Source organism: Lepus europaeus, chromosome 7, assembly GCF_033115175.1.
Source record: "Lepus europaeus isolate LE1 chromosome 7, mLepTim1.pri, whole genome shotgun sequence".
Lineage (NCBI taxonomy): Eukaryota > Metazoa > Chordata > Mammalia > Lagomorpha > Leporidae > Lepus > Lepus europaeus.
In genome coordinates, this window is record NC_084833.1 from 11,801,418 (window position 1) to 11,873,506 (window position 72,089).

Consider the following 72,089-nt stretch of genomic DNA (forward strand, 5'->3'; position numbering starts at 1 on the left):
TACTGGCGCCATAAACTAGAGTGTCAATTTGTTGGGTCAACAACAGGTGTCACTGTGCACTTGCTCCTCATGTGGGATCTCTGTCCTTAATGTGCTGTACATTGTGATTTAATGCTATAACTAGTACTCAAAGAGTATGTTTCACTTTGTGTTTCTATGTGGGTGCAAACTGTTGAAATCTTTATACTAAATTGATCTTCTGTATATAAAGAGAACTGTAAATGAATCTTGATGCAAATGGCAGGGGAGAGGGAGCGGGAGAGGGGAGGGTTGCAGGTGGGAGGGAAGTTATGGGTGGGGGAAGCCATTGTAATCCATAAGCTGTACACTGGAAATTTATATTCATTAAATAAAAGTTAAAAAAAAATAATACATGCCTTCTAACAAAGAAATGCTCTCACAACTGACTTCACAACTAAACACCACAAAACATTCAAGAATTATTGTTCCAAAAAAATTATAGAGCTGGAGTGAATACATCCAAATATATTTACAAAATCAGAATCACCATGAAATCTAAGCCAGACAAAGATACTATACTAGTGGTCTCATATCTCTGATGAACACTGACATAAAATTTTTTAATAAAATGTTAGCAAACCAAATCCAACAATACATAGAGGTTATAAAACATAATCAATTTGAATATATCCCTTAATTGTAAGGCTGGCTTAATGTACAAATCATGTGATATATCACATTAACAGAAAGAAATATACAGAGAGAGGAAGAGGTAATTAGGTGATTACATGATTCTGAATTTGTTAGAACTATATACTCAACATAAACTATTTATGATGAATTTCAATAAAACAGTAAAAAAAAAAAAAAGAAAAAAACCATGATTTAATAGAGGCAGAAAAGGCATTTGATGAAGTTTAACATCCTTTATTCTTTTTTTTAAAGTTTTTTTTTTTTGTTTGTTTAACAGAGTTAGACAGTGAGAGACAGAGACAGAGAGAAAGGTCTTTCTTCCGTTGGTTCACCCCCTATATGGCCGCTATGGCCGGAGCTATGCCGATCAAAATCCAGGGGCCAGGTGATTGTTTCCGGTCTCCCGCATAGGTACAGGAACCCAAGCATTTGGGCCATCCTCCACTGCCTTCCCAGGCCACAGCAGAGAGCTGGACTGGAAGAGGAGCAACCGGGACTGGAATCTGGTGCCCATATGGGATGCTGGCACCACAGGCAGAGGATTAACCAAGTGAACCACAGTGCCGGCCCCTAACAGCCTTTATTCTTAAAAATTCTGAATAGTTCAGCTACAGAATAAATGTCCCTCAATGTTACAAAGGCCATTTATGAAAATCCCACAGCTTGCATCAGAATCCATGTGGAAAAACTGAAATTTTTACTCTGGTATCTCATACAAGGCAAGATTACCCATTTTTGGCCTGCGCCATGGCTCACTTGACTAATCCTCCACCTGCGGTGCCGGCACCCCAGGTTCTTGTCCTGGTTAGGGCACCGGATTCTGTCCCGATTGCTCCTCTTCCAGGCCAGCTCTCTGCTGTGGTCCGGGAAGGCAGTGGAGGATGGCCCAAGTGCTTGGGCCCTGCACCCGCAAGGGAGACCAGGAGGAAGCACCTGGCTCCTGGCTTCGGATCAGTGCAGCTCGCCAGTCATAGTAGCCATTTAGGGGGTGAACCAACGGAAGGAAGACCTTTCTCTCTGTCTCTCTCTCTCTCTCTCACTGTCTAACTCTGCCTGTCAAAAAATTAAAAAAAAAAAAAAGATTACCCATTTTTACCATTTCTATTGACCATGCTATTGGAAGTTCTAACACATTAATGTAGATTTGTTGTTAAAACCATAAAAATGCTATCTTTATTACTCTGAACAGAGATATTCCTGGGCATTTTTATACATAAACTATTGAAAAAACATTTGAAATAATGCATAAATAGAAAGTAACTGATCTAAGGCTATTACTTAAATATAACAAATAGGATTTTATCTTGTTAGAAATACCCAAATTCCCACAGATATCAAACAAGGCCAGAGGACTGTTTCTAACAGGTTCTCACTCTCACAAAGAGCCTGCATGCTTCACTTTGCTTGATCCTCATTTTGGGGACAATATTTTCTCCCTTTGATCATACTTCCTTCTTCTTTCGGGGAAGAAACTTCTCACTTGTATGAGAAGCCCACGTTGCTTTTATAAAATAGTTTATGCTGCACTCTAACCCTTCTTTCGCTGAACCTGTTGAAGAATAGCTCAAACTTCCTGTTGCCCAATAGAAGTTTGCTCACAGGTTATGAAGAAGACTAAAATTCCTGCAAGATGGCATATTTTCTCTTCTCCATCCAAGCGTTGAATACTTTCTTGGTTCTCTCCATAAGATAATATATGTAAAGGCGTAGGAGGAGGCGAGGGTGGGGAAGAAGAGGAATATATAAAGAAATCTTGAAAAATGTTGACTACTCACTTCTAAATTTTTCTAAAATTCCAAAGAATAATGTCACACTAAGTAAGTTATAATAGATTCTTCAGAAAGATGTATCAGTAGAGAAGAGTATCTGCTGTACGGAGTATGATAAAGTGTCGTGGGAATAGAAAGAGCTTGAGGAGGAGCTAGGGTCGATGACTGACAGTTCCAGCTGAGCTGGGGTCTGACAACTCCAGCGAAACTGCCGCTGGACAGCTCCTAGCTCACCTGCAGTGCCTCTGCACAGGTGGGTAATTGACAGCTCCTGCCAACCCACTGGGGTAGATGATTGACAGTTCCAAGCAGTTTGCGTTTCGACCACCTCAGCCCACTCTCTGGGGCACAGCTGCAGCTGGCCTATATGACAGCCTGGCCCGACCCACCTAACTCCCTTCCTTATCCCATTCAAACTCCCTTCCCTTTCCATATGCTGTGCAAGCCCAAACCTAGCCGCCCCCGGCCCCTCCCCCAACCCCCGTCCGCGACAAGTACCAGAAAGACCCCACCCCTTTCCCAATAGCGGAAACCACAAGTCCCACAACTCGCAATCAGCATTAGCTGGAAACACCCAATATGGTTGCATCTCCCTCTCCCCCAAGGATGTTTAGGCCATTATAATGCCCTTATAATACACTTATCACGGAGGGCATGGCCCCTTCCATGTTGCACCTGATACTGTGACACTTCATATATATATATATATATATATATATATATTGACAGGCAGAGTGGACAGTGAGAGAGAGAGACAGAGAGAAAGGTCTTCCTTTTGCCGTTGGTTCACCCTCCAATGGCCGCCGCGGCTGGCGCACTGCGGCTGGCGCACCGCGCTGATCCGAAGCCAGGAGCCAGGTGCTTCTCCTGGTCTCCCATGGGGTGCAGGGCCCAAGCACCTGGGCCATCCTTCACTGCCTTCCCGGGCCACAGCAGAGAGCTGGCCTGGCAGAGGGGCAGCCGGGACAGAACCGGCACCCCGACCGGGACTAGAACCTGGTGTGCCGGCGCCGCAAGGCGGAGGATTAGCCTAGTGAGCTGCGGCGCCGGCTCTGATATTTCTTAAAGAGGATATGTAAATGGGTAGTGTTCAAACCCTGCCCCAAACTCTGCTTCCTTTTGAATGTTCAATTGGGCTCCAGCCCTGACATCATCCTCCCTAAACCTCTGGAGGGTATGAACTTGTTGAAGGGGCTTTTTCTTGGCCAGGGCTTTTCCTTTGTTTTTTTCTCCTTTGTGGAGGGATTTGTCACTGTTGCAAGTTTTTCCTCAGAGAGAGTTTTTGTGTGTGTGTGTTGATACAAAACTTGGTTCTTGAATTTGCTCTCTTTGTATAAATCCTGTTTTCCTATACATCTCTATGCCTCCATCTTTCACACATGAAGGGAAGAACCTACAAGAAGTCTAGGTGAGACCCAATCCCACAAGAGGACATGGATTTTGGGGCGGGGGGGGGGGGATTAACCATTATCATTAAAAGGAGAATGCCAATGTCCTTTGAGAACCAAAGGAAATTCCTCTGGTCCTGAAAAAGAGGAGTTTGAGGGTGGGTGATAAAGTAGGAGGGGCTGGCACTGTGGCATAGTGGGTAAAGCTGCTACCTGCAGTGCTGGCATCCTATGTGGGCGCCAGTTCAAGTCCTGGCTACTCCGCTTCTGATCCAGCTCTCTACTGTGGCCTGGAAAAGTAGTAGAAGATGGCCCAAGTTCTTGGGCTCTTGCACCCATGTGGGGGACCTGGAAGAAGCTCCTGGTTCCTGGCTTCAGATCAGCTCAGCTATGGCCATTACAGCCATTTATGGAGTAAACCATCGGATGGAAGACGTTCTCTCTCTCTCTCTCTCCCTCTCTCTCTCCCTCTCCCTCTCCCCACCCCGCCTCTCTGTAATGTGGCCTTTCAAATAAATGAATAAATCTAAAAAAAAAAAAAAGAACAGGACCAACTAACAGTAAATTAATTTGCATGCCAACCACAAGGTTGGAAAAGGAAGACTGTAACCCTTATTCTTCCAACTTACAAATACATGGACTACGTTGCATTTGTGAGCAACCTAGAAGTTAGGTAAGAGGTTGAAGCTGCTTTCCCAAGAACATTAGCAGGAAGCTTGTGAAAAGTCAGGGAGAAATGCATCAAAGTAGGTAAAAACATGGGTGGCATTTTACCTACCTTTGACATTCTCTCATCCTGCCATCATGTATCCTGACTCAGAGAAAACATACAACTACAGCTTTTTCTCAGAAGGGAAAGAGTAGTGGACCATCTTATATTTGGGGGAGTTTGCTGAAGGGTCTGGTCTTGGTCTTATCTGACTCAGAGTTCTGACAGAACCAGCATAGTTTTGACTACCACATTGAAGTCCTCGGAGAACAAATGCACGTGTACTCTTTTGGCTCTAAAAAGACTGTGACTCTGCAGCCCAACAGGGGAAGACAAAAGAATGGCCTCCAGAGAAGAAACAGACAAACCAAGCCTCTCTAACTGAGAAACTAAACACGCAATCCAAGAGACAATGGATCCTCAGAAAGGGTTTGAGGGCCCCCCAGAGACTCTAGCTACACTGCTGCATGAAGTCCCACCCTGCACAAAGCCAGACTGTAATGACTGGAGGGGGTTAACGGTTTTCTATTTTTTTTTAATAAATTTATTTACTTATTTATTTGGAAAGCACAAAGACACAGAGAGATCTTCCATCTGCTGGTTCATTCCTCAAATGGCTACGACAACCAAGGCTGAATCAGGTCAAAGCCAGGAGCCAGGAACTACACCCAAGTCTCCTATGGGTAGCAGAGACTCCAAAGTCCTTGGGCCATCGTCCACTCCTTTTCCAGGCACATTAGCTGGAAGCTGGATTGGCAATAGAGCAGCCTAGACTTCAGCCAGCACTCCAATGTTGGATGCTGGTGTCACAGCATTTGGTGAACCTGATGTGCCACAACATTGGCTCCAGTGATTATTCAAATGTCCAAATCTCAAATAAAACTGACAAGGCATACAGAGCAACGGGAAAACATGGCCTAACCAACATAACAAGACAAACCTCCAAAAGTGAACCCTAAAGAAATGGAGATGTATCAAATACATGATCTTGACAACATAGCTGTATACCCACATTCATTATATCACTATTCATAATATCCAAGGGGTAGGAGCAACCCAAGTGTCAAACAGTGGATGAGTAGACAAAGAAAATGGTATATACATATAGTAGAACATTAATCAGTCTTACAAAGTACTTGAGGACATCATGCTAAGTGAAATAAACCATTTGTAAAAAGACAAAGGTTATATGATTCCACTCATTTAAGATGTCTAAGGAACTCATATGAAACAATTGAAGGGTGGTTACCAGGTACTTGGGGTAGGAGGGACATGGGCAGTTGTTGTTTGATGGGTGTAGAGTTTCAGTCTTACAAGATGAAAAAGATCTAGATATCTGAGATACAACATGTGAATATAATCAGCATTAATGAACAGAATATTTTAAAGTAGTCAAGATAGTAAATTACATGTATTTTTAAAAAGATTTATTTTATTTATTTGAAGGGCAGAGTTATGAGAGTGGGAGAGGAGGTCTTCTACCCACTGGTTCACTCCCCAAGCTATAACGGCCAAGGCTGGGCCAGGTCCAAAGCAAGGAACCAGGAGCTTCATCCAGGTCGCCCATGTGAGTGCAGGACCCCAAAGATGTAAACCATCTTATACTGCTTTCCCAGGCACATTAGCAGGGAGCTGCATCTGAAGTGGAGCAGCCAGGACTCTAACTGGTGCCCAAATGTGATGCTGGTCTTGCAGGCAGCAGCTTAACCTGATGTGCCACAACACCAGCCCCAAGTGAATGACACGTATTTTAAAACCACAACTTAGGGGCAGCACTATGGCTTGTCAGGTAAAGTCACTGCCTGTGGTGCCAGCATCCCATATGAGTGTGGGTTCAAATCCTGACTGCTCTACCTCAGATCCAGGTCCCTGGTAATGTGCCTGGGGAAAAGCAGTAGAAGATGGCCCAAATCCTTGGGCTCCTGCACCCACATGGGAGATCTGGAAGAAGCTCCTGGCTTCTGGCTTCGGACAGACCCAGGTCCAGTGGATAGGCTCAGTTCTGGCCATTGCAGCCATTTGGGGAGTTAATCAGATTTCTCTCTCTCTCTGCTTCTGCATCTGCCTGTCTTTCCCTCTCTGTAACTGCCTTTAGAATAAATAAACAAATATTTTTTAAAATAAGTATGCAAAAATAAAATAAAATCACAGTTTATAGATAAAAAATCATAAAATTAATTTAAAGAAAATTAGGCTCCATTTCTTGCACACATGCCTTTCCACAGAAGTCACAGGAAACCTCTTTTCTACTAGATCAGCAATTCTCAGCATGAGAGTGAAAGATTTTTTTGCCCCTTCCATCGGGAGCTATTTGGAAATACCTGGTGCCATTTTTGTTTTCACACCTGGGTAGGCTTGCAACTAGGCTCCAGTTAGCAGAGGCCAGAAAATCTGTTAAACATTCTACAATAAGCACACTTAAGCCATTTGTGGAAAATGGAACAAAAAGAAGGTCACGTTAGTGCAAACAAATTACAATCCATGCATAGAAATGATTTTCAAAAGCTCATGGAAATCCCTGACAGTCTGAAGATACACTTGACCACCAGCCACAGCGGAAGCAGCAGCAAGTGGCCAGACCGCCACCGCCGCCGGGTTCCTCCCGGAGTGAGGCAGCGGCGGGGGTCGGGGCAGCTGCATCCCCCTCTCAGCACCTGGCCACCAGCACTGGCACCATCCAGACCGAGACGATGAAGCAGATTATTGGGGTGATCAACAATAAACTCTGGAACCTGCAGAAGAAAAAGGGTAAGCTGGATGATTACCAGGAACGAATGATCAAAGGGGACAGACTTAATCAAGATCAACTGGACGCCATGTCCAAGTACCAGGAAGTCACAAACAACTTGGAGTGCGCAAAACAATTACAAAGGAGTTTCATGGCATGAAGATATTCAGAAAACAATACAGAAGACAGCTCCTCAGGAACAACTTATGAGAGAAGAAGCCGAACAGAAATGTCTAAAAACTGTACTTGAACTGCAATATATTTTGGACAAAGTGGGAGATGATGAAGTGCAAAGTGACTTAAAACAAGGTTTTAATAGAGTGCCAATATTGTCTGAGGAGGAATTGTCGCTGGTGGATGACTTCTACAAGTTGGTAGATACTGAGTAGGACATGAACTTGAGATTGAATGAGCAGTGCCTCCATTCACCTGTGGGATTTGCCAAAGAAGAAGGAAAAATCTGTATGTGGAACAACTTATAAAGCTTTAACCCAAAGCACTGTGGTGCAGTGGGTTAACACCCTGGCCTAAAGTGCCAGCATCCCATATGGGTGCCGGTTCGAGTCCCGGCTGCTCCACTTCCAATCCAGCTTTCTGCTATGGCCTAGGAAAGCAGTAGAAGATGGCCCAAGTCCTTGGGCCCCAGCACCTGCATGGGAGACCCAGAAAAAGCTCTTGACTCGTGGCTTTAGATCGGCACAGCTCTGGCCATTGCAGCCAATTGGGGAGTGAACCAGTGTATGGAAGACCTCTCTCTCTCTCTCTCTCTCTCTCTCTGCCTCTCCTCTCTCGGTGTAACTCTGACTTTCAAATAAATGAATAAATATTTTTTAAAAAGTAAAACTTTAAAGGAAATTTTTTTATTTTTATTTTTATTTTTGACAGGCAGAGTTAGATGGTGAGAGAGAGAAACAGAGAGAAAGGACTTCCTTCAGTTGGTTCACCCCCAAAATGGCCACTACATGCCAGTCCAAAGCCAGGAGCCAGGTGCTTCCTCCTGGTCTCCCACGCGGGTGCAGGGCCCAAGCACTTGGGCCATCCTCCACTGCCTTCCCGGGCCATAGCAGAGAGTTGGCCTGGAAGAGGGGCAACCGGTATAGAACCCAGCGCCCCAACCGGGACTAGAACCCAGGGTGCCGGCGCCACAGGCGGAGGATTAGCCTAGTGAGCCATGGCGCAGGCCAAAAGAAAATTTTTGAGCATGTTTTTCAAACTATTTTGATAGCACCACAACCACCAGAATGGGCTGTGTGAGGAAGAAGAGGCAACCTCAGCTGCCGCAGTTGAAGCCCAGGTGCTAAACCTGAACCCAAGCGGGCAGAAGAATACACTGAACAAAATGAAGGTGAATCAACGCGGTATGTAAATAGACCATTGGTGGCAGAAGCACAGGTCAGCAGAGGTGAAAAGGAGCAGGTGGTGAATGAGTGGACAGCTGACACGGTCCAGGTAGTAAATTCACTCCAGCAGCAACCCCAGGCTGCATCTCCTCCAGTACCAGAGCCACACTCTGATTCCTGTGGCTCAGGCAGATCCCCTGTGAGTATAATCGATATATAATATAGTACAATATAGACAGTGAGTATAATCTTATGGCACAAATGCAGGGACCCTATAATTTCATGCAGGATTCAATGCTGGATTTTGAGAACCGGACCCTTGATCCTGTTATTGTATCTGCACAGCCTATGAATCCAACCCAAAACACGGACATGCCCCAGCTGGTTTGCCCTCCAGTTCATTCTGAATCTATACTTGCTCAACCTGTTCAATCAGAAGCTACACAGGTTCCTCTAGTTTCATCCACAAGCAAGGGATACACGGCATTTCAACCCTTGTACCAGCCTTCACATGTTACAGAACGACAACGAAAGGAACCAATTGATCAGATTCAGGCAACAATTATTTTAAACACAGAACAGACAACAGCATCATCAACCCTTCCTGCTGCTTCTCAGCCTCAAGTGTTCCAGGCTGGGACAAACAAACCTTTACATAGCAGTGGAATCGATGTAAATGCAACTCTGTTCCAATCCATGCAAACACTGTTCCATATGAATGCTCCTGCTCTTCCTGTTAATGAACCAGAAACTTTAAAACAGCAAAATCCATGCCAAGCAAGCTACAACCAGAGCGTTTCCAGTCAGCCTCACCAAGTGGAACAAACGGAGCTTCAGCAAAAACAGCTTCAAACAGTAGCTGGCACTTACCCTGGTTCCCAGGACCAGCCTCATCAGGTGAGTGTGGATCACCAGCAGCCTCCTCAGCAGAAGACTGGATTTCCACAAAGCAATCAGCCCTGCTACAACAGTCTGGTGTCTCGTGGGGGCTGCCGAAGTGCTAGAGGCTTGGTGAATGGACACTGGTGTCCTGCCAATGGGTTCAGAGGAGGATATTGTTAGGTAGGAAGTCAGTTATGAGCTTATGTGTGTGTGACAGGCCTAAAGAGAAGACATCTATATGCATCTGCATCTCAAAGTCATCCTAACAAGGTTTCAGGGGAAGCCCAGATTTCGCATCCTGCCTGCCCTGCCCCCTTCTACCTGATAACCTGCCAGGTGGAGACCCTCACCCCTCCTACTTCCTGCCTGATAAATCTTCCACAATCTCCCAGGTGCAGCCCAGTATCTGCATGTCAAACACCCTGCTCCCTTCCTCAGGTCTGATAACATTTGCATCCAGAAAGTCCTTTGTTTCAGACCTTCAAGAGAAGTTTTTCTATTTACATCCAAAAAGCCCTTTGTTCCAAGAGGAGCAGAGGTGGGGAAGCAAGACCCATCTCCTTAAAACCCCCAGCCTCAACTGGACTGGGCGCGCTCAGCTCTCTGTATCTTTGCTGAGCCGCCCGCCTGGCCTGGCCGGGTGTACTCTCCACTCACCCATGCAGCCCCGCTCTCCCCCAGTCTGAGGGACTGGGCACTCTCTCTCAGGCCCTGTCTGCAGAGGTGCCCATCCGTCCTTACAGATGTCCCTTCCTAATAAACCTTGCTATTTTACCTCCCACTACTCTGTCTCACGCCTGAATTCTTTCTTGCGCGAAGACAAGAACCCTGCAATTTCTCCGGTAACAGATATGATGGTTACTGCCTGTTGTTCTCTAGCACTCCAAACAGCGGTTACACACAGTCTTAGTTCAGTGCTCCCCAGGGACTACTCTGGCTATCAACAGGATGGATATCAGAATTTCAAGTGAGGTTCTGGGCAAGGTAGACCACGAGGTTGTGGAGAGCCCCCACGACCCAACAGAGGGATGCCGCGGAAGACGAAGTCAAAATACAAATTGGGCTTTGATTGGCACTTTTAAAAAGATACGCAAAAATTATGAGATATAGTCTGGATGGCAGCTTCTGTACCTGAGGGCTGGAGACAATGACTTTTGTAAGGATTTGTACTCTGTCATTCCTTATGGCATGTACGTTGTACTAATCTGTGAATATTGCTGTATTATCACCAAAATTGGTACAGGTATTGATGAAAATCTCTGACGGATAATCATAGTATTCATGATCACATGTTTTTCCTGAAGCTTGATCATTTTTAAAAGAAAAAGATACCAAATGCCTGTTGATATCACCCTTCCAAAATTGTTTTCTGTTGTAAAGCACCAGTATGTGTTTTAGCTTGATTTCCCTGTTTAAGGGAGATGACAGTAGTTTCAGTTCTGATGGGAAAAACAAAACAAATAAAATATGTTTATAATAAAAGTTGTATCTTAAAAAAAGGTCATGGAAAATGGCATATTATGAAAAAAGCTATGCATGTGTTTTTTAAAAATGCATCAAAATAACCTTACCTGTACATTCCATTCTTTTTTTTTAAAGATTTATTTGAAAGGCAGAGTTACAGAGAGGCAGAGGTGGAGAGAGAGAGAGAGAGAGAGAGAGAGAGAGAGAGGGCTTTCACCCTCTGGTTTACTCCCCAGATGGCTGCAATGGCTGGAGCTGGGACAATCAGAAGCCAGGAGCCTGGAGCTTCTTCTGGGTCTCCCACACGGGTGCAGGGGCTCAAGGACTTGATCCATCTTCTACTGCTTTCCCAGGCCATAGCAGAGAGTCGGATCAGAAGTAGAGAAGTCAGGACTTGATCCAGTGCCCATGTAGGATGTGGGCACTGCAGGTGGCGGCTTTACCTGCTATACCACAATGCTGGCCCCATATTCCATTCTTTCCACAGAATTTTTGAAGTGCCTTAATACAGGATGGATGCCCACAATAATCATCCTGTCCAAAATATCACTTGTATTCTTTTGGAAAATCTTGTCCTTACGTATCAGTCACATGTGTTATTGTTATATTAATCGTTTTCCTTCCTAGTTAGTTGGTGGCATTGAGACTGAGAATATAAAGGAGACAAAATGAGACCCAGATGAAAGTCAGACAGGGGAGTTTAGTTCAGAGATTACTCAGGCCCAAATGAAGGACAGCAGGGGGAGAGAAAGATGGTGAGAGAGAGAGAGAGAATGAGTGGGACAAGCATGAAGGGAATATGCTAAAAGACAGCCTGCCTGGAGCCTGAGGAATTGGAAAAAAAAATAAAGCTGGCCTATTATTATTTGTTACAATGATAAACTATATTTAATTAAATTTTATCACTTAACAATATTGTTGTGTATTGTTGAACACTCCTGTGAATAAGTTTAGGTAGGCCTTTTATAAGCATTTTTTCTTGTCTTTATAACAATTCCCATGGTAGGTGTCGTTCCCCCGTCACAGAGATTGGCAATGGAGGCTCTGAAAGCAACGGACTTGCCTAGTCACGTGGACCTGGTCAGTACTGGGGTGGCACAATTCAACAGAAGGCTCCTTGACTCCTCCACGCTCCCAGTCACGAGGTGGTTCTGCTGGTGGTTTTTCTGAAGATGCTAGGGGTTTACAAAAAAGGAAGTGCAGCACATTTCACAAATCCGCAGTCTGTAAGTATCACATCCTGTGTGGTGGTAAACACTGGACTCGGGAAGAGCCAGTGATTTTCGGAAGATGAAGACAAGTAGGAACTATTGGCAAGGCTGCCTGAAAACTCAGAGCTAAAACCTCCTGGGAGTTTCCGAGAGCTCAACTGGAACCAACGGGCTCGTCCACGGGGACAGGTAGGCAATGCCGAAAGACATCTCAGTTCCTTGCTGGGACCCCATTAGAGGTGGAATTTGCCTTGAGATACTTTAGCAAATATCAGAGACACTAGAGTATTTTGCAAATCGAATGGACAAAGGCAGAAACTGTTTCTGCAGTTTTCTAAGTGTGCCATCTCAATGAAACACTTCTCTAAGGCCACCATGTAATGAATGGGAGCAGAGCTCTTGTCTCTTTAAATGCTCACAGGCCATTTGCAAGCTGGAGAACCCATGGGCCAAGAAAGAGACAGTGAAGAGATCAAGCTGAACTTAGCAATTCAGTGTCACAGGCAGCTTGGGCCTTACAACTCCTAAGTTCATGTGTCAGGCATTGACCTCAGGTGTTATGACTCCAGTCTTGTTCTCATACCACTGCCTGTAGCTGCTTTTCCAGACCAAATCAGCTCAGACTCAGGTGGCTGTTATGAGGTGGCAAGTAGGAAGAGGGAGCATAACCTAGAGAAATGTGCAAGACATTGAACCCCAGTGACAGCTGGGGTTCAGTAGTGGTTCTGTACCTTCCCAGCTCTGAGAACACAGCTGAGCAATAATAATAACTGCAAATACTTCCTCAGCATTAACTTGGTGCCACAAATATATGAATAAAGGAATTCTATTAATGGTTAACTTTTTTATTCTGAACTTCCTTCACTACCATATGCTTGGACTAAGTAACTAACATGCAGATATGTAAGGACTAAAAGCACTGCAGGATAATATCTGGTGAAATATGATAAAGCTATCTAGAATTTGTGATAATAAATATTATTATTAGACAAAATATGAGAAAGAACCTAAATAGAAAATAGGTTGGCAAACATAACTCTGATCATATCTTAATTGTGGGTACAATTAATCAAATACATGTCAGTGCATTTGTAGTAGCACTGGGGGAAAGGGAGATTGCAACACGTAAGTTGTGTGTCTCTAAATATTGAGAACACTCAAGATTCATGCTGATCAGTGCGTTCCTCTGATGTACAATCAATGGACTATGTCAAATATTATGGAACCATTCACATGAAATCCAGGTTTTCTAGTTTCCACTGCTGAAGACCTCCAGTTTCTTTTCCTAAAGGGCAAGTCTGGACTAAGGGAGAGATACTCACAGTTTGGGAGTTTGAACCTATGCATTTCTTTCTTTTGCAGCACTGGGGGCATCATCATGATACCACAGCCCACGACCAGTGAGACTGTTGTCGTGCTCACAGCGAGTGGCATCAACTTTCCGCACACAGAGAAACCCAAACCCACCAACCAGAGGCAGGACAGCCTGAAGAAATATCTAAAATCAGAAGTCAAAGTTACTGGGGTAAATCTAGTTCAGACCTTTTTGGAGCGGGATGGAGGGCAAAGTGAAGAGACCATTTATGTCTTGAGATTGCATATCCTTTGTAGATATGGAGAACTTTGAGTATGCCCGAGGGTGTCCAGGCTGATTTTCAGCCCAAAGAGCCATTTACAACTATTCCCAGATTTTTTCCACAAGAAAGGGATTGAAAATAGTTCCTTAATATTCTGAATAGGAGTAATTGAATATTTTTTGCTTTTATATTTTTACAATACAGTACCTCTTCATACTTCCTTTCACAAAAGTAATGGTGGCAAACAATTATATAATTTATATACATTTTTATATGTGCTCACCAATAGTGAACTGAATAATCTGTGTTGAATTTGCAAATAGAATTCTTCCCTCCCTGCAAATTAGGGGAAAAACAAACTCCATTCTCCTCCTTTCTCCTTGCCTTTCTCTCATCCAGGATTTATTTTTTAAATTGTTTTATTTCTATAGAGGGAAGAAATTTCATGTATTTCATATATACATTTTTTTTTGACAGGCAGAGTGGACAGTGAGAGAGACAGAGAGAAAGGTTTTCCTTTTTGCCGTTGGTTCACCCTCCAATGGCCACTGCGGCCGGCGCATCGCGCTGATCCAAAGCCAGGAGCCAGGTGCTTCTCCTGGTCTCCCATGTGGGTGCAGGGCCCAAGCACTTGGGCCATCCTCCACTGCCTTCCCAGGCCTTAGCAGAGAGCTGGCCTGGAAGAGGGGCAACCGGGATAGAATCCGGTGCCCCGACGGGGACTAGAACCCGGTATGCCGGCGCCACAAGGCGGAAGATTAGCCTGTTAAGCCACAGCGCCGGCCTCATATATACGTTTTTAAGAGCATAATGATACTTCCCACTCTGTCCTCACTCACTCACTCTACCCTCCCTCCTCAAGGTGGAAAATAAAAATTTGTGGTTTCTCCCATTCAAGTACTAACCAGGCCCGACCCTGCTTAGCTTCCAAGATCAGATGGGATTTGATGCATTCAGGATGGTATGGCCATAGATTAGATCTCTGGTTTCTAGAGTTCTCTCTGCACTAACATGATCTGAGGCAAGGAACTCCTTTTGACTTTTGACTCCCTTTTTTTTGACAGGCAGAGTGGACAGTGAGAGAGAGAGAGACAGAGAGAAAGGTCTTCCTTTTCCATTGGTTCACCCCCCAATGGCCGCTACAGCCAGCACGCTGTGCCAATCTGAAGCCAGGAGCCAGGTGCTTCCTCCTGGTCTCCCATGCGGGTGCAGGGGCCCAAGCACTTGGACCATCCTCCACTGCCTTCCCAGGCCACAGCAGAGAGCTGGACTGGAAGAGGAGCAACCAGGACAGAATCCAGCACCCCAACCAGGACTAGAACCCAGGGTGCCAGTGCCGCAGGCAGAGGATTAGCCAAGTGAGCAGCGGCGCCGGCTTTTGATTCCCTTTGACTGTTTAGTGGGACTAATGACCTTTTCTCAAATATATAAGCACATGGGTTCCTGTGACACTCACGTGACATAGATTTAGAAAACTGCTTCTTAAATATCAGTAGAGCTATGGTGGACATCAGGAAGAAAAACCTCAGGACTACAGAGGCCAAATTGCTGGCCCAAGGAACAGGCTTCATGCAGTTGTGTCCAATGGGGTTTGGTGTTTATGGGCAGGGACTTTTTTTTTTTTTTTTGACAGGCAGAGTGGACAGTGAGAGAGAGACAGAGAGAAAGGTCTTCCTTTTTGCCGTTGGTTCACCCTCCAATGGCCGCCGCGGCCAGCGCATCGCACTGATCTGAAGGCAGGAGCCAGGTGCTTCTGGTCTCCCATGCGGGTGCAGGGTCCAAGCACTTGGGCCATCCTCCACTGCCTTCCCGGGCCACAGCAGAGAGCTGGACTAGAAGAGGGGCAACCGGGACAGAATCTGGTGCCCTGACCGGGACTAGAACCCGGTGTGCCACCGCCACAGGCGGAGGATTAGCCTAGTGAGCCACGGCGCCGGCCAGGGAGGGACTTTCACACTACCAGTACTCAAGAGAATACAAGGGCTTTCAGATGTCCCCTATCCCACTAGAGGCAGAAGCGTTACCAGTCATGGAATCAGAGAGCTGGGAAAGCAGATCCCAGCACTCACCATGAATTGGAAGCAGGGGTCATGTATAGACCAGGTATTGAGGGATAGGAACACCTGAAGGCTCAGTGATACTTCCATATGGCCCAACACATTGATTTTCTGTGGCAGAACAGCATCCTCTGCAAATAGTCTTTTCACTCAGAGCTTTTACAGTGCCTCTGTCCTCACTGGGATCTTGCTCAAGACATTAATGCATGACCAGCACAGGAGAAATGAAAATGACCTATTTTTACAAATGCTGGTTTTAATCTCAGAACTCCATTCCTTTTTCAACAGACTATCCAGATCCTGAGTGGAGTGATGGTGTTGAGCTTGGGGATCATTTTGGCATCAGCATCCTTCTCTGAACATTTTACCTCAGTGTTTTCTATCCTGTTGAAGTCTGGCTACCCATTCACAGGAGCCTTATGTGTAAGTAGAGCTCCTGAGGCGGGCCAAATGGGGTGGAGAGGTGGCAAGATGCCAGTGGTTAGTACTCACCACTTGCCATTTCCCTGTGTTTCTGTCTGCCGAGCCCAAGGAGTCGTAGTAGCACTTGTTCTCCTGTGTGCGTAGGACAAGGAAGCATTGAGTGAGTAGGTGGACAACAGTGACCTGATTATAGATTCATTTCTGATCTAGCTCAAATAAACATTTACTTTGAAGATTGCCTTATTTTTCATCATCTGAAGGTTGGTAGCATCTCTCCAGGTTTATGCAAAAAACCCACGAAGTGGAGTGAAGTTAGGAAAGGTTTATCTATACAGTGAAATGAGCACCAATGCAGAACATCGCTCAGTCGCAGACAAACCACACAGATTCACATGGGAACTGTGGCGGCAGAAGTGCTTTCATCCCTGAGCTCTCTGAAGACGTTTTTGGCTGTATTAACGTTTCCCAGGTCAGACTGAGAACATGCCTGTGATTCAGAGATAGCATAGAAAGGTCTCTGGAACAGCTCCAGGTTTGGAGTGTCGAGAGGACTGTGTGGTACTATTTTCAGAGAAGAGCTTTCTTCTACATTGAAGTGAGTCTTTATCATAGTTCTTTTTTCCATTAGCTTCCACAACTCAGTAGTTATCATTTACCTTTCCTACATTTTTTATGCCTGCAGAGGGAGGTCTACTTTTTTTCTTTATTTGGCTCATTTTTATTCTCCTATTAACCAAAGTCAGCATTTTATTTGCATTTCAACTTTTTTTTTCCAAAATGCCCGTTATCGATTGAAAGACCCCATCAGAGATTCCACCTTACATTTTGGTCCTTCTGTCTTCTTAGGCTCCTCTAGTTTTCCTGAGACTTTCTTTGTCCATGACTTTGACAGTTTTTAGTAGGACTGGCCACAATTTTTATAGAATGTCCCTAAATTTGAGTTTTTCTCATGTTTGAACTAGAGTGATGAAGTTTTATGTGAATGTGACAAAGGTGAACTGACATTCTCACCAGGTCATATGAAGGGTACCGACTATCAACATTATTTGCCATTCATAAATTTAATATTGATTGTGTGGCTGAGGTGGAGTTTTTAAGGCTATTCCAAATGTAAAACTACTTTTTTCTCCCCTATTTCTATACTGTACTCTTTGGAAGTAGGTCACTGAGTGCACTCAACATTTGGAGAGGTATATAGTCTTTTAAAAAAAAAAAACAAACCTCAGCATCTATTTATATAGACAAATTACTTAACACTGGGACCACTGGAACCACTGCTTTTCTTCTAGTTCCTTTTTTCTTTTGCAGAGAATCTTCCATTACTTACCTGACCCAAATCTGTTAGACTGCAAATAATTCAAAGAGGAAAGGGAATTTCTATGATTTTCCGAACAGTCTTGAAGCCTTCCTGCCATCCAACCTCAACCTTCCTTTTGTTCATATTTTAATTTGCAGTTACAAACTTAAAATACAGATCTCTGTTTCCCCATGTCTATTCCTATTCCTATTTTTTCTTTTAATGAAGAATTTACACCAATCCTTCTCAAAATCCTGTGAAAAATTAAAGCTGAGTGAATATTTACACTCATTTTAGGAACCTAGTATTACCCTGATTAAAAAAAAAAAAACACAGAGAATGACACTACAAGATAAAAAATGATAGGTCACAGTCCCCAAGAATGCAAGAATGTAAATGCAAAATTCTTCGACAACAACAAACTAGCATATGAAACTCAACAACGCATTAAAAAGGTCATGCACCATGACCAAATGGTATTTATCCCAAGAATGCATGCACGTTTCAATATATATAAACCAATAAATGCAATACACCATATTAACTAAATAAAGGACAAAATCGCATGACAATATGTTGTTCTCTTCTTTTTGTATATCATTGTGTTCATGTCCTTATCTAGAGAACATGGGACTCCAAGACTTTTCCTTCTTAAGACACAAACAGAACCAAAAATATTTGCAGGGTTTCAAGGTCCTCATTTTGTATAATGGGATAGGTTCCTGGTCATATGACCCTTTTCTTGTGCTTTCTGTGTGCTCATATTTGAACAAAAGGACTAATTAATGTACTTACATAAATCATACATCATTGGTAAATTGTTCTCCAAGGCTTTTCTCATGGGATTTTTCACAAACATTGTGGTAGTAACGTGATAGCTACTCTGCAGATACAAACTAACCTGACAATGTTCTGTCTTTTCTGAGTAGTTTATCCTCTCTGGCATCCTATCAATCATCACGGAGAAAAGGTCGACAAAGTCTTTGGTGAGTATGAGAATCATAACCCACAACCTGATGGACCATATTAAGGCTTAGAGAAAACTTATTCAGGGTGAAAATGTCTACTTTGAAACCTGGAAACTAAGTTCCAGAGCAAGTAGTTTGTTTAGAGTTGGAAGCTGTGCCTAGATCCTCTATATCGTTGCCCAGGGCTCATTCCTGCAACCACTATCCACTAAATCAGCATCTACACTCAGGGTATTATATTACACTCTGGAGCAGTGCTCAGGACACGCACACCAAAGTTATGATTACTTGTGATGTTTTATCTTAGTAACTACTTTCAGATTCATAGCTTCAATGGGGAAGAAATTGACAGTGGTGGGGGTGTATTTACTATGGATTTACTGTATAAACCTATGTGTCAAAACCCTTGAGAAAGCACAATCAAAATGCTGTGCATGTGAAGAAGTGTCTCCCACTCTTTTATCCATACCACCTGAAGTTAGTACTTTGTTGAGTTCTAAATTGTCATTAATCCTTTGTATTGGCTAAGAAACCAAATTTATCCACTTCTAATGCTTTCCAGGAAAGCTAGAATTGAAAGTGGCAGAGAGAGGGAAGCTGAATTAAGGGTGAAATTTTTCTAACCTGTAATGATTCATTACACTTAGTGAATTCACTAAATTCACTCAATCCCACACCCCTCTTGGGGTTGATATAGGAAATCATGTGACAGAATTCCATACAACACATTAACACAGAAACTCAATTTGGAAGCTCTGACTACACAAATCTCCCCAGAGCAGCAAGGAAAAGAGAAAGAAGAGTGCTCAGGACAATGCCAATATCTCTCTTTCTTTCATTAGAATTTAGAATTTGATATTTGTAATTCACAACTGGGCCCTAGACCACTAGATCAGTGATATTCAGTAGGCCTTCCTGTGATGGTTGAAATGCACTGAATCTGTGCTATCCAATATGTTAACTGTGGGTAGCAACTGATAACTTTAAATATTGCCAGTTAAATTGAGAAAGTGAATTTTAAATTCCATTTAATCTTACTTCATATGTAAGTCATCGTGTGGCTGGTGATAACCACAGTACAAAATTGTATACTCTCTATATTAACTCCGTAATAAGAGAAAACATATGTGATTTTGTCTTTCTGGATCTGGCTTATCTCCTTCAACACAGTGATCCCCAGTTACATCCATTCTGTTGCAGATGTCAGAATTTCAGTATTTTTATAACTGAGAAATAGTCCATCATATACATATATCACATTTGTTTTATCCAATCATCAGTTGATGGACATCTAGGTTGAGGGGCGTGATTTTGAAATAGATCATGTATAAGGAACAGCAAACCACTTCCTCTGCTTCTTCCGTATGCCTGATGCCTCCAGGACATGTTCCTGAGCAGGTTGGAGGGATTGGTGCTACCTTTACTTTTGCTCACACTCTCTTGACCTGGCCGGCTTAACCTCACGAGGCCCTGCTGTCAGCCCAGGGTAAAGTAGTTAGGAGAAAAGCATTCTCTTTTACACTACTTCACCAGCCCTACCTGGTGGTGGAAGGGAGACCATTTTATTCATTCATTTTTTCAAGATAAGTTTTCTAGGATCAGAGATTTTTCTAGGCACCAGGAAGGGATACAGAAATAAGCAATGAATCCTACATTGTTGATGGGAAACAAATAAGATAACAAATTCTTGAAAGGCTAGCAAAGAGATATTTGCTTGTGCAGAAAGATCTTCACTCAACATTTCTTGTTCAGGTTTACAGCAGCCTGGCCATAAGCATCCTGAGCATTCTGTCTGCTCTCCTGGGTTTCATCCTCCTCTTTGTCAACCTGGCTGCTTTGGGTCCTGCTTCCCAGCAGTGCGAGTTGAACATGACATCTATGCCAACCACGTATTATGGTTTTCCTTATCATTATGCCTCATATGAAGAAAGGGACTGCCTCATGGCCAAGGCAACTTTGACTGTAAGTATTTTTATTTTTAATTAGTTTTTAACAGAGTCAATATAGTTCATAGTTACAATTCTAAGAATATAATGATATTCCCTTTTTCCTTTCCCCTCTATCCCTTCCACCCTCCATCCATCTCCTTTTCTTGGAAGATCTCTCTATTCTTTCCAGTTTTGGTATCAGGGAGAGGGCCAGGGTTATGCAAAGGAAAGGATACTTTAGTGAGATTAAGAGGTTTCATTATGTGATTATATATTAATGCAAGTAGAGTGAATCTAAAGAGTAAACTGATCTTCTGTATACAAAGAGAATTGAAAATGAATCTTTACATGAATGGAAGGGGAAAGGGAGCGGGAGAGGGGAGGGTTGCGGGTGGGAGGGAAGTTATGGGAGGGGGGAAGCCATTGTAACCCATAAGCTATACTTTGGAAATTTATATTCATTAAATAAAAGTTTAATAAAAAAAAAAGAGTAAATGTCAAATAAGGCTGATGACTACAAACAAATCTTACCATTGGTAAAGTTTCTTAATATCAAACGAATCCAATTGTATAAATATAAGAGTTTGTCAAACTGAGAATCTTTATACATAGAGTGATGAATTAAGAAAGACAGACATAGAGGAAAGCACCAGACGATCAGGGGATGCCAACACCTAAACCTAGTATGCGTATGGTGGGAGGTTAAGTTGGCCTAGCAAACATCAGAAACAGCAATGAGAAATGGAGAGTGCGAAAGTGTGGAGTTCGAAGGTAAGGAAGGTCTGTTCCTCTTTCTCATGATCATGAAAAAGAGTAGTTCTAATCAGGTGAGAAGGTGACATCATTTTTGCTTTTTGTTACAACTTAAAGAAGTGGAGTTTATTAAATAAGGAGATTAGACATAGAGGGAAATGGAGAATGTTAACTTTGGACGACTGTAAGGGAAATTTTGGAAGATGGAAAGAAAAGGTATGACAAAACAGTATGTCTTATGTTGGAGCATTCAGGAGCATCTGCATAGTCAGCAATGCACTGTAAGAAAAACAGGCAACAGAACAATAAAGAGACTGCAGAATACTCATTGCTGTAATTGCAAAAGTGAGATAAGCCAAAGATTCACCTGTAAGATGGTCACATAGAAAACTCTGGTCAAACTCGTGCTTGCACATCACTCCTTATGGAGTTGCCACCAGGTGCTTACCCCCCAGTTAACGGTGTTATAATGCGAAATGGTGCATGCAAATAAGTTGAGAGTAACTCACTCTCCTCTGGCACAGCCAAGTGTGGCCTTCAGAGAGAGGTTTATGACGACTTTGTATAGTAGATAAAGCATGAACTCAAAAAGGGATAACTTTACATTTGAAGGACAGACTGTATTGATTTTGTTCCTGAGGTGATTTATAAGTAATGGATAAAAGTTAATATCTTCATTTTATATATAAATAACGTAGACATTTCTTTATCTCCCTTTTCTGTCAGATGGCCACTTCTACATAAGTAATTTCTCAGGACAGAAATGGTAGAACTTGTCCTCTTGGTCGTGTGCCTTTTTTGATTGAGTTTGGGTTGCTAGCAACCTTAGCAATTTGCTACCTGGATGGCTTTTTCTAACTCTTGACCTCCACCAAAAACACACAAGAGAAAACATATAAAGGGGTTCCTGTGGTAAAGTGTGTCAATATAGAATTTTGGCCTGCTCAGTCAAAACCTCATTGATCCATACAAATCACTGAGAAGGAAATGGAATTATGCACATTTGATAAATGAGAAAAACAGAAGCTAGAGAAATAGAGAGATTCAGCCAGGTCCATGTGGCTACTAAGTGGTAAAAGTGAAGCTGGAGTGGGAGCTGTTGGTCCTCAGTCCCAGGGGCTATTCCACACTCTGCTCTCTTCTGAAATAAACAGTGTAATTAGAATTATCTATGTCCCAGACAGGTAATAAACAAATGTGTAAAATGGTTTGGTTGATTAACTACTCCTCATTGCTGCTTTCCTCTCAAGGAAATAAATGAGAAATGGGCAAAATAAGTCAACATCTAGGCTTTGGAGGAGAAATTTTATCTTTAAGAGTGTTCTGGGGCTGGCTCTGTGGCACAGTAGGTTAATCCTCCGCCTGAGCGCCGGCATCCTGTATGGGTGCCGGTTCGAGTCCCGGCTGTCCCTCTTACAATAGAGCTCTTTGCTATGGCCTGGGAAAGCAGTAGAAGATGGCCCAAGTGCTGGGTCCCCTGCACCCCCATAGGAGACCCAGAAGAAGCATCTGGATCTTGGCTTCAGATGGACGCAGCTCCGGTCCTTGCAGCCATCTGGGGAGTGAAACAATGAAGGAAGACCTTTCTCTCTGTCTCTCCCTCACTGTCTGTAACTCTACCTCTCAAATAAATAAATAAAATCTTTTTTTTTAAAAGACAGTGTTCTGAGTTCATTCTCTGATGGTTGAACTGGTCTTCATTTCTACACTCAACTTGCAATCAGGCATGAGAGCTTAGGCCAGCTCAAGACCAATTCTTCTCTCTCCTGAATTCCAGGGAGCTTTGTCTTTGATGCTGATCTACACCGTGCTGGAGTTGTTCCTCGCTGTGCTGGCTGCTGTGCTTTGGTGGAAACAAGCTCATTCTGACTTCCCCGGGGTGAGTCTGCTGGCTGGCCTCGCTGAATTTTGCCTGGGATATTTCTGGGATGCACTGGGCAGTATCACCAAGGGTGGTAGAAGGAACAATCAGTCAGTCATTAAACACACTTGGGAGGTGATTTAGACATTGACAGGAGACAGATTAGGAGCTCGTGGCAAATGGGTAGCCAACCAGATGAGGACCCACTGGATATGAAGACACTTGAACCTGAGACATCAGTTGGTTCAATTCTTCCATTTTGCAAATGAAGAAAAGGCAGCACTAGTTAAGACGAATGCTTTTCCAGGCATTATACAATTGATTTGTGCCTATGCTCGGGAGATTAGTATTTATTTGCCCCCCTCCTAAACAAGGACACTTTCTTCTATGGCCACTTGTACCTAACAATCCTAGCTTGGCAAAAGTCTTTGGCACGTGTGAATGATTCATTGACCACCTATGTTTGCTTTTCCTTTCTTCTGAGTGTAAAAGTTCTTCTTTCCCAAAACATATTAAAGAAATGTTGTTGAATCGAATTCCATGGGACACCATTACACCACTGTCCACACCACTATGAACTCACTTAACTGAATTAAAAGTCTTTGATTTAGTCAACTCTTTAGTTATAGAGAGCAGAATATGCCCTGGGCTGATGAATACCAATTGTTCTGGTGACTTAAAGATGCGCTATATTCATCTTGGAGTAGTAAGAATTCCTCCATAAGAGGAAATGGCTTTGAGATATACGTAATATTGAACCTGTGTGAAATCTGGAGACCTAACATCTATTTTTTTCTTCTAGAGTGTGCTTTTCTTGCCTCAGAGTTACAAGAATAAATATATGTCCTCAAAAGTGGCTGGTGGATCTGGATATGAAGAACTGTTAACTTCTTAGGGAAAAAATAAGAAGGAAAATATTCCAGAAATTTATTTTTCAGGATAATATAGAAAATCTAACCATCACAGAAGAGAAAGTTTGAGCTCCCTAAAATATTGGCTTTTTATATAACAAGTATTAAAATATTTTTGAATATTAGCAGTCTCTTGATTTTTCCAATACTGGCTTTAGCAAAAGCCCAGAGTTGTAAATTATTATGTACTGGAGTAGTCAAAGAATCACATTCCTTCCTCAGAAAACTAGGCAGAATGGTGATTTAGTGGAAAAACATTTTTTTGTACTCCTTATATTTCAATTGAGGAAATTGATTTCTTTTGTTGTTCAGATTCTTCTAGTAGGCAAAATGCTTCATCACATGTATTTTTCTTATTAGTACGTGGAAACAAGCTCTCTCTGATAAAATCTCAGGTGGCATAAAAGTAGTTGGTTTCAAAATAAAATCTTTATGCAATTGTATGTTTCAGCATTTATTTTGTTATTTTCCTTTAAACCCAGAGTAACTCAACAATGATAGATATAAATCTAAATGTAGACTCTCTTAACTGTACACTAAATATCTAAAGAAAGCAAGAACATGAGAGCTAACTAGGGATATTTAGTCATTATTAAGATACAATCAGTTCATACTTTCTTTCTGACACCAAAATAATAATGAAAAATTGCATGACTGTAAATGTCCAACCCCAGCACACACACACACACACACACAAACACACACACACCCTTGGTTTTATACATGCTCCATTTCTTTGTAGCATCCTGCCATGTTTTCCCTACCCTGACCTACTGCATTATGGTCACATTCACAGTATTAGAACTTCTGACGCTCTATTTCTCTGCTATTTTCTTCACATATGAAACTGGAATGTCAGTCCTTTGGTTTTATCTTTCTTCTAACTCTCCAAATATTTTGTGTTCTGCCTGCCTCCAAAACTCCTGTGTGCACACATACACCCATGCTTGCACACACACATCATATCTCTTATTTATTTTCCTCTTGTGAACATTCAACATTTATCAGTCTTAATTGGATGCCAGAAAATATGCTTGATGCCAGGGTTACAAAAGCAGATAAAATACAATCCTTGGTTTTAAGAAATTTAATCAAATTTTGTTAAGGGGGATGACAATAAAATTAGGGGCATATTAAAGTCTACTTTAAGTTCCATTTGGGTACATGATAAATTATATTCTCTTCAGCCTAAAAGAGTATAGAGAATAAATGTGTGTATATGTATGTATGTGTATGAGAGAGATGGAGAGACAGCGACAATCCCACCTTTGACAGCTCCGCCTCCCCAGTGTAAGTCACATAGTGCCACCTTCCTGCCACAAGAAACGGTATCCAGAACACAAATATTGGAAATACTTGGAAACCCCAAAATATCACGTGAGTTGGTGATATTTGTCATGTGAGACTGTTGCTAGAACTGGTAAGTCCCAATGGCAGACTTTTCTGCGCATCTCACTGAGACCACATGGAAATCACCAATCTTGTTGTTAATAAACAATGCTTAGCAACTCCACAGGCCCATGGCTACAAAGCAACATGTTAATCAGTGTATATGTTCATTCCTTGACTAAGGAGCAGTACTGTGCAGGCTCTACAGCAAAACATCTTCAGAAAATTTCCAGCTGAAATTAATCCTAGAAGCACAGATATATAGATTAATAGAATTAAATTGATAGGGGTCGGCGATGTGGTGTAGTGAGAAAAGCCACTGCCTGCAGTGCCAGCATACCACATGGGCGCTGGTTCGAGTCCCGGCTGCTCCACTTCTGATCCAGCTCTCTGCTACAGCCTGGGGAAGCAGTAGAATATGGCCCAAGTCCTTGGGCCCCTGCACCCAAGTGGGAGACCTGGAAGAAGCTCCTGGCTCCTGGCTTTGGATCAGCTCAGCTTTGACCGTTGCAGCCATCTGTGGAGTGAACCAGCAGATGAAAGACCTCTCTCTCTCTCTGTCTCTACCTCTCTCTGTAACTCTGTCTTTCAAATAAAATAATTCTTTTAAAAAAATCCCAAATGTTAATTTTGGTTTTGACTGCCTGTGCTGTTGGAGTATTTTCCAAGAAGTCTTTGCCTGTGCCTATATCTTGCAGGGTTTCTCCAATGCTCTCTAATAATTTGATGGTTTCAGTTCGTAGATTTAAGACTTTAATCCATGTTGAGTGAATTTTTGTGTAAGGTGATAGGTATGGGTCTTGCTTCAAGCTTCTGCATGTGGAAATCCAGTTTTCCCAGCACCATTTATTGAATAGACTGTCCTTATTCCAGGGATTAGATTTGGATCTTTGGTCAAATATAAGTTGGCTGTAGATGTTTGGATTGATTTCTGGTGTTTCTATTCTGTTCCATTGGTCTATCCATCTGTTTCTGTACCAGTACCATGCTGTTTTGATAACAACTGCCCTGTAGTATGTCCTAAAATCAGGTATTGTGATGCCTCCGGCTTTGTTTTTGTTGTACAGGATTGCTTTGGCTATTCGAGGTCTTCTGTGTCTCCATATGAATTTCAGCATCATTTTTTCTAGATCTGAGAAGAAGATCTTCGGGATCTTGATGGGTATTGCATTGAATGTATAAATTGCTTTTGGGAGAATAGACATTTTGATGATATTGATTCTTCCAAGCCATGAGCATGGAAGATTTCTCCATTTTTTGGTATCCTCTTCTATTTCTTTCTGTAAGGTTTTGTAGTTTTCATCGTAGAGATCTTTAACGTCTTTGGTTAAGTTTATTCCAAGGTATTTGATTGTTTTTGTGGCTATTGTGAATGGGATTGATTTTAGAAGTTCTTCCTCAGCCGTGGCATTGCCTGTGTATACAAAGGCTGTTGATTTTTGTGCATTGATTTTATATCCTGCTACTTTGCCAAACTCTTCGATGAGTTCCAGCAGTCTCTTAGTAGAGTTCTTTGGGTCCCCTAAATAAAGAATCATATCATCTGCAAAGAGGGATAGTTTGAGTTCGTCCTTCCCGATTTGTATCCCTTTAATTTCTTTTTCTTGCCTAATAGCTCTGACCAAAACTTCCAGAACTATATTGAATAGCAGTGGTGAGAGAGGGCATCCCTGTCTGGTACCAGATTTCAGTGGAAATGCTTCCAACTTTTCCCCATTCAATAGGATGTTGGCCGTGGGTTTTTCATATATTGCTTTGATTGTATTAAGGAATGTTCCTTCCATACCCAGTTTGCTTAGAGTTTTCATCATGAAAGGGTGTCCAAAGAACAAGAGAGAAATAAGTCATTCCCATTTTATTTTATTTTATTTGAATGCTTTTTAAATTTTTTATTTGTGTAAAGAAAATAGATTTCATATGTTTCATATACACAACTTTAAGCCCATAATCATACTTCTCACCCTCCCTCCCTCCCTATTCCTTTCTTTCTTTGTTTCTTTTAATTTTTATAATAACATGCTTTTAATTTATGTATAGTTACAGTCTTAATGTCATGGGTCTTAATGTCATGGCATATATTCTAATGCCCTTATTTTTAGATTCTTCAATTCACTCATATCCTTAGGTCCCAGACCCCAAGCAAATATCAAAATTGCTACTCTTTTTTCTTTGTCTCTATATAATCTTTCTTCTTCTTGCTAGAATTATTTCTCCTAACTCCTGGGCCACTCCTATCTGAGCATATGACAAAGGAAAACAATGATTATGGCAAAAGTAGCATCATAGACACTAGAAAGCACCGTGGGCAGGTTCTGGCAAACTTCTTTTAACCTTGAAATCACTGGGTCTAGGCCGGCGCCGAGGCTCAGCAGGCTAATCCTCCACCTTGCGGCACCAGCATACCAGGTTCTAGTCCCGGTTAGGGTGCCAGATTCTATCCCGGTTGCCCCTCTTCCAGGCCAGCTCTCTGCTATGGCCCGGGAAGGCAGTGGAGGATGGCCCAAGTGCTTAGGCCCTGCACCCCATGGGAGACCAGGAGAAGCACCTGGCTCCTGGCTTCGGATCAGTGTGATGCGCTGGCCGCAGCGGCCATTGGAGGGTGAACCAACGGCAAAAAGGAAGACCTTTCTCTCTGTCTCTCTCTCTCACTATCCACTCTGCCTGTCAAAAAAAAAATCACTGGGTCAATGATAGGTATTCTGAGGAACAATCCTGGTAAATTAGTGTGTATTTTATAGGAAAATAAATGTTAAAATAAGTACATATGCATAATGGAACACTACTCAGCCATAAAAATGAATGAAATCCAGTCTTTTGCAACAAAATGAGTGTAATTGGAAGCCATTATTCTTAGTAAAATAAACCAATCCCGAAAAGACAAATATCACATGTTTTCTCTGATATGTAGTCATATAGAATACAAAAGACAATAAAACAATCTATGTTATTGAAAAAAGAAAATTTTGTGATTTTTAATGATGTTTAGATTTTTAATTTTAAGTATAAATGAACTTTTTTTGTTTCTATTAATGCACATGCAAAATGACTTTCTACATTAATGTGTAAATATTTAGTTCGATAGAGAATTGCTCATTTGGGTCTGAAGTGTAGTTTTTGGTTATCTTAAAAAATAAAATTATATTGAAAGTAAAGTACTTTTTTTAGAAAAAGGGGAAAGTGTCATCTTAGAATTCTGCTTACTGTAAGAGCTAAAGAAAACCTGTTTTCCCCATCCTTACTCCCTCCAAGGGTACCTTTTGAATCTGGATAAGAGAACTCTTCATAATAGAGCAGTCTCCAAAGAGCACCAAAATCTTCTACATTCTCCTATTTTAACCTCCTTCCTTAGGCTACGAAGAAATACCAATTTCAAACATCTCTATTAGTTTGTGCGCATTCAGCTCATTCTTTACTCTGAGACTTACAGTAGATCTTCCTGGTTGCTAAGCAGATAGAATGTCTCACACACACACACGGAAGTGGGCTTAGAAAAAAAGAGACCACGAGAGGGGCTGGCACTGTGACGTAGTGGGTAAAGCTGCCACTTCCAGTGCTGGCATCCCATATGGGTGCCAGTTTGAGTCCCAGCTGCTCCACTTCCAATCCAGCTCTCTGCTATGGCTTTGGAAAGCAGCAGAGGATGGCCCAAGTCCTTACGCCCCTGCACCCATGTGGGAGATCCTGAAGAAGCTCCTGGCTCCTGGCTTTGGATAGGCGCAGCTCTGGCTGTTGCTGCCAACTGGGGAGTGAAGCAGCGGGTGGGAGACCTCTCTCTCTCGCTCTCTCTCCCCTCCTCTGTCTATGTAACTCTAACTTTCAAATAAATAAATAAATAAATCTTAAAAAAAAAAAAAAAGAAAAGAAAGAGACCATGACAGATACACTAGGAGCAATGGGGCAGGTATATCCTCTAAGAATTAAGTTTCTAGAGAGGGGGAAAGGATAGTAAAATCCCAACAAATACTCACTGCCCAAAGGCCTAAAGACAGACAAAACTCATGGCCAAATAATGAAGCGATAATAAATTGATGATGTTGTTTCTGGTGCTCTTTTCTGTCCTTTTGTATCTCTTTCTTTTCTGGGCCTCCCAGGTTAAAGCATATCCCCACCCCCACAGCACTTCTCCGGAAGAGAGAGATAGACTAAAATATGCTTACTCTAGTAGTGGGTTTTGTTTTGTAAGATCCCAAAAGTGTGAATTTCTCATAAAACACCAATGATTTTGTAATTGCATGAATGACTCATCTTATTTTTGTTTATTGAAACATTCAGGCGTGGGAACAAAAACCTTAATAACCATAGGTTGTGATATTCAGGTCCTGACGACTTCTCCTAGAGAAGCTACAGACCTGAGAAACGTTACTCCTGCAGCCTCCAGGAGCAGTGGCTTCCAGGGCATATTATCTTCCTGACTCTCACAGTGGCCCCAAGCAACCCCACGTGCCACTAAGTTCCTAGAGGACAAATTTTCCTTTGTTTCATAATTCATGTGATTATGGCCACTGTGGTATTTGCAATGCTTTATTCACAACCAGCAAATCTTTATTTGGAAATGCTGTTTTCATCACCAAGTGCAAACTGGCTTGAAAGGGAAAAAACTACATTTTCCATACCGCCTTACTTTAACCCAACTTGTGCATCACTTGCACGCCACAACAGCCATCCCTGAATGTCTGTCTTAGAGTTAGCCTGAGCTAAAGAATGTCAGAAACTCCATCAAGCTGAATTCAGACAAGGGAGAGTAGACTTTGATAATGAAGGCAACAAAGGGAAACCTTAGGTTGTTTGGGTAACTTCCCTACAGCATTCTGATTGATTTCACAGGTTGTGTTGATTCTGTCATCAAATCCTCTGCACCAGTTAAAGGTTTGTTGCCACCATCAGATCAACAGAAAAATCTTCTAGAAAATTTACCCTAACTCTTATGCAAGAACCCCACTTGGGAAAGCACCGTAATCCATTCATCTCTGACTGCGTATGTTTGTGTGTGTGTGTATGTGTGTATTCAGGATCATGTTCTTTTTTTCTCCCCAATCAGAATTTGAATAACTAAATCATCCTTTTAATGGGTCAGCGGTACTTGGATTTTTTTCATCCAACTTCAGGATGTTAGATAAGGACATTAATTGACAAATGAGATTTGGAAGCTGAAGGGCAAGAAGACATTACTGAAAGGAGGCCTCCATGCACACAAGATGTGTCTGCTTCCCTGTCCAATATTCCTCCTGCTGGAGTTTTGCCCTCCAATATTGGTGACACAAAGTGCTTGTTTTCTTCAAATGTTTTTATATGGCCTTTTTTCCCATAATTTCATTTTTTTGCATCCCACAGAGATTTTATATTTGCTATAAAAATGTAATGATTATACATATTTATAGGGTACAGTGTGATATTTCAAAATACAATCATGTACAATAGCATTTCCACCTCCTTGTTATTTCTTTGTTTAGAGATAACCTTTAGTTTATATTATACATTAAATATATTATGTCATCCAATATCTGAAAACAGCTCAATATTTTAGCAGTTTTATATAGATTCTGGCCGTAAGTCCATTTCCGTTATGACTGGAAGAACTGAGTTTCAGTTTTAAAAGGATGATTTAATAAACATAGATATTTGTACTTTTGTTTCACTTCCAATACTTAGAACGCATTTAAGTTTGTGAATATTTCATTTAATTGAATAAAAACTGATCTGATAGTTTAATATCTTCAACCATAAAGTTGAAGTGTAATGATTTTCATATGTTGATTGTCTAAGCTACATTATTTAGAGTCCATAATAATTCATAAAGGATACCAGTATACTTCAAATATTTTAAATTTCAATAAATTATAATATTTTCCAGTGCATTTAAATATTAATACCCAGACAGTTTTGACCCATGCTAAAAAGTTTTGTTTTCACATAGGATAAGCCCAGAAAATAAAGTGAGAAATTTATACAGATTTTAGGGCAAATATTCAAATGTTTCAATGAATTAAAATATTTCACTTGGTGTGAATCTTGAAATTACTGTGTGATAAAAGCAGAAAAGAAATGTAAAGGCACTTTCCTTTAATTCCGTAGTGGGTAGGGAAAACAAAAACCATACAATAACCTAATCTGAAATGAAGTTTGAACAAATGTGACATCACATCTGCCTTCCACTATGAGCCTCTATGGCGCCAACAATTTGTGTTTTACTGACTGAGATTTGTTGTTACAACTTCTCCTGTGATTCCCAGCAACTTAACTCCTTCGGATTAACTCTACAAGGCTGACAATACAGGAATTTTTCCTTTGAATTTTTGTTTCCAATAAGTGCATGCATTTAAGTAGAGAAAGCAATTCTGCAATTTTCTTGTGGTTTCCTTCGGGATATTTTTATTGTGAATTCAGCAAAGATGGCATTTTTCCACAGTGAAAACTTCACCAGAACAGCTTGTTCTAATCCTGGATGCCAGATGCAGCTTCACCGGATACAGTCTCTCAGTCTCCAACAGTCACTCTCACCTCCTGGACATCCAGAGAGTCACAGTCCAGATGGCCCCAGGAGCCTCCCAGGGCAGTCAGTCTGCCTCTATCGAGGATGGGCCCACCCTCTTGTTACCAGAAGCAAAGTGACTCATCCTTTACTGATCAGTTTTTCTTCAAATTGTAAGATCATAAAAATAATTATAATTAATTATAATTAATATTCTCTCCTAATCTTGAAAAAGGAAGTGGGGGGCAAGGAAAACTTCCCACTTTATCTCCAGCTCTGCAGCCGTAGAAGATGTGGCCAAACCAAAGTTTCTAAGTGGTCTAAACTACACATATTCATACATGCACACAGGCATATTATATACTATGTAATATATATTTGCACAAATTACACATATTTGAATTACATACACAAATACATGCATATATGGGGCTTCAAAAAGTGAGGAAAATAAAATTTGATGAGTTTATTTTGGTGCAAAAGCTTTTTTAAAATATACCCTAATACATACTGTAAACATATTAGGCAAGGTAAAAGATAAAGAGAGAATTTTCAAAAGTGAAAGAGAAAAGAAGCAAATAACACATAAACGGCGCCCAATTCACTAGACTTCAGACTTCTCAGCGAAGCCTTATGGACCAGGGGAGGGTGAGATGAGACTTTCACAGTACTGAAGAAAAAATTACAACCCAAGAATGGTGTACCCAGCAAAGCTATCCTTCAGATTTTTTAAAAAATTTATTTGACATATAGAGTTAGACAGTGAGGGAGAGACAAAGAGAAAAGTCTTCCATCCGTTGGTTCACCCCTCAAATGGCCGCTACGGCCAGCACGCTGCACTGATCTGAAGCCAGGAGCCAGGTGCTTCCTCCTGGTCTCACATGTGGGTGCAGAGGCCCAAGCACTTGGGCCATCCTCCCCTGCCCTCCTGGGCCACAGCAGAGAGCTGGATTGGAAGAGGAGCAGCCAGGACTAGAACCCAGCAGCCCATATGGGATGCCGACGCTGCAGGCGGAGGATTAACCAAGTGAGCCACGGTGCCAGCTATCCTTTAGATTTAAAAGAGAAATACATTTCCAGAGAAACCAAAACTGAGAGAATGTATCACCACCAGACCTGTCTTGCAGGAAATGGTAAAGGAGTTTCCTTAAAGTGAAAGAAAGAAAGAGACACTGAGAAGAAAATATCAAATTGTAGGAAACTCACTGGTAAGAATACTTATACAAACTCAGAATGTTCTAATACCATAAACATGGTGGGTAAATAATTCTTATATTTAGTAGGAAGACTAAAAAATACATTAAATGCTGGCAATTTAGAAAAACAAAGTGAAAAAATTCAAAACATGGGGAGGAATGGAGTGTATGTGTAGAGTTTTTTTATTTCTATTTCTTATCTATTTTTGTTTGCTTTTTTTCCATATCTTCTTAAGGATTAATTTTCTAACATTTTTTTGACAGGCAGAGTGGAAAGTGAGAAAGAGAGACAGAAAGAAAGGTCTTCCTTTTCCATTGGTTCACCCCTCAGTGGCTGCCACGGCTGGCACAACACACTGATCCAAAGCCAGGAGCCAGGTGCTTCCTCCTGGTCTCCCATTTAGGTGCAGGGCCCAAGCACTTGGGCCATCCTCCACTGCACTCCCAGGCCACAGCAGAGAGCTGGCCTGGAAGAGGGACAACCGGGACAGAATCCTGCACCCCAACCGGGACTAGAACCCAGTGTGCCGGCGCCGCTAGGCGGAGGATTAGCCTATTGAGCCGCCAGCACCTAACATTTCAAAATAGCTTATTATAACAAAAAAAAATTAATTGTAGGCCTCACTGTAATAAAAAGCAAAATCTGTGGAAGACTTTCCAAAACAATAAGCAAAGAATCAAAGGACACCTTCAGAGAAAATCATTCAACTACAAATGAAGCATATAAGAGTGAGAAACAAATGACCACATTAAACTAGAAAACAAGCATCAAAATGGCAGAACTAAGACCTTCGATATCAGTTACTGTATGCATCAGTTACCATAAGTGTAAAGGATTAAGTTATCTGATGAAAAGACAAATATCAACCAAATGGATAAGAAACAAAACCAAGTATATACAGCTTATGGAAAAAACTCACTTCGCCTCTAAGAACAAAATAGTCTGGATCTGGAAGGATGGAGTAAGATATTCCATAAAAACAGAATCCAAAAGAAAGCAGAAATAGCTATACTTCTATCAGATAAAATAGACTTTAAATAAAAAGCAGTAAAAAGTGAAAAGGATAAAAGATTCAATCCAGCAAAGTAAATATTAATTGTAAATATGCATGCAACCAACTTCAGAAGAACTCAAAAATGTAAAGCAAATATTGATATACCCGAGAGAGGTATACTACAACACGCTAGAGGACTTTAACATCTCATTTTTAGAAATGGACATAATATTCAGATGAAAAATCAACAAAGGAACAGCAGAGTCAAATTTCACCCTAAATCAATGGGACCTGACAGACATCTACTAAACATTCCATTCAACAGCTACAGAATACACACTCTCAACAGCACTTAGAACATTCTCCTGCATACATCACACAGCAAACCTCAATAAATTTTTACAGGGGGCAGAGCCAAGATGGCAGATAGTGAGGACGTGCGCCGTAGTTTGGGAAAATAAAGTTTCATAAAAGTGGAATTACTGTAGCCTCAGGAAAAGATTCAAGAAAAAAACTGCAGAGGAAACGCTTCCGTTTCTAGTGGATGTGACACAGAGGACCTACAGGGAGCCCACCGTTTGGAAACCCAACCGCGGGAGGCGAGCCACAGAATCTCGCCAGCGCGGGAACAAACAGAAGGTAAGACAAAGGCGTCAGAAACCCGAGACATTGGGGGGGAAAAGCAGAGGCCTCTCTATTCACTCACCGAGCAAAACAAAGAGCAGGCGCCATTTTACATATGTAAAGCGCCACCAACGAGTTCACAAACTCAGTAACTTTGGAACTTTGGTGAAACTTGAGAACACATTGCGGGCTGCATAAACTCTTTGTGTGGTCCCAGGGGTAGATCAAACGAATACTCACAGAGGCCACATTTCAACTACACTCAATTCCACTCACCTGTGCTGAATAACTTCCCAACTGAGTCAAAAAAAAAAAAAAGAGAGAGAGAGAGAGAGAGACAGAGAGAGCAATCCAGAAAGGAGCAAGGGAGAGAACAATCTGGGGGAGTCGCTTTTTGCACAGCCTTAAACCTGAAAAATCAAGCAGAGCTCTCTGGCCACACCCATCACAGCCTCTAAGGATCCATCAAAGCAGACAGCCCACTTAGAGGCATAGTATAACGAGAAAAAAAAACCACAGCCAAAAAACAAAACAAAACAAAACAAAACAAAAAAAAAACCATAAATTATCTCCAACTTGCCAAACAACAAATGTAGAAACCGAGGTAACAAGAGCAAGGAAGACACTATGATGCCCCCAAATGAACAAGACACCCCAATCCAAGATTATGAAGATGAAGAGATAGAGGAAATGCAAGAAGCAGATCTCAAAAAATTGATAAGAACATTAAGAAGTTCTCAAAAACAAATTCTTGAACTACAGAAATCCTTAATGGACAAGATAGAAAATCTCTCTCGTGAAAAGGAAATATTAAGGAGGAATCAAAATGAAATGAAACAACTAGTAGAACATGAAACTGTGATAGTGACAAAAAACCACAATGAAATGAAGAACTCAATAGATCAAATGACAAACACATTAGACAGCCTTAAAAACAGAATGGGTGAAGCAGAAGAGAGAATATCGGAATTAGAAGACAGAGAACAGGAAAGGAAACAGTCAAATCAAAGAAAAGAAGAAGAAATCAGAAATCTAAAAAATATTGTCAGGAATCTACAGGATACTATTAAAAAACCCAACACTCGGGTTCTAGGAGTTCCTGAAGGCATGGAGAGGAAGAAAGGATTAGAAGGCCTTTTCAGTGAGATACTAGCAGAAAATTTCCCAGGTTTGGAGAAGGACAGAGACATCCTAGTACAGGAAGCTCATAGAACCCCTCATAAACATGATCAAAAGAGATCCTCACCACGACACGTCGTAATCAAACTCACCACAGTGAAACACAAAGAAAAGATCCTAAAATGTGCAAGAGAGAAACGTCAGATTACTCTCAGAGGATCTCCAATTAGACTCACAGCTGACTTCTCATCAGAAACCCTACAAGCTAGGAGAGAATGGCGAGATATAGCCCAGGTACTAAGAGAGAAAAACTGCCAGCCCAGAATATTATATCCTGCAAAGCTCTCATTTGTGAATGAAGGTGAAATAAAGACCTTTCACAGCAAACAGAAATTGAAAGAATTTGTCGCCACTCATCCAGCCCTGCAAAAGATGCTTAAAGATGTGTTACATACAGAAACACAAAAACACGGTAACCAATATGAAAGAAGATAAAGGAAGGAAACGTTGCAGCAAAAGATCACAGGAGTCTCAAACCATATATTAGAAAAAATCTTTGGCAAATGGCAGGGCAAAGTTACTCCTTCTCAATAGTCACATTGAATGTTAATGGCTTGAACTGTCCAGTTAAAAGACACCGATTGGCTGATTGGGTTAAGGAACAAAACCCATCTTTTTGCTGCTTACAAGAAACTCATCTTTCCAACAATGATGCATACAGACTGAAAGTGAAAGGCTGGAAAAATATACACCATGCCAACAGAAATGAAAAAAGAACAGGCGTAGCCATCTTAATATCGGACAACATAAACTTTACCACAAAAACTGTTAGGAGAGACAAAGAGGGGCACGATTTAATGATTAAGGGATCCATTCAACAGGAAGATATAATGATTATCAATGTATATGCACCTAATTACAGGGCACCAGCTTATTTAAAAGACTTGTTAAGGGACTTAAAGGGAGACTTAGACACCAATACAATAGTACTGGGGGACTTCAATACTCCACTCTCAGAGATAGACAGATCAACAGGACAGAAGATCAACAAGGAGACAGCAGATTTAAATGACACTATAGCCCAAATGGATCTAACAGATATCTACAAAACATTTCACCCTACATTTAAGGACTTTACATTCTTCTCAGCAGTACATGGAACCTTCTCTAGGATTGACCACATACTAGGCCATAAAGCAAGTCTCAGCAAATTCAAAAGAATTACAATCATACCATGCAGCTTCTCAGACCACAAAGGAATGAAATTGGAAATTAGCAACTAGGGAATCCCTAGAGCACGTGCAGACACACGGAGATTGAACAACATGCTCCTGAATGAACAATGGGTCATAGAAGAAATTAAAAGAGAAATCAAAAATTTTCTGGAAGTAAATGAGGATAAAAGCACAACATACCAAAACCTATGGGATACAACAAAAGCAGTGTTAAGAGGAAAGTTTATATCAATAGGTGCCTACATCAAGAAATTGGAAAGGCACCAAATAGATGAACTTTCAAGTCATCTCAAGGATCTAGAAAATCTGCAGCAAACCAAACCCAAACCCAGTAGGAGAAGAGAAATAATTAAAATCAAAGAAGAAATCAACAGGATTGAATCCAAAAAAAATTACAAAAAATCAGCCAAACGAGGAGCTGGTTTTTTGAAAAAATAAACAAAATTGACACCCCATTGGCCCAACTAACTAAAAAAAGAAGAGAAAAGACCCAAATCAATAAGATCAGAGATGAAAAGGGAAACATAACAACAGACACCACAGAAATAAAAAGAATCATCAGAAATTACTACAAGGACTTGTATGCCAGCAAACAGGGAAATCTATCAGAAATGGACAGATTCTTGGACACATACAACCTACCTAAATTGAGCCAGGAAGACATAGAAAACCTAAACAGACCCATAATTGACACAGAAACTGAAACAGTAATAAAGGCCCTCCCAACAAAGAAAAGCCCAGGACCAGATGGATTCACTGCTGAATTCTACTAGACATTTAGAGAAGAACTATCTCCAATTCTTCTCAAACTATTCAGAACAATCGAAAAAGAGGGAATCCTCCCAAATTATTTCTATGAAGCCAGCATCACCTTAATTCCTAAGCCAGAAAAAGATGCAGCATTGAAAGAGAATTAGAGACCAATATCCCTGATGAACATAGATGCAAAAATACTCAATAAAATTCTGGCCAATAGAATGCAACAATGCATCAGAAAGATCATCCACCCAGACCAAGTGGGATTTATCCCTGGTATGCAGGGATGGTTCAACGTTCGCAAAACAATCAACGTAATACACTACATTAACAGACTGCAGAAGAAAAACCATATGATTCTCTCAATAGATGCAGAGAAAGCATTTGATAAAATACAACACCCTTTCATGATGAAAACTCTAAGCAAACTGGGTATGGAAGGAACATTCCTCAATACAATCAAAGCAATATATGAAAAACCCACGGCCAACATCCTATTGAATGGGGAAAAGTTGGAAGCATTTCCGCTGAGATCTGGTACCAGACAGGGATACCCACTCTCACCACTGCTATTCAATATAGTTCTGGAAGTTTTAGCCAGAGCTATTAGGCAAGAAAAAGAAATTAAAGGGATACAAATTGGGAAGGAAGAACTCAAACTATCCCTCTTTGCAGATGATATGATTCTTAATTTAGGGGACCCAAAGAACTCTACTAAGAGACTACTGGAACTCATCGAAGAGCTTGGCAAAGTAGCAGGATATAAAATCAATGCACAAAAATCAACAGCCTTTGTATACACAGGCAATGCCACGGCTGAGGAAGAACTTCTAAGATCAATCCCATTCACAATAGCTACAAAAACAATCAAATACCTTGGAATAAACTTAACCAAGGACGTTAAAGATCTCTATGATGAAAACTAGAAAACCTTACAGAAAGAAATAGAAGATGATACCAAAAAATGGAAAAATCTTCCATGCTCATGGATTGGAAGAATCATTATCATCAAAATGTCTATTCTCCCAAAAGCAATTTATACATTCAATGCAATACCAATCAAGATACCGAAGACCTTCTTCTCAGATCTGGAAAAAATGATGCTGAAATTCATATGGAGACACAGAAGACCTCGAATAGCCAAAGCAATCTTGTACAACAAAAACAAAGCCGGAGGCATCACAATACCAGATTTCAGCACATACTACAGGGCAGTTGTTATCAAAACAGCATGGTACTGGTACAGAAACAGATGGATAGACCAATGGAACAGAATAGAAACACCAGAAATCAATCCAAACATCTACAGCCAACTTATATTTAATCAAAGTTCCAAAACTAATCCCTGGAATAAGGGCAGTCTATTCAATAAATGATGCTGGGAAAATTGGATTTCCATGTGCAGAAGCTTGAAGCAAGACCCATACCTTTCACCTTACACAAAAATTCACTCAACATGGATTAAAGACTTAAATCTACGACCCGAAACCATCAAATTATTAGAGAGCATTGGAGAAACCCTGCAAGATATAGGTACCGGCAAAGACTTCTTGGAAAATACTCCAGCAGCACAGGCAGTCAAAACCAAAATTAACATTTGGGATTGCATCAAATTGAGAAGTTTCTGTACTTCAAAAGAAACAGTCAGGAAAGTGAAGAGGCAACCGACAGAATGGGAAAAAATATTTGCAAACTATACTACAGATAAAGGGTTGATAACAAGAATCTACAAAGAAATCAAGAAAATCCACAACAACAGAACAAACAACCCACTGAAGAGATGGGCAAAGGACCTCAATAGACATTTTTCCAAAGAAGAAATCCAAATGGCCAACAGACACATGAAAAAATGTTCAAGATCACTAGCAATCAGAGAAATGCAAATCAAAACCACAATGAGGTTTCACCTCACCCCATTGAGAATGGCTCACATTCAGAAATCTACCAACAATAGATGCTGGACAGGATGTGGGGAAAAAGGGACACTCACCCACTGTTGGTGGGAATGCAAACTGGTTAAGCCACTATGGAAGTCAGTCTGGAGATTCCTCAGAAACCTGAACATAACCCTACCATACAACCCAGCCATCCCACTCCTTGGAATTTACCCAAAGGAAATTAATTTGGCTAATAAAAATGCCATCTGCACATTAATGTTTATTGCAGCTCAATTCACAATAGCTAAGACCTGGAACCAACCCAAACGCCCATCAACAGTAGACTGGATAAAGAAATTATGGGACATGTACTCCATAGAATACTATACAGCAGTAAGGAACAATGAAACCCAGTCATTTGCAACAAGATGGAGCAATCTGGAAAACATCATGCTGAGTGAATTAAGCCAGTCCCAAAAAGACAAATATCATTTGTTTTCCCTGATCGGTGACAACTGAGCACCAAAGGGGAAACCTGTTGAAGTGAAATGGATACTATAATAAACAATGACCTGATCAGCTCTTGTCCTGACTCTAGATGTACAATGTAATACTTTATCCTTTTTAGTAGTAGTAGTTGTTGTTGTTGTTGTTGTTGTTCTAGCACTAGTGGTTGAACTCTGTAATTAATACACAATTATTCTTAGGTGTTTAAATTTTAACTGAAAAGTGATCCCTGTTAAATTTAAGAGTGGAAAAAGAGGGAGGAGATGTACAATTTGGGACATGCACAATCAGACTTGCCCCAAATGATGGAATTAGAAATGTGCCAGGGGATTCCAATACAATCCCATCAAGGTGGCATGTACCAATGCCATCTCACTAGTTCAAGTGATCAATTTCAGCTCACAATCGATGGCTCTGATAGGTCTAAGAATCAAAGGGATCACACAAACAAGACAAGTGTCTGCTAATACTAACTGATAGAATCAAAAAGGGAGAGAAAGATCCAGCATGGGAAGTGGGATACACAGCAGACTCATAGAATGGCAGATGTCCTAAACAACACTCTGGCCTCAGAATCAGCCCTTAAGGCATTCGGATCTGGCTGAAGAGCCCATGAGAGTATTGTAGGCATGGAAAGCCAAGATACCATGGAAAAGAAAAAAAGAAGAAGAAGAAGAAGACCTAAATGAAAGATCTCGGTGAGTGAGATCCCAGTGGAAAGAACGGGGCCATCAAAGAAGGAGGTACCTTTCTCTGAAGGGAGGTGAGAACTTCCACTTTGACTGTGACCCTATCGGAATAAGATCAAAGTCAGCGAACTCTAAAGGCTTCCATAGCCCTGACAACTCATGACTAGAGCCTAGGGAGATTACTGACGCCATGAACAGGAGTGTCAAATTGTTAAGTCAGCAACAGGAGTCACTGTGTACTTACATCCCATGTGGGATCTGTCCTTAATGTGTTGTTTAATGTGAAGTGATGCTATAACTAGTACTGAAACAGTATTTTTACACTTTGTGTTTCTGCGTGGGTACATACTGAATTGATCTTCTGTATATAAAGATAATTGGAAATGAAAAAAAAAACCCTGATGTTAAATTGGAAATGGCATAGAAAATTAATTAATTTTTTAAAAAAATAATATGTAGGATCTCTGTCTTTAATGTGCTGTACACTCTTATTTAATGCTATAACTAGTACTCCAACAGTATTTTTTTTTTCACTTTGTGTTGCTATATGGGGGCAAACTGTTGAAATCGTTACCTAATATATACTAAACTGATCTTCTGTATATAAAGAGAATTGAAAATGAATCATGATGTGATTGGAAGGGGAGAGGGAGTGGGAAAGGTGAGGGTTGTGGGTGGGAAGGAAGTTTTGGGAGGGGGAAGCCATTGTAACCCATAAGCTGTACTTGGATATTTATATTCATTAAATAAAAGTTTAATAAAAATAAATAAATAAATAAATTTTTACAAAGTAGAAATCATATCAAATAATATTTTCTAACCACAATACAATAAAACCTAGAAATCAATAACAAGAAAAACTAGTAACTTCATAAACACATGGAAATTAAAAAACTTACTCCTGAAGAACCAAGGCATCAAGGAAGAAATTGAGGGGGGGAATTTAAAAATTTTTTGAAATGAATGAAAAAGTAAACACAAAATACCAAAACTTATGGGATAAAGCAAAGGCAGTCCTAACAGGGAACTTTTATAACAATCAATTTATCAAGAAAGCAGAAAGATTTTGAATTAGTCACTTAACACCGCAGCTTAAAGAACTGGAAAAGTAAGAATAAATCAAATATAAAATTAATAGAAGAAATAATAAAACTCTGAACACAAATAAATGACATATAGAGGATAAGAAAACATACAAAAAGTAAGGAAACAAAGGGCTTGTTCTTTGATAAGATAAATAAGCTGACAAACCTAAGAAAAAAAGAAAAAAGCTTCAAATCCGTGAGAAATGAAAGCAGAGACATTGCAACTGACATTACAAAAATATAGTGATTGTTGGTTATTATTCTAAATAATTATATGGCAATGAATTGATAACTTGGAAGAAATGGACCTGATGGCTTCACTGCTAATTCTACCAGACATCTAAAGAATGAATGCCACTGTTTCTTATTTAAAAAGACAGAGAAGGGAGAATATTTCAACTCATTCTATGAGGCCAGAATTACCCTAATACCAAAACCAGACATGAACACAACAAAGAGTAGATACAGGCCAACATCCTTGATGAATAGATGTACAAAACTCCTCAATAAAATACTAGCAAATCAGATCAAACTGCACATTAAAAGCATCATTCATCATGATCAAGGGGGATTCATCACAGGAATGTATATTTCTATATAAGCAGTTCACTAAGTCTGATATACCACACCAACAGAGTGAAGGACAAAAATTATATGAGCACCTCAACATGTACATTTGATAAAACCAAACATCACTTTATGATGAAAACTCTGAGAAAATTAGGTATAGAAGGAATATAACTCAACATAATAAAGGCTATATATAACAAACCAGCAGCTAACATCATGCTGAATAGGGAAAAGCTGTAGGCTTTCTCACTAAGATCAGGAACAAGATCAGGATGCTTACTTTAACCACTTTTATTCAACATTGTACTGGAAGTATTACCCAAGGAAATTGAGCAAAAGAAAAAACATATTAAAGGGCATCTAAATTGGAAAGGAGGAAGTCAAATTGTCACCAGTTGCAGATGACATAATCTTATATATAGAAAACCCCAAAGACTCCACCAAACAGATGCCAGAAGTAATAAATTCAGCAAAGTTGTAAGATATAAAGGCAACATACAAAAATCAGTAGTATTACCATACATCAAAAGAAAATTATCTGAAAAAGAAATGAAGAAAGTAATCTTGTTTCCTGTAGCTACTGAAAAACAAAAGAAAACAAAACAAAAACAGAACATACCTAGGAACAAATTTAGCCAAAGGGGTAAAACTTCTCCACACTGAAATATATAAATCATTGATGAAAGAAATATGAAGACACAAATAAATGGAAATACAACCCATGTTCATGATTTTGAAGAACCAATTATCATTAAAATGTGTATACTGCCCAAAGCAAATTACAGATTCAATACAATCTTTGTCAAAATACCAATTATATTTTTCATAGAACTAGAAAGACACTACTTAAAATTTGCAGGGAACCAGAAAAGACCCTGAATAGCCAAAGCAATCTTGAACAAAAGAGCAGAGTAGGAGGCATTTCAGTAACTGACTCTGACTTCAAAATATATTACACAGCTACAATAATTAAAACAGCATGATATGAAAATCAAAACATATCCATAAGCCAATAAAACAGAATAGAAAATCTAGAAACAAACTCACACATCAACAGCCAATTTGATCTTTGACAAGGGTGTTAAGAAAATAAATTGAAAATGGACAGTGCTTTCAATAAATGGTCCTGGGAAATTTAAAATTGAATATCCACATTAAAAAAATTATAAAGGGATTAAAAACATAAATGGAAGACCTTAAACTTTCAAATTAGTAGAAGAAACACTTCAGAAAATTGAAATGAGCAAGAAGTTCGGGGTTCAGATCCTTTAAACACAGGAAGCAAAAGCAAAAATAGGTAAAATTCGGCCGGCGCCATGGCTCAATAGGCTAATCCTCCACCTTGCGGCACCGGCACACCGGGTTCTAGTCCTGGTCGGGGCACTGATCCTGTCCCGGTTGCCCCTCTTCCAGACCAGCTCTCTGCTGTGGCCAGGGAGTGCAGTGGAGGATGGCCCAAGTGCTTGGGCCCTGCACCCCATGGGAGACCAGGAGAAGCACCTGGCTCCTGCCATTGGATCAGCGCGGTGCGCTGGCTGTAGCGCGCCTACCGCGGAGGCCATTGGAGGGTGAACCAACGGCAAAAAGGAAGACCTTTCTCTCTGTCTCTCTCTCTCTCACTGTCTACTCTGCCTGTCAAAAAAAAAAAATAGGTAAAATTCATCAAACTAAACAGCATCTACACAGCAAAGGCAACAATCATCAAAGTGAACAATCTACAGGATGAGAGAAAATATTTTCAATCTGTACTTCAGAGAAGGTATTAAAGTCCAGAACATATAAGGAACTCAACCAAATCAATAGCAAATAAATAAATAATAAATAAAGTAACCCAACTAAAATAAGGCAATAGAAAGAAAGATATATGAATGGCCAAGATACACATGAAGTGACATGCAACATCACTAATCATCAGGGAAATGCAAATCAAAATTACAATGAGATATCAGCTCACTCTTCTCAGATTTCCCATTAACAAAAAGACAAAAGGAATGTTGGCAAGGATGGAGAGAGAAGAGAATCCTTGAACACTGTTGCTAGGAAAGTATATTGGTTTGGTCATTGTGGCAAACAGTATGGAGGTTCCACACACACACACACACACACACAAAAACACTAAAAATAGAAGCACCATATAATACAGTAATTCCACTACTGGGGTATATATAAGTGGGTAATGAAATCAGTCTATCAACGAGACATTTGCACTCCCAAGTTTATTGCAGCCCTCTTCACAATAGCCAAGAAATGGAAACAAACTGTATCCATCCACTGATGAATGGATAAAGAAAACACAGTACATGGATACAATGGAATAGTACTCATTCATAAGAAGGATGAGATCTTAAAATTCACAGCACATGGATGAAACTGGAAGTCATTACATTAAGTAAAACAAACCAAGTACAAAAATTCAAGTATTGCATGATGTCATTTAGATGTATAGTCTAAAATAAAAAGGATGATCTCACAGAAGTTAAAAGTATAATAGTGACTGGAAGAGGCTGGAGAGTACAGTGGCAAGATTGAAATGGGGAAATCTTGGTTAACAGGTACTAAGTTATCACCAGATAGGGATAAAAAATTCTAGGATTTGAATGCAAAGCAAGGCAAGTATAGATAATGTCAACGTACTGTATATTTCTCTACTTAAAAAAAAAACCTAGTTTGAATTTTAGATTATTTTACCATAAAAAATTTTAAATGTTAGAGGTGATATATATTTACCCTGACTGGATACTACACAACATATATATGTATCAAAACATTCACTTGGTACTTTATAACTATGTATAATTTAAAAATTTTAATTAAAAAATTTTTCTGTAATAGCATAGCCAAAATAAGAACTTAAATAATAATCTCATAGCTAGATTCACTTCGCCATCAGTGAAGTATACAGTAAGTAGGAAAAAAAAAAAAAAAAAAACCTCCCTTTCAGACCAAAGGGAAAGAAAGTTTTAAAGTGAGAATATAATTTTCCTCATGGGCATTGTCTACCTTAGAAAAACTACTACAGAATATGCCTGTGACTATAGACTTGTAGTTCAGGCCACCGAAGATTAGAGATGGGACTTGGGCACTCCCTTGACTTGCATCCTCTGGTCTGCTTTAACAAAAACCAGGAGGAAAAGAAAGCTCGGCATCAGAAGCAATGGGTGGCAGGCCTATTAATGGCTGATCTGTACAGTGATCTGCCCTCAAGGAGACCCAACAGGCCAGTCCACTGCAGTGGCTTTCAAAGTGGTAAGCCTGGGCTTCAGCAGAAATCAGCTTGTGAAGAGCCCTGGCAGCTCTGCCAAGAGTTGGATCACTGGAAATGGACCTGCCCTGGAGTCGAAGGATGCCCAGGTCAGAGCCACAGATCTTATTGGCTCTAAGCTGAAAAGCCCTTCACTCAGCCCAACTTCCAAAGTGACCACTGCAGCTAAGGGGATGGTCAAGTAGGGTCAGCAACATTGCAGGCAGAACTGTAAATTTCTTGTTAGAGATGTCCCCTGGCTTTACCTGGCCAGCTCTCCTCCCAGGCCAGCCAAGTAATGAAAGTCAACAGAGTGCCTCCCCCTAGGAGGTTCACACCTCCCTTAGGATATACCCCATGTGAAGAGATAGATAGGTCTGGGCCTCTTAACTTACAAGGCCTAAAGCCCACCAGATTATTATCAAGCCCCTTCTATCAGGTTCTATTTGCCTCTCAATCAGAAAACTTAATTGTAGCTTAGACAGCACCTTTCTTAGCTCCTCTAATAATGACTCTGTCCTTTGTTCTAGGCCCTGTCTAGTGCATTTGGGCCTCATTCCTTTGTAATCATAACCTCTACTCTACCACCAATGGCTCTACTCCCAACCTGTGTGTACTGATGGTCCTCTTCCCCACTTAATGCTGTATAATTGTTCAAACCTGGTAAATGCCACTCTTAGGATCATTGGTTACTATCCTCACTCTGTCTTTTATGACCTTGTCTAAATATGATCAGAGTCGGCAAACTTGGAAGGCTTCCATAGCCTTGGCAACTCATGACGACAGCCTAGGGTGGTTACTGGCGCCATAAACTAGAGTGTCAATTTGTTGGGTCAACAACAGGAGCCACTGTGCAGTTGCTCCTCATGTGGGATCTCTGTCCTTAATGTGCTGTACATTGTGATTTAATGCTATAACTAGTACTCAAATATATGTTTCACTTTGTGTTTCTATGTGGGTGCAAACTGTTGCAATCTTTATACTAAATTGATCTTCTGTATATAAAGAGAACTGAAAATGAATCTTGATGCAAATGGAAGGGGAGAGGGAGCGGGAGAGGGGAGGGTTGTGGGTGGGAGGGAAGTTATGGGAGGGGGAAGCCATTGTAATCCATAAGCTGTACACTGGAAATTTATATTAATTAAATAAAAGTTTACAAAAAAGAAAAAGAAAATAAAAAAATTAAAACAGCAACAACAAAATTGAAATCCTACATAGGTTTTCCACCACTCACATTTCCCATGCGCTTTTTGAAGCTTCCTTATAGGCGTGGATTTCAAATTTATTGCACCAAAGTCAACTTCCTCAAATTCCATTTTTGCATGAAATCTTTAACCACTTGTACACATCACTTAAAATTATACTACCACAGCAAAAAAAAAAAAAAAAAATTAAAGAGGGAATCTTTGCTTGGATGGTTAGTTTCAACTAGTTTATTAGCAAATTCCCCTGAGAGGAAACAGGGTGTGGTTGTCCCTTAAGGGACCACATTCCTTCTTTGTCAAAGCTCATGAGAGCTGGACCCGAATGTTTCACTGAATTCTAGGATAGGAATAAAGCACAGGGCATAATGTGAAAATACCAGCAGGTGAGAGAAAGGCACGCCAAGAAGACAGGCCAGAGGGAAAGAAATGTCCCTCTTTCTCTCTCCCACAGATTTCTGGATGAGTTCATTTCTTCTGAGACTCATCTTTAGAAGGTGAGAATAGGGTGTAGTCTTTAGTAATTTCTGTGCCATCCTAGCCCCAAGACTACACCAGCCACTAAAATGGTGTTTCGTAACTGCTTTCTTCACCAGAAGAGTTAATGTGTGGAGCCCGATGTGGACTCCACCCGTTTCAGAGGTTAGCAGTAACATTTCAGGCTTGGTCTTGGGTTCCTCTGGCAGGCCTCCAAGGAAGAAGGAAACCATGGCGTGTGGCTGAGCCATTGCTGCAGCCGGCGGTGGTTCCCTCTCTTCATATATGTGAAAGTCAGCTTCCAAAGAATGCCCATCAGTGCTTCAAAGTGGACTGGGAGCCTGTGTCTTCACAAAATAGGTCCAAGTGCGAATTTACTAAATGTGTTCAGGTCCTGGTATTGAATCTTTGCCTCCTGTATCCTAGTTGGCTGCACTATTTCCCTAGAGGTGCCAGATCCATTGTTAGAGAAAGAGAATGACCAGAGAGGAAAATGACTCTAAAGTAGCCGGCATTGAAGAAATGGGTGCTCTCAGCCTGCCCAGAGATTGCAAAGAGAAAAAAATACTACAAAAATAATATTTTTTTAGTATTGAATGCTCTTTGAAAGCAAGATAGTCATTATTATTCTACTACTATGATCACTGTGGTGAATTATATTTACTTAAATGTTAGCACGAGTTAATATTACTATTACTAGCAATGTTACTACTAGTAGTGATATTAAATGCTCTTTTGCAGCTGTATAAGCATTTTAAACATGTCCTCTCATCTTTATAACAATTCTCCATTGTTGATATTGTTCTCCAAAGGAACAGATTAGAAAGCTGAGGCTCTGAAAATGAGATTAGTCTGCAAACATGGAAAGCTTTGGTGTAGCAATTCAAACATGAAGCTCCATGACTCCCCAGTCTTCCAGTCAGGAGGTGGTTCTATGTGTGATTTCTTTTCTGAAGATGCCAGGAGTTTACAAAACAGGAAGTACAGGCACATTTCACAAATCTATAATCTGTAAGCATCACATCCTTTGTAGTGGTAGACACTGGCCTAAAGAAGGGCTAGTAACTTTTTAGAAGATAAAGACAAGTAGAAACTATTGATAGAACTGAGAACCCCTTCCCCTCTGCCCCGAGTTAAAATCTCCTGGGAATTTCTAAGAACTCAGCTGAAACCAAAGATCTAATCCACAAGGAAAAGTAGGCTTGCTGGGACTCCGCTAGTAGAGTAATCTAACCTGAGGCTCCTTGGGAAAAGTCCAGAGACACTAGAGCATTTTGGAAATAGAAAGGGAAAATGAAGGGAGTATCTGGCTTTAACTCTGGTTCTGCTGTCTTCTAAATGCATGATCTTGGTGAGTCACTAATTTGAGGCCGCCACACAGTAGTAACAGCTCCTGTCTCTCCAAATGCTCTCTGGCCTCTTGCAACCTGAGAAACCCTGGGCCAAGAATGATGGCAGTGAAGAAACCAAACTGAACTCAGCAATTAGTACCAAAGGCATCTTAGTCCTTACAGCTTATCATTCTTTGAAGCCAAGTCTCATTCTCACATTACCGGATGGGAGATGTTAGATTCCAAGTCTTATTCTCGCACCACTGCATGCAGCTACTTTGCCAGACTGAATCAACTCAGAGAAAGGCAGCTGTCAGGTGGCAAAGTAGGAAGAGAGAGCACCCCTAGAGAAATGTACAAGGGCTCCAGATTCAGAGACTGCTAGGGTCCAACAGTAGCTCTGCAGTATCCAAGCTATGTGAACATGGCTGATTAATAATTACAAGTGCAAATACTTCATCATGAGGAAAGTGTGACTGCCTGGGAGATGTGAATACTTGGATGTGGTAGCACAAAGATCATTTTCATCTTGTCTGTCACACCAGTGAAAATAACTTTCAGGAACGAAAGTACAAGAGAGGTGTATGGTTATAACAAAACAAGCACAGATGGTCACAGACTTAGGATGAATTTACTTAACAGTTTTTTTCAGTTTTATTATAGTGCAAAAGCTTACCCATACAACCATTCTCTTTCACATTTAGAACAATATTCAATAAGTTACATGAGATAGTCAATACTTTATTATAAAATAGACTTTGTGTTAAGGGATTTTTCTGAATATAGACTAACATAAGTTTTCTGAGCATATTTAAGGGAGTCTACACTAAGATATGCTGTTCAGTAGGTTAGCTGAGTTGATTTTTTAAGATTTATTTATTTGAAAGTCAGAGTTACCCAGAGAGAGGGGAGGCAGAGAGAGAGAGAGAGAGAGAGGTCTTCCATCCAATGGTTCACTCCCCAACTGGCTGCAATGGCTGGAGCTGCGCCAATCTGCAGCCAGGAGCCAGGAGCTTCTTCTTGGTCTCCCATGGGTGCAGAGGCCCAAGGAGTTGGACATCTACTGCTTTCCCAGGCCATAGCAGAGAGCTGGATCGGAAGTGGAGCAGCCAGGTCTCGAGCCAGTGCCCATATGGGATGCTGGTGCTTCAGGCCAGGGCTTTAACCCACTGCGCCACAGCACCAGTCCCAGCTGGGTTGATATTTTCAATAGATTTATCAGGACATAAGTCCCATAAGAAGCAAAGGAGCATTTGTATTTGTTGCTGCAAATCTGCTCTAAAGTAACTGATTATCTTGATACAGAAATATTGAAAATAAAAAATCACTTGAAACGTCTAAAATGGAGAAAGGGCAATGGGATGGGTAAATATCTGAAAAAACATAGTTTACTACCCTTCTTAGGTTACTTCCTGTGATGCCAACATCCCACATAGGAGCCAGTCCTCTCTTTCTCTCTCTCCCTCTCCTTCTCTCTTGCTAAAGCACATGATAAAGCAGCAGAAGCTGGCCCAAGTCCTTGGACCTTTGAACCCAGGTGGGAGACCCAGAAGAAGCTCCTGGTTCTTGGCTTTGGCCTGGTCCAGGCCCAGCCAATGCAGCCATTTGGGAAGTAAATCAGCAGATAGAAGATCTCTCTATCTCTCCCTCTCTAAGACTGCTTTTCAAATAATTTTTTAAAAAAATAATTAAAAGAAATCATGTCTAATGGTTGAATTAAAACTATAACATTGTTTAAAATAATTCTAAATAACTATAGATCCAATAGTTAAATAACTATAAATGTTAGAAATGTGTTAGAAATGTGGGTGAGTAAAGACATGTAGATAGAAGGTTTTTACAATTCATGTCAGTTACTAGTCTCATAGATTGAAATTTATGTTCCTAAAGTAACCATTATGAAAAAGCTATAAAAATACATATATTAAATACAAACAAATGTTTCAAAAATTAATTATTAAAAAAATGTAAGTAGCATGCAGAAATATAACATAGGAAAGAGAACATACAGAAAGGAAAAAAAGACGAAAAGAAAAATAGTAGAATTAAATTCTAATATGCCAATAATCCCATTAAATTTGCATGATCCAAACATAACAATTAAAAGACAGATGTTGGGAGAAAATTAGCCAAGAATTTGGATCTGAAAGAAACTCACTTAAACATAATGGCATAGATAGTTTAAAAGTAAAATAATGTGAAAATACATACTATGTAGATCAAAATCAAAAGAAAGTACAGTGGATATACCAAAATCAGAAAATAGATGTCACAGCAAAGAAGAACACTTGCAAAGAAAAGACAGAAATTATATAATGATAAAAGGATCAATTTAGTAATGTGTAAGAGACTCAATATATGTATACGTACAAAACAATAGAGATTCAAAATATACATACAAAAATTTACAAAACTGAACAGGGAGGGACGTTTGCCACTTGAGACACCTACATCCCATAACAGAACATCTGGACTCTGTGTTTGATTCCATTTTCCTGTTAATTCAGGAAATCGATAGAACTTTGAAGAAAAAAGCAAATAATAGCATTATTTTTATAAAAGCAAGGCAGGTCCTCCTCACTGATCCCAAGCACCCTCTGCCATATCGGTCTTTTAAGAGAAAGGCTTTATGACTGGCCAGTAACAACACAAGAGAAATAACTTAAATCTGCCTCTTGAACTGAAGAATTTGAGGGAAGAATTAAGGATTAGTTAGAAGAAAAGCTGGTATGTGGAAACTTCTAATTCCACATAGAGCTCTACTTATTGACTTATTAAGTACTTTTTCCTCCATGGATAGATATGTAAGAAAATACAACAAAATATTATAAAGAAAAAATGGATGGCATTTTTTACCTGTGGCATAATAGGTAAAGCTGCCACCTGTGATGTCGGCATCTGATATGGGCACTCATTTGAGTCCCAGCTACTCCATTTCCAAAACAGCTCCCTCCTAACAGCCTGGGAAAAGCAGCAGAAGATAGCCCAAGTGTTTGAGCCACTGCACCCACGTGGGAGATCCAGATGAAGCACCTGGCCCCTGGCTTCAGCCTGGCCCAGCCCTGGCCTTTGTGGCCATCTGGGGGAGTGAACTGGTAGATGGAAGATCTCTCTCTCTGTCTCCCCACTGCCCCATAACTCTTTCAAAATAAGTAAACAAATCTTTTAAAAAATGGGGAAAAAATGAAGCTATATTCATATATTTTGAATTTTACCCAATGTGAACAATGTGCCAAGTCATTGAAGAAGTTTGTGTAGATTAAAACTGAATGAGGAAGGGCCAGCGCTCTGGTGTAGTGGGTAACGCCGCCGCCCACAGTGCCAGCATCCCATATGGACACTGGTTCATGTCTCGGCTGCTCCACTTCCAATCCAGCTCTTTGCTATGGCCTGGGAAAGCAGTAGAAGAAGATGGCCCAAGTGCTTGGGCCCCTGCACCCACATGGGAGACCCAGAGGAAGCTCCTGGCTCCTGGCTTCAGATTGGTAAAGCTCCAGCCATTGTAGCCAACTGAGGAGTGAACCAGCGGATGAAAGATTTCTCTCTCTCTCTCTGCCTCTCCTTCTCTGTCTAACTTTGACTTTCAAATAAATAATCCTAAAAAAAAGTGACCATTTGGGGAGTGAACCAGTGGATAGAAGACCTCTCTCTCTCTCTCTCTCTCTCTCTGCCTCTCATAACTCTGTCACAAATATTAATAAGAAAACTGAAAGAACTTATTTTCCATTAATGGAATAAATTAGATATAAACTATAAGAAAAAAATCAAGGAAAACTTGAAATGTTAATTTAAATAAATTTAAGGAGAGTATTTTCCAAAGAAAAAGAGCATAAGAGAAATTAGAAAATATTTTGAGCAAACAACATAAACACAAGATATATCACAATTAATGGGATTCAGCTTAGTGATTAGGGAATTTGTAACTTTTCCTTCACTGCTGATACCAGCATACTGTGCTGAATAATGTATAAACCATAGAAAACCAACTTTTACTTTTCTTCTATCAATTGACCATAGGGAACACCCCATAAAGCCATAGGTGCCAGTTGGGAGAGAGAAGATGTATAGGAAAAGTGGGAACTATGGCCATTTGGGCCGCTGTATGGAAGTTATTTCTGCCTTCAGGGTTGGTATAGTGAAAGACACTATTTGATTAGTTGCCTGAAACAAATGAAAGGCTATCCCTCCATAAAAGGAGATGCCTGATATCCCTTAAGTTAACATAAGAAAGGAATTCCAAGGCTTAGGGTATCCAGGATTTATACCAGCAGACCCCTGAAGTTACCAGGCTGTGGACCTGGTACTGAGAACCACACCTCCTTGGTTCTGAGGCTTTCAGACTTGAACTGAGCTATGCTATGATCATGCCAGGTCTGCAACTTGCAGACCGTGTGTCATGACTTCTCACCTCAGTAAGCATGAGAGCCAATACCATGAATAAATATTCTGTCATCTATCATCTATCTATGTATCTACCATCTATCTATCATTTCAATCTATCTATATCTGTCACCCATCATCTATCAAGTCTAGATAATGATAGATGATAATGGCATATCTAGTGGTATATCTATTATCTATCATGTGTCTATATTTATCATTCATCATCTAGCAGGCTATTATCTAACACCTGTCTATCTATCAACTCCTATTTCTCTGTTTCCTAATTCAGATTCACAAGAAAAGACTTCCTGAAGTCCACACAGCATAGCGATAAGCTAGAGTCAGGACTAACTTGTAATACATAACTATGGTCCAGTTCCTCTTCAACTTTGTTCTACCATTTATTGCCAAGAGATGGCTGGTGATTGATTACAGTATGTTTATGCACATGGGTTGCTCATCAATTTCCCAATTGTTAAACTGTTGATAAGGATAAGGATTCCAGAAACTGTTCTTGGTCCTTGGAATAATTTAATTGATGATCTGATTCTCCATTATCCTTGGTTAGTACCTCAACCTTATATGCAAACACAAGCACAGACAAGAAATCAGATGGTTCCAATTTATTGCAAAGATACTAGTAATTGAGGATACCTAAGAAAATAACAAGTGCATTAATAATTAATCATATCACATTGTGTCAAGGGATCAAGTGGTTATAGAGCAAGATATTACCCTAAAAGAATATGAAGTATGTATTAGATGGCTTCATGGAGAGGATAGCCTTTAGGTTGAAATTTAGAAATTAATCTGAGCCGGTGCCATGGCTCTCTTGACTAATCCTCCTCCTTCCACGCCAGCACCCCGGGTTCTAGTCCCGGTTGGGGCGCCGGATTCTGTCCCACTTGCTCCTCTTCCAGTCCAGCTCTCTACTGTGGCCCGGAAAGGCAGTGAAGGATGGCCCAGGTCCTTGGGCCCTGCACCTGCATGGGAGACCAGGAGGAGGCACCTGGCTCCTGGCTGTGGATCGGGGCAGTGCTGGCCATAGCAGCCATTAGGGGAATGAACCAACGGAAGGAAGACCTTTCTCTCTGTCTCTCTCTCTCTCTCTTACTGTCTAAACTCTGCCTGTCAAAAAAAAAAATTTAAAAAAGATATTAATCTGGAGAATGAAAGTGTAAAGAGTATGTCAGCTGTGTGGTCTGTGCATGCTTTAGTGGGCAGGTAGACAAAAGACAGCCAGAAATGGCCAACACTCCCAAACTAATTTTTCAGTTCCTCACAGGACTGTTCTACTTAGGCTAATGATGTAAACTCTTTTTCCTTCTTTTAAAATTAAAACAAGGCTTAGGCACTTGGCTTAGAAATTGAAGTGTCAGTTAAGATGCCAACATCCCACATAGAAGTGCCTCAGTTTGATTGCACCCATTCCTCCTGACTCCAGCTTTTGCTAACGCAGATCCTGGGAAGCAGCAGTGACAGGGACTGCTCAAGCAATGTGGCTCCTTCCACCCATGTGAGAGAGCTGGAATGCTCCCGGCTTCTGGCTTTGACCCTGGTCCAACACAGGCCATCACAGTCACTTGGGGAATTAACCAATGAATGGGAGCTGGCTCTTTCTCTCTATTTCTTCCTCTCCTTCTTTATCATTTTATATTTCTTTCTTTTCTTTTCTCTTTATTTCTTCCCTTCCTTTCCTTTGTTTCACTTTCTCTCTTCTTCTTTTCCTTTCTTCCTTCCTCTCCCTTTCAAATATTTAAAAGTTAAACAGCAACAGCAAAAAAATCATTTTTCTATTTTTCTAAATTTTTTTACTACATACTATCTTATTTTTCACACATACTCCCCCCCCCCTTTTTTTTTTCTAAACACCTTCTCAGATGTTTTATTCATTAACTCATCATGGTACTCCTGTATAGGATTTCTCTACCTTTTTAATTCATTCACCACCGAAAATTTCTCTACCCATCTTCATGCATTACCTGGAGTTGATTTATCACCACGGACTTTTTACATATACACTCTCTGGTTAATTACTCTCTCTTTGTCTATCCTTTCTCTATTTGGGAGATACCTTCTGTCTAATGTCCCACAATGAACTTTCATAATTAATGCTTATACCTTCTGGATTTCATCCTTACATGTTCCCTCTGGTTTTAGGCATGTGAAGCTTAAGTTTACTTCACTTATGTTTCAGAATAACATTACAATGTTAGCTTGCTTCATTTCAAAATTATCTCTCTTCTAATGACACTAAACCTATTTTACAAAATTTTATCTTAATCAAAAGTTTATATTAAATGCCATCATGTCCTTTTCAATTCTATCTCCCTTTGTCTCCTCAAAATGAGAGTCTAAAAATGAGCCTAACTTAGAGGTGACTATATGTACCCCTCCTCTGCCTATGATACTTTTGTTTTACTTCTTATCACTTTTTCCAACATTATCAAGTATTCTACTTTGAGTTTAGACTCAAACATTTAATTTGTCCATCAGTGGTTCTTATTTAACTTTTCCTTTAACTTATTGACAGACCAGATAACCCATTATGTTTTTCTACTTATTTTAGATCTCTCTCTTCCAATCAACATAATATTAGCTCAGGTCTTCATTAACTTATTCTTCTTTCATTACGTATGCCTTATTCAATAAACGCACCATTTCTGGTTTCTTGAGTTGTACATATCTATCTAAACAAATATTGAGTAATTTAATAAAACTCCCCAGTATCTACTTATCAATCTGTAAACATTATGTATTATTTGCAAACAAAATATATTATCATTAATAGGGCATAAAATATTTGCATATAGAAAATCATATATGTCTGTGTGTGAGTGTTGTATGTATGCATTTTGGTGTAGACATGCAGGTATGGATGAATGAATGTATATTATGTGTACCTGTAGCTATTTCAAAATCCAAAAATAACTAACAATTATCATACTGTCAAAGTTTAACTCAACTCTCAACCAGTGTTGCTCTATTTGCACAGTTACAGACACGCAGGGAAAGTTTATTTATTACATGTCAACTTCTCATAAGAGATGGGTGTGGAATTGTAAAATAAAACAGAGTTTATCATATCTATAAATGGAGAAAAGAGTATGTTTAGGTAAACAGAGACAACAAAAACAAAGCATTGCCATCTGGAGAAAAAATGTAATGCAAAATTAGCAGGTGCAGAAATAACAGAAATTTTCCCAGCAGCCCCTTAAATAGTAGCTCTCTGGATCTCTATTCTGAACCAGAATGTTCTTGACCCTGGATTTTTATGAATCAGTGGGAGTAGATATTTCCTCTTTGACTTCCAACTCACTGTAAATCGGTGAATAAATGTTTAATTCTTCATAAAGACGTTCATCTGGAACCTGAGGAAAGAAGTCATTCTAGATCAATCACCAAGAATTTCCCATCACTAGGAGACCCATCCAAAAGGATGGCCTTATCTCCTTTTGTTTTTCTGGATCTCACATTCTCTCCCATCATTTTCTAATAATTCTCCCCATCTCCATAAAATCAAACCAGACTAGCAACCCAGGTGGGTCCAAAAGGAATCATGGCTGTGGATGTTAAGTTGATGTTGGGAACACTCGGCATGTGACCTTCAGCATTGCTGCTGTCTTACTTATCTTTGGAGGAATGAGGTCAAAGAAGAAGGCCATACTTGACTGCTTCAGAAAAGTGGACACACAGAGTGTGTTTCAGCTGTCATATCTGAGTAAGTGCATGTGTAGCTCATCAAAATTACCCTTGGGATTCTCATCATAGGTGGAATGAATGGGTGAAGCAATTGAAAGCACGGTTAGTAATCAAGAATTAGGTAAAAAAAAAAAAAACCCGGGGCTTCAGAGTAAGTAGGAAGAAAAGAAAATAATAAAAAAAAAAAAAGTAGAAATAAATATAAAGAAACTAGTGACATAAAACAAGACCATATGCCTGAGTGGTTCCATCATACACTGCCTATACATTCATTTCTGATTCTCAAGATAGTTGAAGGCATCTCCTTTTTCTAAAATTATGGATTCTAGTTGCTAACCTTCAGTCAGGGGGATATACTAAGAGATTTGTGCTACCTATGAGTGTTGATTAAAAGTGTTCTATGGACAAATAGAACAGAGGACCTGGAAATCTCCAAACATAAATGAATGTCAAGGGGAGGAAAACATTAATTATCCTGATTTGATCTGTATATATTACATACATTTAGAGAAATATCACACTGCAGCCCACTAATATGTACAATGATGAAGTGCTAATCAAATTTTTAAATATTTTAGATGAGAATGCTGATCATCACACATTGAGCACATGCATTGAATTACTACGCTGTATCCCATAGATAAGTACAATTAATAATAATAATTAATTTTAATAAGAAAAATACATGGGGGAAATGAGATTTTTGAAACCAAAATAATGAAACTTGGATTAATAATTTTCTGAAATAAATGTTCCAGAAAATCCAGGCCATATTTGTAAGGGATAAAGCTCAAATTCTTTAGGCTGTCATTTCATGATTTAGTACCAGGGTCCTACCTACCTTTTTTCTCTTGAGTTCTTCTCCAACACCATGCATTATGAGTGCCACAGCACTGCAAAACCCCAAAATGGTGAGAAACAGCATCATTGCCACAATTTCCTGTAGAACAACAAGCGACAACCACAAAGACCGAGTCATGTGGCAGGTGTTCCAAAAACTCCTTCCCTTAAAGCAGCCCCTGCTCACCCAACATGCCAGCCCTTAGAAAGTAACACACATACAGAGGGAAACCAGAATGGTTATTCAAGGTGGATAATTCCAACCGTGAGGGATTTAGCCACAAGAGGGGGAAAGGGGCACCAGCACCTCCCAGGGCTGCATGACCCTACAGAGTACTCTGTGATGAAAACGGTGGCGGTCACAGGAAAAGACAAGAAGGGCTTATTATTTAGATTGGGAGCCAGAATCTTAGCCTTTCTAGAAGAAATACATACTGTGGAGAAAGAAGCCACGAAGCAGTTCTCAACTTCGTAAACGTTCTCACAATATTCACTGAAGGCTGAGCTCCTCTTTAGGTTGAAGATGAGGATGATGATCCCTGTCCCCGCAATGATAATGCTCACAGCGTTTGCTCCCAATCTTCCTCTTGCCTGATGAGAAAACTCACTCAGATTTGGGTTTGCACCTGCCAGCACAGTCAATGAACTGATCTGCATTTCAGAACTGCAGGAATCCTGCAAAATCTATATTAGCTCAAAATTTAGTTTGAAAGGTGCAATCTTGAAAATTTACTGGTAGTTAAATAAGCGTCTGTTACTTTCTTGCTGGGCCTACATTTAAGAAGAACCACACAAATATGTAAGTTATGTCTTTGTATAGTATCCTTAGCTGGAAATTAATCATTCATTTGATCACATATCTACCAGGAAAATGCCTGTACATGGATTTTTTCCAAAACAAGTGCTAACATAATTTAATTTCACTCTGTTAAGTGACACAATTTATGCCTCTTATGATTATTTTCAATTTTAATTACAAAGCCCCCCCAACACAAAATACACTGAAAAAAAAAAAACAGCTCAGCCACATTCACTATAATATATGGACATGTCTCCCTCAGGACTATGATAATTCTATTTTGTTACCTTCTCAAGGATGAACAAAGATGGAATTGTGACTTACCAGATATATTTTATTTTTCTCTTCAGATAGAATTGACAAAAATCCAGAAACAGCAAACTGTCCAAAAAGAAAGGGGGAAAACAATGAGTCTCTACCCTTCAGTGTTACTGATTTTACCTCCATGTTGCCAATATAAAATGGAATTTGGAGTTCTTTGTAAAGCTATCTATTAGATTACCTCATGAATGCAGTATTTTTTTATTCTTGTTTTCTAATTTCTAAAGATTAAATGGGTATTTGTATGACATGTGCGTCTTGTTAAAATGCAGGTTGTTATTTATTAGGTACTGAAGGGCACCTGAGGTTCTTCATGTCTATTGGTCTCCCAGGTGATGCTGATCCTGACCAGCTGCGGACCATTCTTGGAGTAGCAAGGACCAGTTACATTCAGCACACAACCTTGCTGTAACACCACCCTCATTTTATTGTTGTCTGACATATGTAATATAGATATATACTAGTTCTGAAAAGGTACATGACAAAAGGTTTAGTAAAAATACAGAGCAATAGCACAAATCCCAATCTCTTAACAACTCAGACTCTCTGATAGGTTGAGGGATATGTAATCAACTGTCTGGAATGAAGAAACAGGACAGAGAGGTTTCTAATAGAATGTGTTAGAGTTTTAAGGAGAATTTTCAACAAGTGATTGAGTACTAAGTTTTTAGCAGAGTGCCCAGCCAGCATCATCACTCTTTAGAGTCAAAATACTAGGCTATCCTTGTAAATGAGGTATTGATACAAAAATCATCCTGAATAATCACAAAATAATTATGCTGAGTGAAATAAAACGGTAAAGAACATATGCTGTATACTTTCATTTATATAATACTGTGAAAATACGAATTCATTTACAGTTACAAAAAGCAGACCCGTGATTGCTTAAGAATGGCAGAATAGAAAACAGAGTGAGAAAGGGATTTGAAGGAAACACAAGGAAGCACAAGGATATGTGAGATATTTTTTGTGTGTGTTTATGCTTCAAAACTAATCAAGGCCGGTGCCGTGGCTTAACAGGCTAATCCTCTGCCTTGCGGCGCCAGCACACCGGGTTCTAGTCCCGGTTGGGGTGCCGGATTCTATCCCGGTTGCCCCTCTTCCAGGCCAGCTCTCTGCTATGGCCTGGGAAGGCAGCGGAGGATGGCCCAAGTGCTTAGGCCCTGCACCCGCATGGGAGACCAGGAGAAGCACCTGGCTCCTGGCTTCGGATCAGCAAGATGCGCCGGCCGCAGCGGCCATTGGAGGGTGAACCAACGGCAAAAAGGAAGACCTTTCTCTCTGTCTCTCTCTCTCTCACTGTCCACTCTGCCTGTCAAAAAAAAAAAAAAATTAATCAAATTGCACACCTTACAAATGTGCTATTTGTAATAGGTCTGTTATATAACCTCGTTCAGAATAGCATGTGTATGTAACAATATTGTTGAATAGTTTGGGGAGTATTTTCCTATAAAAGCATTCTGGAAATTCAGGTTCACTATCTATTAGCTAAGCGTTCCTTGGTCGTGTCAATTACCTTTTATTATTCTCATGTTTCTCATTTGAGAAAAGTATGTTAAGTGGTCAACTCAGATTGAACAATTGTGAGAATCATTTATTGTTTTTCTTAAGCATATTTATGAAAAAGTACTTAATAAACTGCACAAATATGCATATATACATACATATGCAGTTTATATATATGCATGCACATATACCATATGCATATTAATAAAGAATTATAAATATTACCTTGATACTTCAGATAAAAATTGATTAGTGTGAGTAAAAGAAAATCTCTGTTCAGTGTTATTTCAGCAGCTTTAGTGGATATATACTCACAAACAATGCTCCCCAAAATGGGTAGCCTGTTTTAAATGATGAAAACACATCTCCTTCAAATTCTGAAATGTCAAAGGCAAAGTAGATCGCTGTTCCAAAATAAAGGCATATGAAACCAATCAGAATTTGCATTACCTATAAAAAAACACATAGATTTGTGAAATTGGAATATCTTTTCTGAAGATTATATCCATTTCCTCTTAACTGAGGCCAAATACGAGAAATTGCTCTGATGTCTTACACTGTCTCAAGAAGTCATCTGAGATTTTCCAGTATCCCTCAGCCACAGTAAGAATGTGTACAAGCATTACCTAATGCATAGATAGCTAATGCATTTCTCATGTGTTTTTATTTCTTTACCATCATGACATCAGCAAGTTTTCCACCAAAATAAAAGTAGAAATTACTGATCTTTCACTCCTAGTTGCCATTCTCAGGAATTTAAAGTCTTCCTGAAGAACTTCTGTCTTCTCTAAAGAGCCCAGCTGCTATCAACTTTTTTTTTATATTAAACTTTTATTTAATGAATACAAATTTCCAAAGTACAGCTTATGGGTTACAATGGCTTCCCCCTCCCCAAACTTCCCTCCCACCCGCAACCCTCCCCTTTCCCGCTCCCTCTCCCCTTCCAATCACATCATGATTCATTTTCAATTCTCTTTATATACAAAAGATCAGTTTAGTACATATTAAGTAACGATTTCAACAGTTTGCCGCCATATAGCAACACAAAGTGAAAAAAAAAATACTGTTGGAGTACTAGTTATAGCATTAAATAAGAGTGTACAGCACATTAAAGACAGATCAACTTTTCATTTACCACATGTTTTAGGAGACCTTTCACTCTTGGTGAACTCAAGTGGGGAAACAATTGTGCAACCAAAGATTCTTTCCAATGGCCAACTTTTACTCTAGTCAAGGTTGGAGGGGGCTCACTCACCCCCAGGAATTCCAGCTCTTTCTTCAAAAATGTTAACCATGTCTGTCGTGGTGGGCGGGAAGTAGACTTCTGCAGTGGAGTTTTACCACGAAGGGAGACTTCTGAGAGTTCAACTTCAGACACACTGTGAAATTTAACAGAAATTTGATTGTGAGGAAATTCCCTAAGTCCATGTGTGAGTTTCTTGACTGACAGAGGAGTTTTATTTGCATATTTTTTAAAACAACCCTGCAATTCAAATTTTCATTGCAGTGACTAAGAAAATAAGGTTCAGATGACCCAAGTAACTGACAAAGACTTGAACATATCCAAGTGATTAGACAGAAAAAAATAGGACCAAACCCATGCCAAAGATTAATCCACTATTACTACCAAGCCCTTTCACATTCATCTCTGTAAGCATTAACAAGTAAGCATGTTTACCTATGCATTTGACTGTTCTTTTAACAAACAAATGCTTCTGAATAAATATTGTCAATAGCACACTCAAGTTCAAGTGCACAGAGAACAGAAAAGGAATGGATTGAAAGGATAGTTGGATCTCTATTCCTATCTTCATTTTCAGATCATGATCCCTCAGCCTAACGTTCATAAATGTCAACTAGGAAGAAGACTTTTTTATAAAGCTTCTGTACAGCATGCCAGTGATCTTCAAAATGCTCATGGAAAATGCGTGTTATGAAAAACTATACACAAATTTCAAAATTTTTTCATCAAGAAAAACATAATTTTTAATTCAATTTTCCTCAAACTTTTTGAAATATGCTTGTATATCAGACACAGAGAGATCTGTATGGGAAGTAAGAATTCTCCTGTTCCATGCCAGGTATCACTCACTGATGTTAGAGATCCTGTTGATTCCACTCATGAGCTGAGCAAAACTCTCCTCCCCAATCAATGAGAACCACTGGGCAAATAGAGCTGAGAGCACCTGTGTAGCCAATATATTAAACTAGATAGATCCATGGCAAAATCCATGAATTAGCATCTTCTCAGCGAAATGACTGGAAAAAAATAATAAAGACTGTACCTACCTGGAGGGCCCTTCTGGGCTCGGTAGAGCAAGTTCTGCTCTGCTCCTAAGTTCTGTCTCCATTTTTCGTTAACTCCCCAGGAACAAAACTATCATAGTGAAAGATGTTGTTCTGTTGAGACCTGAGGTACTTCCTCTCACAATGTGGTCTGAATAAGCAGTTACAATGGGTTGAGTTATGACATTGATGATAATCTTCAGACATAAGCCATTGAAAGATAAGTTTACCAGTTGATTAAGATCATCGGGTTTTTTTTTTATTATTGTAATGAATAGCAAAACTGAGAAATTTGCTGAATAGAGACTAGCATGAAATGAAGAAATGTGAGATACTTGGAGCATAATTCTGCTGAGACAAGTAGGATTTACAGAAACTAAAAATGAGACATTTTAATGAAAATTTAAGACGGTGAGAGAAAATTCTTCAGAAAGAAATGTACCTCTGTTCCAGAGCTTTCCCTACTTGTGTCCTAGTTCAGCCATTTCTATGACAGAAGTTCCCCAACTGCACCTTTAAAAAGTCTGTCGTCCCTGTTTAAGGCACAGATAGACCCAAGGCTGAAGTAGTATTTGTATCAGTATGCCTTGGTCTCTGAACCTCTGGATTCATTTTCTATCTTTGACTTCAATATCTATCGATACATCTTTCTCTTCCTGTAGTTTGGATCCAGTTTGTATAACTTTCCCCAGCAGATGATCTTGGAAACAGGACAGGCTGTGATCCATATATGATAGAGTATGAAAACTAAGAAGTTTTCACACTAAAAAGGCTTCAATGTCTGATAAAACATTAAACTGGCTGTCTGCTGCTTGGATCTTTGTCATGACAGAATGGGACATCAAAACACTGAGGCACATGAAATTGATAGCAAATCCCACAAGGAAATCTAAACAGTGTTGAACTGAGAAGAATGTCTATATTAGGATTAGAGTCTATACAATGTGCTCAATCTTTTTAGGGCATAAAACAAAATAATCAAGGGGTATAGGGAGGGGTTCATAGAAGGTTTGGATTATTTATATTTCAGTTTAATTATAGGAATAATCTTAAATGACTGATCAATAAAATGCCAATAAATGTGCTATAAATTATACCTCCAATCACCTGTGTTGGTTTTCTGGGATATAATAAAATTTCCTCTCCTGAGAAAATAAAATATTTGCATGAACAGAGGATACTAAAAGATATATTGGCATCTGTTTCATAACAAAAATGTATTAACCCGGGTGCTACCTTCCCACCTTGTCTTCAGTAATTAGTGAAACTAACCAATTAACTATAGGAATTAATACATAAAACTTATTCATTTATGCATTCATCCAAAAGAGGCTTAGTGCCCCAAGCTAGGCACTGTGTGTACCACTGTGCAGGCATGGATACATGTCACATCCCATCAATGCCTGGCCCACAGCTTAGCAGAGTAAAACAAGAATAAGTTGTATAGTTATACCTAGTATGTCAGAGGCTAGTGGCTGTTGGAACACATAGGAGTGTATAACAATTCCACCTGATAAGGGATATGTAGAGTTCATGGAATGAACTCCCAGAGGTGGCATTTGAGCCCAGACTTAAAATGATAGACTCGGGAATGTTCATTTACTTACTTCTTCCTCAGTGAAATGAAGCCCACCACACCTCCTGGCGAAAATCCTGAAGAAATTGTTACTTGGGATATTTCCTAATAATATATAACAGATCATTTTATGTGCAAAAAAAATGGACTTGAAATTTATACAGGAAATAAATTGAGGATGGTCTTTGGTGTGTGGACACAATGCTGCCATTTTGAGAGAATTTCCAACAGGATCCTGCAAAGTACAAATCAGAAACTGAGACATACTTTATGCCCTCCCAATTGTTTCCCACCCGCATTCTCACCAGCACCTTCTTACTCCTTTCTGAGGTGCTTACCATCATGTGTTTCCATGCTGTGGCTTCCCACAGCTGTGCCTTTTCATCTTTCACAACAGTGAACACTGAAATATACAACAAGATGATTTTCAGTGGGGGGGCAAAATTATCAAGTTAAGCATTTTAACCAAAGCTCAGCCTGAACGGAAGAGATAATAGAGCTAACATTCTTCCCCTACCATATATCTGTCTTCTGCACAGCCTTTCCAAATGTCTTCTCTCAGTTGCATACTAGATTCATTTCCTCAAACGTGAAATTTGCTTTCAGATCCCACACTAACAACTTTCTCAAGTTGAATGCTCAATTTAGTTTTAAAAATGCATGAATGTGCATGTTACAAATTGAAAGCCATATCATCACTTAGGGGGTATTTTATGAAACTTCTATAGTAATCACAGCCTCTCTTTGGGATTTTGCCTCTCTCCCTCATATCTGCATTCCAGAGCCAAGTATGGGTTCAATAAAAATGGGTCAGGAGCTGAGAAAGCCCAACACTAACATCAAGCTCCAAAGTTCCACGGAATATTTGATTACCAAAATGAAGAAAGTGAGAAAATTTACACAAAATAAGATGGATGGTTCTAAAAAACCCAGTGCTGATTATAAAGAGAAAACCTCTTTATTTATGACTTCAGAAATGTGCCACAGTGCACCCTCCCAATATATCCGAATTTTTTGAAAGACTTACTGTTTGAAAGGCAGAGGGTGGAGAGAGGGTGAGATAGAATTTTCCATCTGCTTGTTCACTCTTCAAATGGCGAGGGCTTGTTCAGGCCAAGCCAGGAACTCTATCCTGGTCTCCTCTGTGGGTTATAGGGACCCAGCATTTAGGCCTTCTGCTACTTTCCCAGGAGCATTAGCAGTGAGCTGGATTGGAAGCAAAGCAGCTAGAATTCCAACTGGCACTCTGATAGAGAATGCCAGTATAGAAAACAGTGGCTTAATCTGCTCTGCTACAACACCAGACCCTATCTGAATTTTTAACACAATCTCAAGCACCTGCTAGGAATTCAGTATTTATTGGATGAATAAACCAATTGACCAATGTCCTCAACCCAGTAGGAAACTGAAAAAAGGTGACTAGACAGTGCATAAATATCAGTATCATACAAACTGTAAATTGAATTATTCTCAAATTTTTAATTCATCTAAGAATCAATTGGAGGCAAAAGTCTTCGTGGGAATTTTCCATAGTATTCTTTTTGGAGAAAGTCTCATCAGGAACCATTGAAGGCAACAGAAATATTCTATTTTTTAAATAGCAAGTCATCATTCTGTTTCTCACTGGTCCAGCAGTATCCTAGTTTCTCCTTTAGCATTCTCTCATTTTGCTCTTCCGTTGTTCTTTAGGTCTCACGCTTTTGTCACAGATCATGAGTAATGCATTCTTTCCCTGTTTTACTGAGATATTTCTAAAATACCCCCTCTTCAGAACTGGTCAAAATATTTATCTCATGATTCTACCTATTCTACCAACCACTCTGCCTACCTAAAATAATGCCTGGGATTAACTGAAGGACCCTCCCAAGACTCAATAAAGAAAAAGGAGAAGCGCTTTGCAATCTGTAGGGTCATTCACCCAAGTGAATGTTATCACACAATGTTATAATGCAATCATGAATGGAAATGTCCTGATGGAATTAGATTTTTCAGGGTGTATTCCTGAAGCTCAAGGTGAGGTTAACTGCACCAAACTCTCACGGTTGCATCAGTAGGGGATGGGGGGAAGAGACATGGCGGATGAATGCTGTTGAGGCATTCAGTGTCCAGTACAGGTAGTTAATATATTTTTATCTGTCTGCCATCTTTCTCAAAATACAAAGCAATGATTAATGTATTAAATAACACAATAGAGAAAAATACTAATGAAAATGGTACTACAAATGTTAATAGAAACATTTCCTTCTGAAATCTGTATCTCTCCATTGTTTGATTTGTTTTTTAAAGATTTTACTTGAGTTACACAGAGAGGAGAGGCAGAGAGAGAGAGAGAGAGATCTTCCACCCATTGGTTCACTCCCCAATTGGCCGCAACGTCCGGAGCTGCGCTGATCCAAAGCCAGGAGCTTCTTCCGTGTCTCCCACAAGGGTACAGAGGCCTAAGGACTTGGGCCATCTTCTACTGCTTTCTCAGGCCAGAGCAGGGAGATGGATTGGAAGTGGAGCTGCCGGTTCAAGACCCGGCGGCCATATGGCATGCCAGCACTGCAGGCGGCAGCTTTACCTGCTACGCCACAGCACCAGCCCCTGATTTGTTTACTCTAACCACCATCTTCTTTCCATGTACTCCTTCCAATACATTCTACATTGCAACCACAATGACATTTCTAAATTCTAAAATAAGTATATGGATTATTCATACATATCTGGTGGTATGCAAATGGTTAACAACTAGCTTTCTAGGGAGAAGACAGTGGGAGGTGGGAGTGTGATTTGTGGCTTCTACCAATCTCTGCTGTATAAATGTTCCTCTCATAACCAGTTTCAAGCTACCCAAATTATGTTGACTTGTGCTCCCATAAAATGTAAAATTGGCTCTCACAAGCCAACACTGCTGCACATCATTGCATGTGGGGAGCCGGCCCCCACAACCTCTGTCTTCTGCCTGCCTGTAGACTGATGTGAAGTAATACAACCAAACGTTCCCACCGTTCCAATGTGCGCAAACAGAGAGGCTATCAAAAGGACAGTACATACCCTCTAGGACACTTTAAAACAGGGGGCTATAGTATGTGATATGCCGTGGAAGCCTCGGTCTCTCTCTTCCTAACTGTCTCATTGACCGCTTGCTCCTACACTGTTCTTAGGGTGGACCGGTAGTCAACGACGGGTAAGCACTCGCAGGCTTCTCTAGCAACCTAAGACAGAGGACAGGACATGCCTCCTGTATCCTTGATGACGGGTAAGCAGAGTAAGCGCTGCGGGGCACCTAAGACAGGCACGAGTCCACGCCGTTCAGCGTTTAATGCGAGGGACTTGTGGGGGATGGATCCTCCCCTGCGGCCCTCTGGACAGCGTAGACACCGGTTACCATAAACACCAGGCCATTCTTGTACAAACAAGAAGGGGGAGATGTCGGGGCCAGTGGCCCTGGCCCGACATGAGATGCAGCAGGCTGAGGCTGTCCCTTATCTAATCCTGTTTCCAAGACTTTTCGTCCCATATTCCTGCAGGCAGGATGTGACTTCTGATGAAGGTTTATGATGTTCTTTGCTCTATCTGCAGAGCTTGTACCCTGATCATTGCTACTTTGTAAACTTGCTCTATTCCTGTGCTATGCATGATTGCACACAATGAATGTTATCTGTATGGGGTCTGGGGTATATATCCTTATCTTTCTGTGTGCTCTGGGCTGGAGACTGAAGGGTTTCCTTAGGGAGACTGCCTCCAGTCCCTCATCGCCGGGCCCCCTACTTTGGCTTGGAACGCGATGAGGCAATAAACGTGGTGATGAATTGACTGAGTGCTGCGTGTCTCCATGTGGTTTGTCGGGTGGCCTCCGACAGTTGCATACATTTTTCTTTTGGGTAGGCAGAGTTAGAGAGAGACAGAGAGAAAGGTCTTCCTTCCATTGGTTCACCCCCAAAATGGCCACTACGGCCGATGTACAGTGCCGATCCCAAGCCAGGAGCCAGGTGCCTCTCCTGATCTCCCATGTGGGTGCAGGGCCCAAGCACTTTTGCCATCCTCCACTGCCTTCTCGGGCCACAGCAGAGAACTGGCCTGGAAGAGGAGCAATCGGGACAGAACCAGCGCCCCAACCGGCACTAGAACCTGGGGTGCCGGCGCCGCAGGCAGAGGATTAGCCTAGTGAGCCATGGCACCGGCCTCTTTGCATACATTTTCAATCACTTCTTACGACTTAGAGTTACCCTGTCTTAAGACCTGTGATGCATATTCTTCCTTCTCCAAATTTGTCTTTTCTGCCTACTCCTCACACAGTAAACTTTTGTTTGTTCCTTGAATATAAAGATCCTTCCTAGATTAGCACATATTCCCTTATGTTCCTTCCCCCTTCATGATGCTAATGCCCCATCATATCAGTTGAGAAGAAAATTCTGAAAAATCATCATTGACATTCCCTATTATCCAGGTTAGAAACACTTCCTATGTGTTTCCCAAGATCCCTAATATTCTTCCTATCATAGCTCTTATTTCTGAGTCTATACCTTCCACTATGAGCAATTTGATAGTAGAAACTGCTTCATTCTCTATTGTATGTCAAACTCTAAGCACAGAACATGATACTTAGTAGACCCTCTTTAATTGATTATTGAATGGATTAAAATATAGAAGAATGTATATTATATAACTAGATGGCAATGAAGTAGTAGAAACAAGCATGGAACAACCTTTGTTCATATGATAAATGAGGAATAAAAAGCAACTTATGAATATGAATGTTTGAACATTATAGATGTTCCAATTCAACATCAAGAGGGAAAATTAATTTCTAAATCAGAAATATAAAATATCAGCTGATTCATAAATCAGGCACTGAGATGGAAGGAGTTTCAGGAAAAAATTGCTACCTTGAAAAGATGGCCATTGTTGTTGGAGGTACAGAAGCCACAACAGAAGAGAGAGGGTTTCTGTCTTCCCTACAGCACATCTGACCACAGTTGCACCTCAGGTTTAACTGGAGCAGGAAGATCACCAACAGCAACATCATCATCAAGAAGTGGTGCTGTTTCACAATGGTTTTGTTTTCACTTAAACCTCATAATAACTGATAAGGTAGTTGACATTATAATGTCTTTTTACATATGAGGAAAATGTACCACAGAGATTAAGTAACTGCCCAAGTTCAGATAGATAATAAGGGTCAGAATATGAATTCAGATATTACGTTCTAAAGCTCTTGTTTTTCTCTTGTCTGCTTTGCAGTTTCTCATGGTCCTTTGAAGAACAGATGTTGGCATTGCTTTCAAAGTCCCCAACTTAAACCACCATTTAGGCATAAGTACATCCCAGTAGTTGACTGAAATAGAATCTCTGAGGCTTATTCAAACCACCTTAAACATAGTAAAAATTTATCTTGGTGATTTTTTATTAATTTGGCATGTTTTTTTAAATGCTGATGTCAGCTAAAGTCAAGAAAGTCTGATTTATTGTCCTCCCCACTGGATGGTTGAAAGTTGAATTTTAGTAAGAATACATGATATAGGGGTATTATATTACCTTCCTTCCTTAAGCCTTATGAAGTAATGACTTATGTGGGAAAGGAAAACCAGTTTCTAGAAATAACTTCAGAATAATGATCTGAAATCCAAGAACGCCTAAAGGATTATATTTGTCCTCCCGTACTCAGAGCATGAAAATAGAATTTACAATTAAGACAAGGAAGATTGAGTTAGAGGTCCAAGTTTCTCATGATCGGTGCTATCATAGGAGGATTGAGTTTTACAGGTTCTTGTTCTCCTGAGTTCTTGGATGAAGCTCCTACTCATTGGAGACTTCAGCGACTTTAGCTTGAGTATTCATCAGGATGACTTTCATCAGGAGGTATTCCTGATTCCACAGAATCTGGTGGTGAAGAAATCTGCTGGAAAAGAAAACACCAGTCTCCAAGAATAGTGTCAGCATCTCCCTCTTCTACCACTTCTTCCTACCATCACGATCATCAATAATACTTATTTACATGTTGTTACTATACTAAAATAAACATGGTGTTATGATTGCATACACAATCATCACAACAAATGTCAGAAGAGAATAGAAATATTGTTTCAGTTTTACAGGTAAGATACTGTATATCTAAGAAGAATTTGCAATTTATCCTGGGTCAAAAAGCTGGAAAGCTAAAAGTTACAAGAAGATAAATTTAATTCCAGGTACCAAAGAAAAAGGCTTCTTAAATATTAAATACAAGGTTTCCACTTGCTTTCTCACAGTTGAATGTTTTCCCAGGCTTCATTCTGTCTTGAACATTATAAAATCTCTAATTCCACGAGCCCCCAAAACCCATTTTTATATATAAGTTTGTTTCTAGTTCCAAGAGCCAAAAACAACTTCAAATCCTACAGGATTAGTCATTTCAACAAACTTACTGGTCTTGAAGCACAGCACTTTGCTTTGGACCACATGATTGAGATAGAGGTGCTTACACACAGTTCCAGCAAGGTGAGGATGAGCATTAGAGATACCAGGCCCTAGGGGATACAATGCCTCATGTCAAACCAAGTGGAAACATCCAGAGGGAGAAAAGATCAGCAAGAAGCCAGACCATAATATTTTCCTCCCCCATCATGGAAAAAGAGAACCATAAATTAGACTGAAGCTAGATACACACAAACACTGTAGAAGGGATACAATTTCAATCTAAAAGCATAGAGACATTTTCCCTTGAGAGAGAGATGTGTTTGTGAGCCAGTGTTGTGGTGCAGTTGGTTAAGCCACTGCCTGCAATGCTAGCATTCCTTAGCATTACTGGTTCAACTCCCAGCTCTTTTGATTCCAGTCTGGCTAATGCACCTGGGAAAGCATCAGAAAATGGCCCAACTGCTTGGGCCCCTGTACCCACATGGGAGACCTCAATCCCCTACTCCTGGCATCAGCCTGGCCCAGTCCTGACTGTTGTGGCCATTTGGGGAGTTAACCAGTAGATGGGAAGATCTTTCTCTCTCTCTCTCTCTCTCTCTCTCTCTCTCTCTAGCTCTGCCCTTCAAATAAATAAAATATAATTTTTAAAAAGAAGAAAGAGGTGTGATGTATTTCTATATCAATTCATACAAGATGGTCAACAGGGGGAAGAAATTGTAAAGCCAAAATTCTGACACTATCACTAACCCTCCCAATTGAAATAGCATTAAACTGGGAGATAACAGGCAGTTTAGGAAAATGAACACAAATAACTCTAACACCATTTCACTGATGGTAGCTCATAGTGGTTTGGGCATTTATATTATCCCTAGAAACTAAAACACAAAGCTAAGATAAACACCAAATGAATTGCTGCTGGGCTAGTGATTCTTCTATTATTACTTGGGCACCTGAAAGAAAAGTAGCATGAAAATTTCTCCTGTGGAATAATACTACCAAGTGCTCTGAAAAATAAGAATCTGATAAAAATAAATTTAGATAATTAAAAATATAATACTGTGAAACTATCCATATTTCCATGAGCAGAGTCAGAACACGGGAGAATTGGGGAAAATTCAGTATGCTTATGGATTATAGAAAATCAGAGTCAAAATGAGAAAATTTGAAGAAAAATATTAATTTCTAATATGGCCTAAGAGGTAGAATATGTACACATGAACAAAACATAACATTGGAAGTTTATTAAAGAGCTTCCCTTTTGAAATACCATACTGCAGTAAATTCAAAAGTGAAGTCACTCAAAACTGCATTAAACATTCCAGACTATGGAGATAGTTGTAAAGTTCTCAAATTTGTTGTATTCTGTAAGAGCATATAAAAATAAAATTTTAAATTGAATCTCCCTGGAAGTATAAGAAGTAATTTTAAGAATAATATAATATAATGTGCTGAGCGATTATAATTACTTATAAAATATTAACTTATTTAATTCTTACAGCAACCATTTAAAATGAATATTATCCTCATTTGAAAAGTGAGAAAATAAAAACATAATGAGACTGTCTACTGTGCCCTTCATTATAATGTTAATAGGTGGCAGAGCCAAGATTCAA

The 72,089-nt window shown here is 40.1% G+C and overlaps 3 protein-coding genes and 1 pseudogene across 3 annotated transcripts in view; 2 read left to right on the forward strand and 2 right to left on the reverse strand.

Moving 5' to 3' along the window:
- Window positions 1-6,956: 6,956 nt before the first annotated feature.
- On the forward strand, window positions 6,957-10,580 carry LOC133763592 (caprin-1-like; annotated as a pseudogene).
- A 1,633-nt stretch (window positions 10,581-12,213) lies between these two features.
- Window positions 12,214-24,202, forward strand: LOC133764183 (membrane-spanning 4-domains subfamily A member 6A-like). Its single transcript, XM_062197858.1, has 7 exons — window positions 12,214-12,334; window positions 13,508-13,670; window positions 16,068-16,202; window positions 18,429-18,485; window positions 20,220-20,429; window positions 22,926-23,027; window positions 23,812-24,202. The coding sequence occupies exons 2-7, from the start codon at window positions 13,524-13,526 to the stop codon at window positions 23,902-23,904; spliced, it is 744 nt and encodes a 247-aa protein (XP_062053842.1). The 5' UTR covers window positions 12,214-12,334; window positions 13,508-13,523; the 3' UTR covers window positions 23,905-24,202.
- A 32,135-nt stretch (window positions 24,203-56,337) lies between these two features.
- MS4A2 (membrane spanning 4-domains A2) lies at window positions 56,338-62,584 on the reverse strand. Its single transcript, XM_062197859.1, has 7 exons — window positions 62,523-62,584; window positions 61,489-61,612; window positions 60,549-60,683; window positions 58,731-58,787; window positions 58,043-58,198; window positions 57,609-57,707; window positions 56,338-56,436 (listed from the first exon to the last, which is right to left on the reverse strand). The coding sequence occupies exons 1-7, from the start codon at window positions 62,582-62,584 to the stop codon at window positions 56,338-56,340; spliced, it is 732 nt and encodes a 243-aa protein (XP_062053843.1).
- A 7,317-nt stretch (window positions 62,585-69,901) lies between these two features.
- Window positions 69,902-72,089, reverse strand: part of MS4A3 (membrane spanning 4-domains A3) — a 6,899-nt gene continuing 4,711 nt past the window's right edge. The window contains exons 5-6 of the mRNA XM_062197395.1: window positions 70,485-70,586; window positions 69,902-69,979 (exon numbers count right to left, since the gene is read on the reverse strand). Coding sequence (XP_062053379.1) covers window positions 69,902-69,979; window positions 70,485-70,586 — 180 coding nt within the window. The remainder of the gene's footprint in view (window positions 69,980-70,484; window positions 70,587-72,089) is intronic.

Coding starts and splice junctions, on each gene's coding strand:
- MS4A2 (XM_062197859.1), bottom strand. CDS start 62,584: ATGGAGACAGAACTTAGGAGCAGAGCAGAACTTGCTCTACCGAGCCCA. Junction 58,788..60,548: donor CATTTTGGGGAGCATTGTTT/GTGAGTATATAT, acceptor CTTTTTGGACAG/TTTGCTGTTTCTGGATTTTT. Junction 56,437..57,608: donor AAGAACTCAAGAGAAAAAAG/GTAGGTAGGACC, acceptor TTCTTTCCTCAG/GTTCCAGATGAACGTCTTTA.
- LOC133764183 (XM_062197858.1), top strand. CDS start 13,524: ATGATACCACAGCCCACGACCAGTGAGACTGTTGTCGTGCTCACAGCG. Junction 16,203..18,428: donor CATTCACAGGAGCCTTATGT/GTAAGTAGAGCT, acceptor TTTTCTGAGTAG/TTTATCCTCTCTGGCATCCT. Junction 20,430..22,925: donor TGGCCAAGGCAACTTTGACT/GTAAGTATTTTT, acceptor CCTGAATTCCAG/GGAGCTTTGTCTTTGATGCT.